Consider the following 58,649-nt stretch of genomic DNA (forward strand, 5'->3'; position numbering starts at 1 on the left):
CTCGAGTCTCCGTTACGGACGATGCTAATTTTTGATCTAGAACCAAGTACCTCTGAATCTCGTTTCTTCACATACCGTGCAAACAAAATGATTCAGAAAAAAGATTGTCAAAAATATATTCACGACGATATACATTCTAACGAGTCAAACGGATAAAAGGACGAGGACGAAAAATATGTCGTTTACACCCTTCTTGCAAAAATGAGACAACTCGAAGAACGTGTTCTTCGAGTTATCACTGTGAGAAAATTCTTCAGGGTTCTTTAGATTAATGAATTATAACTGACAGATACGACACTCGATCTCGTTCTATGATCTTACTTCTTTATTTAGAAATTTTACAAAAAGTCGACTCTTCAAAAAAGTTATATTGCAAGGGTGTAATATAAAAATAATGTATCATCGGATCTTTATGCAAATTCATATTTTTATAAATACGAATAAAAAAGCAGATATTCATTTCGTCTACTGAATATTACAACTGTACCGAGAACATCTACGTACCTTTGCATCTTCAAATTTTCCACAGATGCACAATAGTCGGCAGTCTAATTATTATCATATTCGAAATCAACTTTTTCCCCTTCTGTCGCAAAAAAATCGTGCGTCGAATTTGGAACACTTTCAATACAAGGGCGAGAAATGATTCATCTGGATGGAAAGGATCGTCTGATTCGAAATGAATTCCAGCTTCGCTATTCTAGGCTGTTCCTCGATCGACATCGATGTAATGATTTCAAGGGAGAAGCGATCACGGACTCGGCAACCTCGATAGATCCTAATGATCGATTTAGCGGCGCAAGCATGATCAGCTCGTTGTTCGGCGCCGTGTTATGCAACGTCCCAATTCCACAAACTGTGAAACGTGGAAGACTTCCTGTATCCCGGTCGCGAGACAGAAAAAACTTTTACCTTCGATCGACATTAGCATGGCTCGCGTACCAACTTAACGATCCATCGATCGCATAAAACCGTGGCGGATGAATCGGTAGCGGTCGGCCAGCTCCATAAATGTATCTGTCGCAAATTTTGCAAGCCAGCATTTCCACCGTTCAAAGTTTCTGTTCCCGTTCGTTCGTTGTGTTATGCATGCGCTCACACGATACCAATTTACTACATATTATTAGACTGATCCAAAAGTTCTGTCGACCGATTTTGCTTCTCAGGTATTTCGAATTTTATCTGAAGAATTTTGGACAAAGGTCAGATAGTCGAAGTATATTTTAATTAAGTCAAGGATCTTCTACGTATAATATAGCGAAGTTAATAACCTAGGAAAAGATGGTATAATACTGCCGAGGAAATAATTTGTCGTTAAGATCGAAAATTTGATCCGAATCACAAGTACTATTCCTAATCTTTTAAAGTGGTTTCGATTATTTTCGGCTCCATCACATTTCTCTAACGTTAAAAAATTTTATTCGCATCTCTCCGCTTGTTAAAATGAGCGCAATGGCAAAATATAAGAATTTGAGAATCGTAACAGATTTAAAGGTACCGTAAGAAGATCAACAATATTGTTACGCTAGAAATATCCATAGAACCTCGAGAAATTTCTGTCCACCTATTATACGAAGAATTACGTAGGTAAATGGTACACGATGTTACTCTGCTTAATCGAATATTTCTATTTTTAGCAAGAATCAAATGTGACCAGGATGGAATAAAGATCAGTTAAAATATACGGGTATTTATAATAAACAGTTGGACGACTGCTGTATGCACTTATGTATAGGCCTGCCTCTTGACCGTTAGTGCGTAATGCACGACCGCTACATGCAGATCAACGTCACCGGGACGAGCTCTTTCCTGATGCAGAAGAGAAGGGATAAGGAGCAGAGCAAGGAAGTGGGAGACAGGCCGTTACATTTTCAATAATTTCTTACATAACTGCGTAACCCCATAGCCGGAACCAACTTCTATCCAGGACAGTGGAATATTCCTGAGCTTTTTGGCGACTGGCTCTTTCTAGATTCTTCATTGGTCACACGATCGTCCGACGACTACGAATGGTTCTTCAGGGATATGATTTCGCAATATTTGAATTTTGATTTTGTTTTGTAACTATTTTTCTCTACCTACCGGTTACCACGAATTTTTCTACGATTACGTTATTTATTATTACGATACTGTTATTTATTATAATCACTTTATGTTACGCTTTATGAATTTTAAATGTTTTAAATGTCCTTGTTAAATCTAGAATTTGGGAGGCGAATTCTATGATTTTTATCCAAAATTATCTAATCTTTCATTTCTTAAAAGTCGGTTCTTTAGATTTTGGAATTTGTTCTTTTACTTACAAAAAGTTAGTTTCTATCGTAATAATTGTAATGAATAAAATACGGATTCCTACGTAAATTCATACTTTTACAAACACATGCGAAGGAAACTTCTAAATAGAAATTTGTTCAATACTCTGAATATTTTATCGAGTATTTTACGTTAAAATTCCATTGTGAGATTCTCATTGTCGAATGTCATCTCTTTATACTGCACATTTTTGCAGAAACGTCTGTAGTCTGTTCATAAAATATGTATATTATGTATCTTATTATAAATAATAACAAGTCGAAGAATCTAAATCGAATTCCATTGACTCGACAACTCGAGAATTGAAATCAAAGCATGATTTTTTTTAATTTGGTGTGTATTCTTCGACTCATATCAGACTTCACAATGTATTGAAATGTCGGAAGCTAATTTCTACCGTCTGCGGAACCTTGGTAGAGCGACAAAGGCAGCATCGCGATCTAATGCGAAACAGAGGAGCACCGTCTGTCGATTTTATTCATCGCTAATCCAAAGCAACCTTGATTTTCGGCACTGCTCGCCTTCGATGTCATACGAATACGAGAATACCAAACAGCCTTTTTATCTCGACGATTTATCTGTGGTAACGTCAACCGTGCCATCATTGTAATCTTCCAAAAATAGAACTTCCCCTTTGATCTAACAGTTTTTATTTCTCTACATGATGCGGAGATTTTTCTACTCCTTTGCCAAAAAAAGAAAAAATCCATTCATTGACATTCTATCAAGAACATATCCCAACATCATTGTAAAGACAATCTGGTTGTTGATCACGAGTATTTAACGTGTCGCTGCGATTCCTGGGTTCTCTTCGAGAAAAGTGTGTCACAGAACCGTGTGGCTGTCTCACTTTCTTCGGATTCACTGTTCTTGATAGAACAATCAACAAGTTTTCGTCCGCGAAAGTATTGAATTATTGCGAAAATGAATATAGATATTAAGAAAACTTTCCAACTTTAGTTTCCTCTAGCGAAACAGAACTTTGTCACTTATACAGTGGGATGTATTACGTTAAGAATCATATATCAGATGCTCTGCTGTGCATTTGAATTGGAAGTGCAATTTGTAAAATGCTATAGACATAGATTGGAAAAACAGATATAAGAATAGCATCTTTTAATTGTCTTGAGTAGTATATTAGAAAAATTGTTTAATTTGATCTTGCTCCTTCAAAAAACCACTCTGTCTTCCAAGGAGTGGAGTTAAAAACCAAAATATTAAAAAGAAAGATCTTCTAAATATTAAAGACGTTCTTGTAATTGCACTAAACGGCATATTAAAGCAGCTTCCTAATTTTATTTTTCCTCTTACAGAAAACGATCCTGTCTTCCAATTAATCAAAAGATTGAGGCCAGTACACGAACCACGAGCATCGTAAAAGTATATACGTAAGCCCGTATATTAAGAATTCCATAATTAACCTGCACATTTTCGCGTGTTTCATAAAAATAAAACCTGCTCGTTGGCGATGTAAATCGGATGGTCGGCGGCGGGGTGTAAGGATAAAGACAACACATCCGGTATCGTTATATTGTTAAACGAAGCGGAGCCTTGATTTTGGCCGACGCGGGACCTTCGTCGAGTCTGGCCGGTTCCCGATATCCGTCGAACGGATCGCTTCGATCCGTCTCACATCCCCGAGCTCGTCGCCGATTCGCTTTTCGCGGACGCGCCGCGATCTTGAAATTCCGCGAGCCCAAGGCGCTTCGCTTGCTTGCGTGGGATCAAGATCGACCTCACAAACTCGCGAGAAAACACGTCTAGATTCGCAGAAAACGGCCGGCAATTCCTTTTAATTCAACCACGTGGGCCGATTCTTCTTCCGTTGTACGAAATTTTGTTTTTTTTCCTCTCTTTCTTTTTCAATAGGAAAATGTTTGTCTTGTATATCTTCATTTGCTGCATAAATTGTTCGTTTCATAGATTTGTAAATTTTTATTGTGAAAACATGTAGGAAAAAGGTTTATCGGGAAAGTAGTCCATATCGAATACACGACGAGAAAAATTTATTGTGCCGGTGAGTTCTTTTAACTTCTTTCTTTTCATCTTACAACAAAATACAAGCTTTAACGCAGTGTTTCTTTCTCTTCGTTTGTTAGTGAGGAAAATCTTACGTTTCGTTTTTAATAAAATTTCATGTTTCGTTTCATTCTGTATATTTCGTAAATATTATGAATGGTTTTCATAAATTTGTTCTAAACAGTTATAATATATAATTTTTAATTATCATAGATAATAATAATTATTTATCATAGAATTGATATAGATTTTGCTATAGATATTTGTTATATTCAGATACTACTTTATAGAGAAGGTTACTTGTACAAAAGTATTTTATTCTACATAGCCGTGTGTTAAAAAATTATTTTCTTATTAAATTTGATTTTTATTCTTAAACATCTCAAGGTACAACTTTAATCAGTACAGTACAGTCTGCGTTGCTTGCCAGAAATTTCGAAGGATCAACGAATCCATGTTTACACTGGGACAGGTTTCTTGCGTGACTCGAGGTATTTTAATATTATAGATGATAGCTGTCGAGTAATCTTATTTTACGTGCAACCAACAAGGACCAGCCATTTCAGTCGCCCTGCTGAGCAGTGCATCCTTCTTATACAATCATGGACCACCATCAATAAAAGAAAATATTTCCAACTATACCAAACCACAAATTCTCCCTCCAAAAATTACTCGAACATCTAATAAACATTCTGAAACTTTCAAAAGGCTTTTTAATCAGTCTAGTACGTGCTAGTAACACGGTTCAAGAAAAATCGTGTATTTTCCGATGATGACCAAATAGAATCACGGAATACGCAAGAAGCTTTCACACACCGTCTGAAAAATTACTCAATCATTCAATAACTGTCCTGAAGACTACAGAAACCGTTTTATTCTATCCAATATGGGCTAATAATGCGCAATTGGTGAAAAATTGTATGATATTCGACAGTGTGGAAAGAGAATCGAGTCTGGGAATACAGTCAAAAAGAAGACTCGATCGATTCGAACGCCGATCGAAAGCGAAATGAAAAATTCCATGGGTTCAGGGGGTGGAAGAGTACGAGAATAAAAAAGAAGCTTCGGGTCGCGCAGGAGAGTCGAGAGCTTTCCCGTTATGCGCCTCCTCTCTAAGCCGATTTCGAGCTGCCGGCCACAGGCCGGTACCGCTAGCTTCCCAGAAATCGACGCTCGATAATGCCTCTCGATACGGATGAAGCAATCTCCTCTACTGTCGCACAGCCGCGAGAGGGGAAAAAAAGGCCTCCGACAGAAGGGTGGGGAAACAAGATGCAAGGTGGGGGAAGTCGCACATATAGCTGATACACCACTAGCTCATGTTTTATTCATCGATTCAAACAAATTCGAAGCGTACTCTTCGTCGCGTGCTTCCTCCTCGTCACCGATAACGTGGTTGTCCTTCTCTTATCCGAGCTTTCAGGGCTATACCTTCCCGTTCAGGGATGCCTGGACAATTTGGACGTCGCGAGATCCCTTCTTTCTTCGACAATTTTTTTATTTCACTCGTTTTAACGAAAGATTTGGAGGATTTTTTTTCTGTTTTTTCTCGTTTCATTATTAGGTTGTTTTAGGTGAAATTGTTGGTACAATTGTTCATCACTTTGCTTTAGGAAGTGTTGAACACTTTGATCGGGTTAGTTTGGGATTGTTTCGTTCTTTTTTTTTTAAGAATCTTTTAAGAATTTTGTATGTGTCTTGATTTTATACACTTTTTGTACGAAATAAAGGAACGACGTTAAGGGTTTCAGAGAATTATTCGTAAATTTGTTCTAATAGGGGTTGAATTATCAACTTTGTTTTTCTTAACATTTATCTTTGAAAACTGAAGTTTGTCTGATTATTAGGAATATTATTTTTTGCACGATTATTAATGGAACTCTTCATTGGTTTGCTTTAGTAAGGATTCAACTGATTTTTAAACTTATTTCTGGAAGAACAAAGATCGAGGTGGAATACGACGAGGTTCCACATCGATCAATTTTCTACTGTTGGTCATTTGTAACATTTTCAGGCCTACAGACTTTAAAACCGTTGCTGATCGTAAGTAGACAAATTCTGAGAACTTGCCGAAGACTGCTTTGCTTTTAAATAGGGTCGAAGTTTATCCTAGAACCTTCTTTTCCATTAAAAAAACCATTAAAAAAAATCGTGGTCATATGGTTCTATAAGTTCACGAAAGTTATTTGACAATTCAAAACGCTCCGAAGAAAGTTCTCGAACTGCAAAGTGGATCAGGTAGATCCAACGTCAGAAGTAATTGCGTCTGACTTAAATTCAATTCTACTGAACTGACCTACTATGATCGCCGCGTTCAATGTTGACGCACGACCGACCATTTTCGCGAATATCTTTTGACGATGATATCTAGAAAATCGGGATAATACGCAATTGTTCCATCGAATAAGCGTTTGTTCGTCATTGACAACCTAATTTTTGCTGAGCGGATTTCCAGAGACAGCTAGACTGTTCAAGGACTGATTAGCTCGAACTTGTGATCGAAACTTTACATTATTGCGATCACCTTCGTCTTATATTCTCTTGATCTCCTTATAGTACACCTTTATTTTTTATTTAATATTTTGCACATATTTTTCAATGATTGCGCATTTATTAATTTGACATCTATTTAAATTTTAGAGCATATTATAATAAATATAATTTTAAAGTAATATAAAACGTATACGCAAAATTATATTTGACAACATTATCTTTACTCCTAACACTTCGTTCGAAGACATTGTCACGATGAATGTACAAATGTACACAGTAATTCAATTGATCGATTCAGCTCACTAGCGATTGAATCAAATACCTTCGTTCGAAAATAATTTTTCCATCGAAGCATTTTAGTGGAAAATCACGAGTATATTATTTATTAGTGTCGAGTTTCATTTCCACCTATGCCAGATTGATGACAAATCGAATTTTTCCAAGAGTTTATCGACTCAACGAAGGTGACACGTCGTTCCTTCGATTCATTTTACTATTTATAGTAACGACCGCACAAATGTTATTTACAATATCGTTGTCAATTCTACTGTCGCAATAGTTGGAAATATCAGTGAAAGGATTCTTTTTCCTCTTTTTTCGTCGATCAGAACCGAACGCGTTCGCCTCCCAGTGCTTGTCGCAGAATTGCGTAACTTTCATTCAACATCCTGTAGGAAGAAATTTCAGATTCAAGAAACGATTGATTTTCTTGGAGATAGCGGGAAACGTCCCGCCGATGACGACGACGAAATTTATTTTATGATCGTAAACAACATGTCTGTCTTTGCAGTTTGCATTCGAGCATAAATCGGAAGCAACATTTTTCTACGTGCGATCACATTTCGATATTTGATCCTTGATATTTAGTTAGGATCCACCGAGCACAACGGTAACGAGACCACGTAGAAACTGCTACACGCTGGTACGAGAGACGATACGAAAGATCCGAGACTCGACAAAGATCGAATAAGATCGTTGTCGAGGAAGATGAAGAAGCAAAGGACACGGTCTACCTACAATTTTCCAGTTGCTGAAATTTCGTCGTAAAAGGCGAGCGGCAATGCTCGGAAGGTTTTTCTTCGCTGCAACTCGTTTTGCTCTATCACCCCTGTGGCCCTTAAATGGCCGAGCGAAAAGGCAGCGAGCAGCTCAGCGAGGCTAACGAGCCCAGTTTCTCGTCTCCCCCGGCGGAAAAACGAACGATTTTCGGGTACAGCCTGTACGACGATGGCACGAAAGGCCCACTCTGGATCAGCTTGCAGAACCATAGGCAGGGTCCCATATCGATAAACGTCAAGTACATCGAAATAAGAGCGGAATAAAGGGCGTATGTGAGCCTGGTGTGAGATGGGAGTGAGTAGCCGGTCTCACGAGGTGCTCGTTGGACTGGAGGCTCACCACCTTGCTGCCAGAAAACCCGATGGCACCTTAAGGAGAGAAGTCAAGGGCAAGAAGCGTCCCTTCGTTGCCCAGTCTGGCCCAGCTTGGGCCCTACTTGGACCCCACTCCCGGCCGTCGCGTCTCCACCCCCTCCCCCACCGCCTCACTTCGTGTATATATCTCTTGGTTGTAGAATCTCCCTGCCCCTCCAGCCCCCTTCACCTTTCTGGATCTCCCTCCCTTCCCCTCCATACCTTCTATCATCCTTCCGTTCCGCTCCCTCCACCTTTCCAGCCCTTCTTCTTCGGGCTTCTCCCGACGTTCCACACACCTGAACGACCGAGAGTGTCGGAGAGCCGTCGGCTCTCTCGGTGCTTTCTTGAAATTCGTCTCTCTACCAGCAGTAGCAGCACCAGCAGCACCAGCAGCAACACACCGGGTTGTGTGTTATACACTTACGACAGAGTGTACGACAGAGAGACCAACTTCTCCTCCCCCTTTCGTCTCAACACGAATCCATATGTATGGGGTTGAGAGGCGCACCAGGCGACGCAAATGTGCTGACTACATTACGCCGCTATATAAGATAGCCGGCCAACCATCCTATCCCCACAGACCGAGCCAGATCGGCAGACCGTTCACAGACGGACCAACGAACCGATCTACCGATACTTCAGACACGACACATCTTTTTCGTTAACACGGACCACTTCGCGAACTCAGCCGATCACAGGGTTAGATCAGCCAGTTTTCGTCGAGGAAACCAATTCACCGGTATTATTCGATACGTTCGATTTCATCGGGGGAGGTGATCGGATTTTTACACATTTTACGATTTATATTCAAGATACGTCTTAGCCTGACGATATTTCGGCATTTTCAATAATACACGATCTTTGAAAGAGTTTCGTTCGGTACCGCGATAACATCGCACGTGCCACAAAGTTTCCAAGCTTTGAAAAGTCGAAAAGGCTCAGAGAATTTCCTTTTGAAGAGACCCTTCTCGCGATCCAGATACCCTAGGTCGGGGTACCACGGTTCTTCACACGAGACATAACACGAAAACATCGGTGACGATCGTCAGTGAGTGCATCGACGAAGAGAAACAAGGTCGAAGATGATCCCTTTGACAGCCACCACGTGCTTCCTAATCGCTGTCACCTTCCTGGCACTCGTCCTGATCCTACTGGATCATCTAAGGTCCAAGAAAACGACGAAGAATGTCATCTTGGACGATAACGTCCTGCCGGAACCACCTGGACCCAAACCATGGCCGATTCTGGGCTCCCTTCACATCCTGGGACGCTACGACGTACCCTACAAAGCTTTCGCTGATCTTGTTAGGGACTACGACTGTCAGGTGATCAAGCTTAGGATGGGATCCGTGCCCTGCGTGGTCGTCAATGGTCTGGAGAACATCAGAGAAGTGCTGACCATCAAGGGACACCACTTCGATTCCAGGCCAAATTTCACCAGATACCATCTGCTCTTCGGTGGAAATAAGGAGAACTGTAAGAATATTTCTTTTATCTTATCTTTCCTTTATCTTCTTCATTTCGATTTTGACACCACGAAGATTCTTCTTGTCGTGAGAAAATTTTGCCAGGATCGAGCGTTGTCTTTTTTTTCAAGATTTTTCAGTTTGTTCTTCCTTTATTTCTTATGAATAAATTTTTTCATCAACAAGAAAATTTTCGTCGTGAGAAAAATTTTACTTTTTTTATAAATTTGTAACATTTTTCTGTTTTTATTTCGATATTTACATAACGAGGGCTTCTTTCGTCGCGTGAAAAGTTCCCGAAATTAAACACTGTTTCTTAAAAATCATTTAAAAAGCAGTGCATAACCGAAAATTAAATTTCCACGATCTTGACGAATCGAAATAAATAAGACGTGCCGTTCAGCCAGTTGACAACTCGTTCACCATGCAGACTACCTCGTTAGTTATTTTTGATTATTCGAAAAACTCGTGTCCAAGTGTTACGTAATCGTTTCTCTGCTTCGTATCGTCTCGTAAACCTTCGAGACCCGTTTTATGTATTTTGCCACCGTGTTTAGAAGGATGTCACGCGTCTTTTGAATGAAATTATGTAGCTATGCGGTTAAACGTTAGAAAAAAATGGATTCGGTACGGGTGGAATCGTGAGATAGTGTGAAAATTGAATTTGTCGACACCTCGTCACGGCTGCTGAAAACTCGTTCCCCATGCTAACGACCTTGCCGTCGTACGCGACACGTGAGCGGCCGGCCCACACAACCGCAGCCCGTTTATTTTTCGCGTGGCTCGTGCTTTCGTTGCGTCCACGGAATGCCCGAAACTCGTGCTAAGGTCAACGCCGAAGCGGTACCAAGTGCAAGCCGGAAAGGTCACGGTACCACTTTCACGCGTTCCTGGCTCACCTGGCAGCCGACAAACAGGATCAAGGCTGATCCACCGGAGGCGATTCCGATACTCAGCACCATTTTCTTTCTCTCTCTTTCGCTTCCTACGTCTCGTCCTCACCATTATTTTGCGCTTAGATCCAGAAACTAGACTTGTCTTTGATCGATTCGAATTCACAAGTTTGATTAGTTACATGTCAAGAAGCAATACTATGACAGGAGAAATTCTGTGCCCGACCATAGTGCATTTTTGTGCTTAGATCCAGAAACTACGCTTGTTTTTCATTTCGATTGAAGTACATCAGTTCGATTCATTCTTTAGTAAGAATAATTGTATGAAAGGGAAAATTTTGCGTCTAATTATCGCGATTCTGTGCTTAGATCCAGCAACTAGATTCCATTCTCATAATTTCGCACGTCTTGTTAACGTTTTCTCACAATCAAAGCACCTCTCTTCAACGTTGTACGTCCACTGCAAATGAAATCAGCCTACATAAATCGTAACGTATAAGATGTGCCATTTTGTTGCATCATTTGCGCAGTACTTTTATCCTTGTAGACATACCATTTTAAAGCTGAAATTTTTCTCTTTCACACATAATTTTCATTTCATTAAGTCTTTCTAGAACTTAGTAAAGTATGAATATGTAAAATTCGAATATTTCGTGTTACTACCTAATAGTATCGAAAAATTTTCCATGTTATGTCGTACTAAATTGTGTTCGTCATATTCATATCGTCGAAGGAATCAAAGCGAAACAAAATTATCAAGGACTTGTACGACATTATTTTGTAAAAGAACCAAAAATCCTGGGTTTCTCGGGTCTCAGGGAACCAAGTTACCGAGCGGTATGTCCTGGCGAGTTGCGAGAAACCAGGTCACTTCCTGTTCTGGTCTGCCCCGCGACCGCTTCGATTTGAAATCGAGTCGCCTTGCTCGCGCGGCGATGAATCGATTTTCTGCCGACTGCGCTCGATCCCGGCATCCGCCGATGCTTGCATTTCCGCGTACGCGTTCCCCCGTCTCGGAGAAAGAGAGATAGAGGAAGAACGACAACGGAAAGGGAGAGGAGAAAGAGTACGCGTCAACAAAATTTTTCCATTTTTTTCTTTTTTTTCTTTCTTTTTTTTTCGCCAGTCAACGATATTTCGAAACGCGTGTCTTATTTGCGTCATCAAGTGCCGTTGGAAGGTCAAGTTTAGTCGTGATCATCTTTATTTTGCCTTGACGGTGATCAATGAAAATCACCAAATCGCCGATCGACATGTCCGTTATTAATTTGTCCCTGTCAACCGGTTGTTCGAGCGGAAATTATTTCGAGACGAGCTTCTGTTCTTTTAAAAGAAGGTTTCAATAAATTACGGAAAAATGAAATGTTATTGTTTAAAAGATATTCAAATATCCGAAGTTCTTTTCTTTTGAAATTTCATGCAACAGAAATTCTTCGTTGCGAGATTCTCGTAGTTCAAATTTTTTACTCTGCAAATTTCTAACAGTAAAAATTCCATTCCCGAGATTTCTCGTAATAGGAATCTTTTCTTTCGAAATTTCTTGCGATGGAAATATTCCTTCCAAAAATTTCTTACAGTAAATGTTTTTCCTCGACGTTTCCTATAAAATGTTATCTCTCTGGAAATTTTTCACAGTGAAAATCTTTTTCCTTGGAAATTACTTGCAACAAAGTGTAATATAATTTTATAAAAACCTAAAAAACATTTTCTTCTTTTTATTTTCCAGCTCTGGCATTTTGCAACTGGTCCGAAGTGCAGAAGACTCGAAGAGAGATGCTCCGCGCGCACACGTTCCCGCGCGCGTTCTCCACACGCTATAACGAGCTAAATGGGATAATTGGTGATGAACTAAACCTTCTGATCAACCATCTGGACTCCCTCTCCAACGTAAACGTGCACGTGAAACCATTGATCCTTCATTCCTGCGCGAACATCTTCATCACTTACCTCTGTTCGAAGAACTTCCACCTAGAACACGATGGTTTCCGGTACATGGTCGAGAATTTCGACAAGGTGTTCTTCGAAGTGAATCAGGGTTACGCAGCCGATTTTCTACCCTTCCTTATGCCTCTTCATCACAGAAATATGACAAGAATGGCGCACTGGAGCCACGAAATCAGAAAATTCGTTATCAAGAACATCATTTCTGATAGAGTGAACGCCTGGAATGGCATCGTTCCTGAAAAAGATTATCTAGACTGTCTGATTAATCACGTCAAGAGTGGAGCAGAACCCGAGATGTCCTGGAATACAGCGTTGTTCGTCATGGAAGATATAATTGGTGGACACACTGCCATTGGAAATCTCCTCGTCAAGGTTTTAGGATTCCTCGCTACAAGGCCAGATGTTCAAAAGCTAGCTCAAAAAGAGATCGATTCTCTTGGTATCGCTGGAATCTTCGTTGGACTGGAGAACAGAAGATCCTTGCCTTATGTCGAAGCTATCATCTTGGAGACTATTAGGATAATTGCTAGCCCTATTGTTCCTCACGTGGCTAATCAGGACAGCTCCATTGCTGGTAAGTTTCAGTATTAAATCGCGGATTTTCATGCAATGTCATATTTTTGCGAATGTAAAATAATGATTCTCATAATAGCAAACAAAGAGGATTTGCATCGTTTTAAAAAGACATCGTTTTAAATATCCGCGACCCATTTACAACATCTCATTTAATAATTATCGAACTAGAATCTCTAATCAAAATTTTCCATTTCTTCCTCTTGTCTTTCTTTCCTTTTATCGACCCTAAACTAATCTGATCTCGTTATTCTTTTCAGGCTACAGAATCAAGAAGGACACCTTCATTTTCCTCAACAACTACGATCTAAACATGTCTACCGACCTGTGGACCGCGCCAGAAGAATTCATGCCCGACAGATTCGTCCAGAATGGAAGGTTACTGAAGCCAGAACACTTCCTGCCATTCGGTGGAGGTCGACGATCTTGCATGGGCTACAAACTGGTGCAGTATCTGAGCTTCGCCATTCTAGCTACGTTGCTGAAGAACTTCACGATAGTACCCGTGAAGAACGAGAATTATACGATTCCCATCGGTAACCTGGCCCTGCCTGAGATGACCTTCAAATTTCGATTTGAACGACGGTAGGGCCTCGAAGAAGGCACGGACGTTGGCCTGGGAGGAAAGGGCTGACACGAAGACTTCGGTTGCTTCGGCGAAGCTTCAATGAGAGAGACTTCAACGATAGGGCAACCATAATGGATCGTTGGTCCACGATCAAGAAGGAGCTTCAGGGAAATTTGGGAGGGACCAGCTGAAGAGAGGCTTCTGATTTGTTTTTTTTTTTCTTTTAGACAAAGCTTTATAAGAAGGTCGGATACTGTTTGACCTTCGTCAGCAACGAGAGCTTTACTGACATTACTAGATGGTTAAGGTAGCAAATTTTTGTTGATCGTCCATCAACGGGGAATAATCCCACTTCCCTCTGAAACGGTTCGAAGACGATCAGCCGCGATATCAGGAGAGAAAACTTGGACTGAAAAAGAAGAGGACTGACCCCACGGGATGCTACGGGAAGAACAGTTATCGTTTTAACGAACAGCTTAGGTAAACCGAGCCTTACCGGTCATCTTCTTGTTTCTTTCTTATAGAATCGTGCCTTCCTTGTAATTTTAGAACCATGCTTACTTTAGGCAACTTTTGGTCAATTAATTGGACGATTGAGTTCGTGTTGGTTAAGTAAAAGATTTACGCTACAGCTTGATCGTTGTTCGATACTTTATCGTTGAACGTAGCTGATGCTGATCAAATTACGATTATCTGTCTGTTGATCTTTTAATATTTACAAGATACTGAACGTATTAGTAGAATTTTACATGAGCTACAGTTCGCTGTTATATTAATAGACAAATTGGTATAACAGTAACAAGTTTGTTTTACAAGTAAATTATCTGATTTGCTTATTTGTTAAAAAATTATACGAGAAATATCTACGATCTACATCTTGTAACTGCTAATTCAATAATATTATTAATTAGTAAATTATCGTACAAGAGAATCCACTCGCCGAATATTCAAATTCCAATTGAACGATTGAAAAAGTTTTACTCGATTGATATTACATTTACAGAGGTGATTGACCAAAAGTTACGTGATGTAAACAAGGCTTAAGAACGTAGTATCTTCATCTTGAAAGGTTTCAAGAAGGGATTAAATTCTGCTATAAAAAGACGAAGATTTACGTTCAATTATTACGTTATCGGATGATGGTCCTAAATATATTTTCCTGGAAATCGATCTATTGATCAATCTACTCACTTTAACATTTCCTTCTTCTTCTTTTATTTCATTCTTTTCGATTGCTTCTTTGATGTTAATGTATAAAACGTTACATAAAATGATTAACATCAACATACATAAAATTACGTTGTATAAAATATTAACATCAAGGATAATATTAACTTGAATTTTTAATATCGATCGATTTCATGGGAATACGATGAATCGACGGGCGATCCACGAAGATCCACGGATCAGAAATGACCGAGACCGATTCTTTTGTTTAATCGAACGATCACGTACAAACCATCGTCTGATAACTGCTTGTTCGAAAGACGAGACGCGAGAACGTGAGCGGTAAGCACGGAGAAAACGAGACGATTTTATTTCAAGTTAATCGTTTCGATCGCGTGAAATCAGAACGAAAACACCTCGCGCCACTCCAAAAGAGTGTGAATTCATCGCACGAGCTTATCGATCATCCATCGTTTGCGGTATTCCGAATACTCGACCGATATATGCATCAACATTGATCCAATATTGACTATCAAGGACTAAGCGACGAAATTTCTCCAATGTTGGACCAACGTTCGTGCGGAATAGCGTAAAATCGGTTTTACATATTTCTTTCCTTTTTCCTTTATGACCGAAGAAAATATTAACGAGAACATCGCACCGAAGCGTACAACACGTTTAAAGTTTGTTAATTCTCGTTTCTCGACGCGATCCTCGACGCACATTCCTCTTTCCTCTTTCCTCTCACATTCTTCTCATCTTTGATATTTCTCCTTTTCTTTCGCTCCATATTTCCCTTAGCGCAAATCTGACCGATTATTTGCACCTTACCAATTGATCGTTGTTTCAAAAAAAGAAGAAAGATTCAATGAAGAAAAATATATACATATTTTTTTAACTAAAAATATATATATTTTTATGGTGCAAAAGTGGTGGGAAAATGGTACAGAACGGACGAGTCCCGCGTAAGACGAGAGAAATCGATTTCTCTTTTTTCTTTCTCTTTTTTATTGTAATTATCAATTATTACACGACTGAATGATTTTTCTCAAAGAGAAAAGTCGGTTTGCCCGCGAGAACTACGCTCACGTATAATAATTTATTTTTACGCTATTAAGCATTGATTCTTCTTATTATTATTATGTTATTATATTATATTACATTATATTATTATTATAATATTTCTGCTTGCTACTATTATCATCACTATTATCAGCAGTTAGAGTTTTCATCCCCCTTTTTATCATCACATTTCTCCACCACCCCGTATCTCGTACTTCCACGTCCGTACGTTATTTTGTGTTTGTTATTTAATTATTGCGATTGTTACGACATTTGTTAATTTATTATTTAAGATTTTAATAATAAAAGCGACAAATAAGACTTCTTTTTTATATTTTTCTCTCCCGTTAAACGAGCCTTCCTTTCAGTAATCTCTTCCTACTTTTCTTGCGAACGAAGAACACATCGTGTTAAAAATTTTACTAGATTTTACGAAATTTTTACCAAAACACTTACGTTAACTGAGGAACGAGCAGTCAAGTGGAAATTAACAACCATGTTACTTGACTTTGACGTCTCTTATCATTCGCATAATCGCTATCAAGTAAGACTTATTGTCACAATTCCGCCCTATATCCATTTGGATACGAAAGTGTAGATAATAGAATGATAACTCTGATTCGATACGAAATAAATCATAATCACGCTTGCAGTAGACACTGTTATATACCGTTAAAAATATTAGCACTTCACTTAAGTGTAATTCAATTACAAATCGATGGTTCAACATTCGAAGGCAGTTATATAATATTTAACATTTATTATTTAATATAATGCACATAATATTTCACATTTATTATTTAATATAATACATATAATATTTAACATTTATTAAAGGTATAAAAATAAGTATATTCTTAAGTTACTTTAACAGAAAATAAACATAGATGGCAGGATGACAGGCAGTTGCAACGTGGTTTGATAGATTAATTAACAGTTATAAACTCAATAAGGAAGCTAGATTTGCAAGGGCTGATATTTTTAACGAATGAAAATCTCGATCAACCTTTTCTAACATCCCCAATCTTTATATTCAAACTTTTCGCAAACATGAAAAAGATTGTTACGATTTAGACAAAGTTGAGAGTATTTTCACCGTTGCATTGATATTCAGATATATAAATAGAATCCCTCGATATCATTTTTTTCCGCCTTCAAAAAGTCCATCATTTCTTTTTTTTACTAAATAATTCGTATAACCTTCAAGTAACTATAGTTTCCTCCAGAAACATATATCATATTTACCATCCACCATCTCCTCTTCCTCCGGCGTGTCAACCACTTCCTTCTTCCTCGAGAACATATCTTCGATCTCGCTCAAAGTCTTTCCCTTAGTCTCAGGTAAGAAAAACGTCACAAATAACGTTCCCAAAAACGACAGCACCGTGAAAAATATGAAAACTCCATGTCTGCCCATGGCGACCTCCATGTCCGGGTAGGTTTTCACCGTGATGGAGCTGAAGATGTAATTGATACACGTAGTCAATCCTGATAACGCTTCTTTAACCTTCGTTGGATACACTTCGCCCACCATGGCGAATGGGATCACCAAGAAGCCAAGAGTGCTTCCAAAAATGTACATAAGTATACATATCACAGGTATCAGGCCACCATCGTTTATAGAATATCCCTTATCCTTCAATAATAAGTACACAGACAATACTCCCATGAAAATTGTCATTGCAGATCCAGAAACGATAGAAGGTTTTCTCCTTCCTAACTTTTCTGACATGCACGACACTAGTAAAGTACCTACTAATCTTGTTAATCCTATCAAAACTGCCCCCAAATTGGGATCTATAGTGACTCCAGCGCTTTGTATAATGTCCACTGCGTAGTAGACGATGATGAAAAGTCCGGAGAATTGCTGGAAAAAGAAATAACCGAGCAGGATTGCAAAAGGTACCATGGCGTTCCTCTTGAGCATATGTTTCATGAAATTTTGTTTCTTTCGCTGAGGACGTGGTTTCAATTCTTCGTAGAGCTGTGGCGGGGGAGGCACGTCTTTTGGGATGCCGCGGAATATTTTCAACACCTGTAACGCCTCGTCTAGACGACCTCTGTCTCGTAACCAGATCGGGGTTTCTAGGACGACGGCCAAGGTCAGTACGGTCGAGACCAGAGGAAACAGGGCACACATCAGAGCCACCATTCGCCAGTCGTCCTTTGGGAGAGAAAGATCGTGAGTCGAACTGTGATCCCTGATTACTAGACTGCGGATTGTTCTTTACAAAAATTTCTATTTTTCATAAGAATTTAGTATTCTGTATAGAGTATGAATTTTAAATTCCTGATTAATTTCTTAACCATATTAATTCTACGCAGTTCTTAATATCTTTTTACTTGATTCTTTCCAATTTTGAAGCTATAAATATAACTGTTCTAAGATTTTTGAGCAGATGCATATATCACAAAACTTTTTGAAGAAAGAGAATTACATACATAACTTTCTTTACCTTGAAAATATAGCCGAAAATATAAACGACAAGAACACCGATGGCGATGGATACGCTGGTCCATGTGATCATAATTGATCGCCATTTTGGAGAAGAAACCTCCGCGCTATAAACTGTGGCTGGTACCGAGGCCATGCCTGTCGCGATTCCAGAAATGATTCTGCCTACAAGAATTTGTTCGTATGTTCCAGCTAAATAAATGACGAACCAGCCAACGATGGACACGATAGACGTTATCAACAAGCTCAACTTTCTTCCGCGTCTCATAGTGTAACCAGAAACGATGCAACCAAATGGAATACCTAGTGCCGTTGCTGTCGCTATGGATTATGCAATTGGATTATTAATTTCGGTGAAGAAGATCGCACAGGTTAGCTTAGTTCTTACTTTGGAAATAATTCAATCCATTTAGGACCAACGCTGCGATATTTCAAGCAATTTACAATACATCATCGAATTCTGTATTTTAACACTATGGCTACGAATTTCAAATATTCGTTCAATATATGTATATGTATAGATATATATATATTTTTTTGTGTATGTCTTCCACCTAAATTCTACAATTTTATGAAATTTGAAAGAATTAAAGCATTCATAATATTGTGAAAAACCGCTCGTTGGTCCCCAATGAATTGATACTTTGCAGTTTGACTAACGTTCGTTATTTTATTCCACCTAATCCTTATTCGATAAACAATATTTTCGAAGCTTGTTCATAATTTGTATAAATTTATCCATATATTACCACAAGAGAATATCCAAAAGTATATTTAATTAATTCGAGAAAAATCAAATGAAATACTAGTAAATAATTCCTTAATTGCTTTAAAAATTTTCTTTCATTCGCTTTGTTGAATATTACCGTGTTAAATAAATTAATGGAATTAAATTCATCGAAATTATCGAGGTAGTACTGACCTATCCAATTGGCTTGAACTTTGTCGATTTTCACGTCACTGGTAGGTGACATCAAAGGTGTCAATGCAACTCCGCTATAGCCAAAAGCCATGGAAGGACCCAAAACCGAGGAGTTCGCGCACAGCGACATAATTATCTGCAAACGAATATTTTAGAGATACTTTATATCGCAAAATCTTAATTTATCGATTAACTCGATAGAGTATAAATTAAAAAACAATTTGTTTGCTAAATAATTACAAAATTCAATTTGCATCAGAGTATACTATGTAGAGTGTTGTAAATTACTTCGAGTAGATTCTTTATTATTTATTGCCATCATAATTTTTAAAGAGATTACAATCCTATTAATTCTTCTGAAAGATACACGATATATTAATTATAAAATTTCTACATATATAAAGATCTGTGTCTTTTTCATGATAAACTTCTATTTTCGTGTTTGAATCCGTAATTATAACTATTATAATTGCTAATGGCTGCATGCAAGTGAATAGACACTAAAATGTATAATCGATTATAGACGTACACGTGATCAGTTAATTATTAGCATATTAGGTATTTAAAAGATTACTGTGATCATAAAGTTGACTCGTCCTTATTGGGAAGTACCTAACAATTTAATGTTAATTATTACGTTGAGTTATCAGACAAGTAGAAATTGATGATTAGCTAAGCAGTATATTCTGATGGACGAAATTTAATGAAATTAATGATAGATAAAATATGTGATACCATCTTTGATCAATTTTTCAATTAATAAGAAACTTTCAATAATATGAATTGAGATTATACCTAAATATCAGCGTAAACACATTAAATCTGATTACAAGATAACGCTAACTTCTCTAACAACAAAACAAAATGTTCTCTCAGCAAACAATAAATATTCAACAATTTTACACTTATGAATATGCAATTTACTATTATCTTAAACGGAAAATTCCCAACTTGTTCCGCATAAGCGAGTCTATAACACATAATCAAAATAAAAGAATCGAAAATATACATCGTTACAACGTATCTTTTCTAAAGTCAGTCCTCAATTAAAGAACGAAGATAACGAATGAACAAAAGAATAAAATTTATTGTAAATGCTAGTAAATCAGGAGGCATTTTTTCTGAAACAATCCTACTATCGCTGAGAAGCCGCTCGTATGTGACCAATATCGAAACCGGTTTGGGATGAAGGTTTACAAAGAAGAAGAGCAAGGAGGAATAATTAAATTAAGCCTTGAAATGTCATCAAAAGGTTTACGTAAAGCTGCGTTAAGCGTGATAATATCACGGTATTTCGAGTTACGCAAACCTTTCTAATACGCCACCGCGCCTCCGTCTATAGCTATTACTTTAGCGTACTTGTCTCACTGCATTTACTTATTTTCCAGTTGTGCAACAGTCGAGAATTTTATAGAATTTGCGTGGTTGACAAATCATGGTATCTCGCGTGACTTATCTTTTCCATTATCTTTCCCTAATTTTCTAATTACCGACATTAATGATTCTTCCATGGAAGATACCAATAACTTCTCATCGTACATTTCCAAGAAAATGAACGTTATCTATGCCATGAGAAAGCTATGAGATAATTGTAAAACGCGTTAATCAAAAAAACTTCGATAATTTAAGGAGTTGCAGAGTGAAACAAGATGATTAATAGTACAAAAAATGGGAATACCTATTAATTTTGAGTTTGGGTTTTGCAATGTATTAGGTTGTGAATTATATAATTCATGCAAAATGTTGGGTTTTTACACATATATTTTTGAAATTTTTTCGAAAGAAATGAAGAAAAGTCAGTTTACAGAAGAATTCTCCCAGAGGAACTATGATTAATTTAAAATATGCATTATTAAGAATACTTCGCTTACATTAATGCAACATTTTGGAACACTTCTACTTAATTACTTAATAACTTTTTCTTAATAACTTCTACTCTTTTCTCTAATTTAGTTCTAATCTCCAAAAGCTCGTGGAAGATTAAACGAGAGGTTATAAGCATTTATAATAGCAGAAATTAAGCCTCTCATATGAGTTGTTACGTAAATAACAGACTAACGTATATAGCTCAGTAATTTTTACGTAAGACCTTCTGTTTATCTCCGTGTTTCTCATCTAGTTTAACAACTCAATCCTAGAAAATCCTAGAAAATCCTAAAAAACCGATCTTAGCAAGTAAAATACGAAGAATCAATAATATTTCATAATCGATCAAATTTTGTATTCACAATATAATTTTTAAAATTTCTTAAACCACGTTTCTGTTCCAATTAGATAACGTGCAAATGTTTAAAAAAGTTTGATAGCCTTTAGAATGCAAATTATAATAATACGAATTTAAGTACCACTTGAGAAAATAAGTATTGTTGTTCAGAAGTTGCAAGACCAATTGAATAGAACGATTATTATTGAGCCAATGATACGCTTAACTGTTCATCAACAATGATGTATAGAACGCGGCGTGACAAGAATTAAAATGGATGAATATTAATCCAACATTGATCGATTCAACTCAATAACTTAATTTTATTCATAATTTATTTTTCATAATTAAATTTAATTATTATTTATTTTCCAAGATAACTGTAAGGAACAACTCCGTTAGCCATTGTTGCAATTCACGAATGATGTCTTAAAATGAAATGATTATTCAGTGTTAACATATTGCAGACTGATTATGGAAATTTCTACATTTCGTTTAATAACGCGTTACACGTTTTCAATATATTTCCAATGTTTATAATAATAATGCAATCCATGTCCAGTCCAAAGCATAATATAATGGCGATAGCCATTTTATGAAAGTTCTGGAATAGATAAAACTTGGCAACTTTTCTTGTAAATAATTACAAATTGCACTTTGTAATCTTTTCAAAAAGCAATGATACAAAATGGCAAATTCTTAAAATATGTTTTATTTTTAGCAAAACATCAGCATTTAACGTAGATTACGGATTTGAAATTACATTCACGAATTCAATTAATTACAAAGTAACCATCGCTTCATTATTTAATGTTAATTTTATTTACTAGTTGCCTCGATGCTTGCGGTCGAGAATGTGCTAATCTACAAGTCACACTTATCTCATTCAAAAATAATTTTGCAACTTTACTCACGAATCGACGTCAATATTCAGTTGTGTCAGAAAATTCTAACAGTATATATGTATAATATATATAAAATATAACAAATCAATTCGATTACATAAAGTTTTAACTGCGTCCGATTAGTTCACCTGATAAGTTCGATTTTTCTGAATCTAGCTCTAAGCTTCTAAGCTTCATGAAGTACTTTGAGAACTCGATTCGATCACAGAAATGCTTAACTGCATTGAAGCATTAAACCGTTCGTGTGATAAATTCGATTTTTGTAAATTCGTTAAACATTGCGAAGTACTTTAAGAAAGATTAAGAATCAAGATTGTAAAAGAAGAATGATCAAGAATCAAAATTAAAAATTAATCATTGGTAAATATAAAAATGAATGTAATATCCTATCGTTCTCTATAGTAGTAGCGTGATAGTAAAATACTCAAGAGATAAGAACCTTTCCCTTGAAATGACCTCGTTCGATATCATTTGCGTCAACTTCATAGGACGAACAACGAAAGGATATATCAGTCTCGTTATCATTATTATTACCATTATTTTTCTGCACATGCCCGCGATCTGTGTCAAAGACCTCTTAACTCTGGTAGAAATAAAATACCGAGCAAAACGATTTCTCGATAAAAGGTTTTGTTTTGGACGTTGAACATTCGTAATTTATCTCAACGGTTAATGGAAATTTATAATTCGTCGTATCGATTTTTTGTTCGATGATAAATTCTAATTGACCAACTTTTCTTACTTTGACTTCTTATTTTACTCTTCATCGATTCTCAATCTATATTATAATTCTTTTATTCCGTAATATTAGATGATATCAAGCAAACTGATTTGTATATTCTATCTCTAAACGTAATTGCTTTCATGGTTATTTATTACAAGCAAATGCAATAGCAGCGATTATAATAGTAATTCAGAAAACGTGGCTCGTTTTTATAAAGTCAAAGAACGTTCTATCAGCATAGATACCATAAATTTTATTCCATCGCATTATTTATTTGAAATGATATAAATTAATTGAAATAAACTAAATGTAAAAAAAGACATTCTACCTGATACATGACACCTTTCTTCTCCCATCTTTTTTCCTCTTCGGGATCTGGTACGAACTATAAAGAAAAAATCATTCAGTTTACATCCTTCGATAATCATGGTACACGGCATAAAGTAAACTGAGAATTTTCATGCGTTATCTACTTTTCTACGATGGCAGATATGGATTTATGTATTAACTTAATGTACTGACTTAAAATTACGATGACTTAATACTCCTGACTTTGTTTGTGACCTTCAGCGTTTTTCTTTGAACGTTTGCAGGTACTAAGCAACTACTAAAAGGCTGTGATAACGTAATGACGTGCACTTACTGGCAGAAGTTAAAAAACATAATGATCACTTTGAAATTACTCTATGTTATCTGTCTTCTGAGATTCACTGATTGGATTTGAAAATACCAGAAAGAGATAACAATCCGTGTATGAACATACAATAATTTTTAATGTTAAACATCTAAAAGCGAAAGTGAGATATGATGGCGTCAATAATATGTATGGGGTTGTTGGTCCTGATCCGTTGATAATTACCCTTGATAATTATTGATCAGTTATTGATTAAACAATAATTCCTTGGTATTGTCTTGGACTTATTTTTCATGTTATGTACAGTTTAATTTATGTTAGAAATATGTATAGTTTCCATTGACAATTATTTTGACAATAATTCTAATTACATAAAGTACTGCTGCAGTGCAAATTAATTAAAAATATCATACAAGAAGTTATCGTAATGGAGAAAGAGATTCGATAAGGTGGTAAAAAATTATGATGAAAATATTTTTTAGATAACAAGATTACCTTGGTCTCCAAATGTGTCTCCACGTGCCCGTTCGAATCATTCATTCCGTTTACTATACTCATTTTCAAATATGTCGTAGTAAGTATTCTTTTAAACGTCACTTCGCTCGTGCTCTCTTAACTTAGTTTGTATTCTTTCATCTAATTAATTATTTTACGTCTACATACAAGTTCTCTTTAACTTTATCCTTCGTTAAGGAGAATGTCCTCGCATCCACGGTTAAAGCATTAGCATATGATTAACATATTATATGTCATATCATAATATATCATGATTCGATCATACCTGTGAGATAAACATAAAAAATTGATATGAAATATGAACTCAGTCGCTGGTTGACTAATTAGCAATCATCGATCATCGCGATTTCAGATTGATCGGAACTGATAAAATGATAAGGTATTCTGTAAAATAATCACAAAACTCTCGATGATTGAATTCGAATGACGGCATTATTGCAAAATATTTTAATATTCGATGTTTTCAATAGCAAATAATTTATCATTTAACTAATTTAAAACCGAATTTTTGTCTATGTTAAACAATGTAATAAATTGTAAATTATGTAGAAGCAGATTTCTTCGATGCTAAATGCTTCAACACCAGCGCGAATAATTTAACTATCAAGAAATATTGCACAAAAATTTTGAAAATTAAGTCAGCAATCAATCTCAAATTTAATTTACCTTAAACCAAAATTCTTCCAAAATATTCGGTTTTTCTTTCTTTAAATTTACAAAGAATTCAATGGACTGTCTTCATCCGAATCACTGAGCTCTTCCCACAAATACGGGTCCCACATTCCCGAGAATAATGTCATAAGCCAGAAATCCCCTAAGTAAACCAGCAAGACCTTTTTCCACAGGAAATAGTTAACTCTCCAGCGATTAAAAAAATTCTTGTTCTCGACCTCCTCCAGCAGTTGCCATAGATTCATCTCCCCTTCATGTCAAAGGAATACTTCATTAAACTATATAACCAAGTTACACACAAAAATTCCCGATCTTCCCTCCCCCACGATTGATATAAACAAAAAATTACTATGTCGCAATATTTCCTTACTTTTTTAATCAATGTTCCGACTATTACACTGCTCTCTACTTATCTAGATATAAATGCACATATATTAAATCATACTCTGACTCGTGTAATATTATGAGTAAATTATTACTTCACATGTATTTAACTTCTTGCAATCTTCGAACTTTTATGTTTCGACTTTGGATTTATGTAATATTTGATTTGATTTATGAAGTATTTGGAATATTTGTAAAAAATATTTGACATAGAGTTGAAATGAAGTATCGTGCATATTAAAACAACGTTTCCATATCTTGCTCGAGCTTGAAATATTCCTTACTAGAGAATAAGAAACTTAGAAAACAAATGTTAAATAAAATTTCTTGTTAGAAGAAATCGATTGGATCGATAATGATCGAAAGAACACAGCAGGGTTTAAACAAATGTATAATAACGTAGTCGTATTGCAAATCGTGTAATCTTTAATATTTTGATACGCGAGTATTTTAACCACTTAACAGAAGATTTTCGTGTGACAGCAGTAAAATCGAATGATTCTTTTATATTTCCTTAGAAAATTATTAACAAACAAAAGATTATTATTTGACGAGTAAAAAGAGATATTCGTGAACTAAAAAATAAAAGTTGCTTTGTTGATCTTTCTTCACTGTTATATCGGATCGTATGCAATCATTGTCATGTTTTACAACGATGTAATCATCGTTTGCATGCAGTGTTGCACTTGATACACTCATCAGAATCTAAAAATTACGAAGTTTCTCAAGGTTGCATAACTTGCGCTGAGATTATACGTACCATATTTCAAACAAAAAGTATGAAAAATTACACAAGCTGTACAATTTCGAAGGAAAATGAGCTTTTCTCGATAGATAAATTGAGTTTACATCGATTAAAGGAATATTTGAATAAGAAATAAAATAAAGATCGAAGGTATTATAAACAAACTTCGTTTTAAATTGTTCAGCCAATTATTTCCTGTTATTGTGCAAAGACGCGTTTAAAGATTTAGTAAAGTTCGAAAACACATACTTACAAATAAATGTAATTACAGGTAAATAAACCGACTTATATAAACTATTGCAGTCAGATAAACAACGATCCTATATGTGCAGATTATCAGATTAGATTATTGATTATCACGCTGTCTTGTCATCTCAATATTACATTTCATATACATCGCGCGCATATTATTGACTTTTACACACGCTTATCATCAGGCTCTGGCGCGCCTTGCTAAACGAGTTTCAACTTGGTTATTTTTTTCGAATTCGGCTCCACAAATTTATGTGGATGGTTTTGAAGCATTGTGCTTTTGATTTATACAAAAAACATTTTGTTTTGATGTTTGATTTTCTGGACCAGTCATGCAAGTATCTCTTCTTATCGCACTTGCCCATTACATGGATCGTTCTTGCAATTAGTCTGGCTGATATTTTTAGCCATTAAACTTTATGGCTTTAAGCTACATGTTATAAATTGAAGCACCTATACATCAAAATGCATGCATGAAAGTGATAGAATCATCCTCATTAGTGAATTCAGGCAAATCTGTGCATTGAGGAATTAAATGTATTTACTGAAGTAATTTGCAGAACGAGAATATCACAAATTTTCAAATTGTAGATTACGATAAATTTTCCATTCATTAATTTCTGTTAACAAAATGAATATTATATAAAATTGTTCAGAATTGACCTTACTTAGTCACATGAACGATAGCAGCTACTGTTGTCAGAAGATATTTCAAACATAAAATAATGTTGCTTTAATAAGAAGCGTTGTCAACAATAACAAAGCTAAGTCAATGGTCGATGCCAGTAATTGAATATAAATATAAATACAAATATATATATTTACATACGCAAATTACACAGAATTAAATACTGAAGTATCCTCGCACAAAAAACTGTGCGAATTACGATACTAATTACATGTCTTTATCTTAGAACGACGATGAGTATATTTTTCGGTTAATCATCGAAAAATAATTTTATTGTATTTTATTATTTTTCCGGCAACAATTTAAATCGACTTAAGTCGATATCTCGAGAAAGATTACGAAAGAAACTTTAGCATATCTGGGTTAAATGTACGCGGAATAATTTACTAAAAATACCAAATTATAAATCAGTCTACATATACGTCTCTACTGTAACCACACAGACTCACTTTCTTCAACAAAACTCATCGCCGAAGCGTCTCCACAAAGAAACAACCTGAAACTAACTCGTGAATCAATTCCTTTCACTATGCTTCCATATCCACCAATCATTCGCGTCACAGTTTCCCAGATTTCCCAACCACAGATTTCACAACCACAATTTCCCTTCTTCTTCAATCAATTCTCACATATATATATATATGCATCTTTCTTTCGTTTTATCTCACAAAACATCCAACAAAACGTTTTCCTTCCAAACGAATCTTTTTTTCTTTTATATATTTCTCGAATATTTTAAGAGTGTACCAATGTACCAAGATTGAAGATTCTTTGTTCGAATGGTTCCAGACAGACGTTAAAACGCAGACGATGACCTGGTACAGTTGCAGCCGGGAGGACAGCCACGCGGAGACTCGTTATTCACTGAATGCAAGTCCGGTTTCATCCGCTGGCAGTGGACAGACACGAGTTTCTTCGTTCCCGATCGTCGTGGACCATTCACATCCGCGGCTCAGTGGCGATATTCCGCGTCTGTCGGCACGCGATCACGCTGAAACATATATACTGCCGGCGAATTCCGACAGATAAAGGAACCCATTGCGTAAAATGGTCCGAGCGAACGTAGCTCGTCGCGTGAATCAGCTATCGGTACATACATCGTTCCATCGACGTATCGGAGCTTGGTCGAGCTGTAAATGCCGACAGGGACCCGGGTGCTACATTTTTTCCTTTTCTTTTTCTTTCCTTTGTTATGAATTCTTTGTGTGAATATTATGAGCCACTCAGAAGTAGTATGGTAACGTACAGTGGTTACGAAATCACGACATAAAGTTCGAAACAAATCTGAAAGTCATATCGTGGCTACAAAAAATATTTATACATGGTTGTATTTATCGGGGAATTTATAAATGCTAATTAATTGGATTCAAATACATCAACACTGAAACTACTGCTGTAATACATGTACCTAAATTTTCTGTATAGAAATCAGTATAATTCAAATGGTATTAAGTAACGTAAACAGACTTATTATGGAATCTAGAATCTCTCATAGGTTTAATATGGAAATATAAAAAAATATATAATATAAATATATAGAAACGCATAGAAATATGGAAATATGGAACACTACAATATCTCGGCAAGTAACCAACAAAATCAATCGGCAATAGCGTAAAGTATTTTTAAAAGCAAAAGACAAGCATAGTCACGTTTGAGTTTTGTTTGAAAATCTGTCGTTGAATGCGACTGACTCTTGTACTTAAAAGCGTATCAAAGTACTGGAGAGACAAGTCAAATAGCGAATATGTATTAATTTCGTTGTGTTTTAACGTTAGTTTCATTGAAAGGAAGTATGTTCGTCTTTCTGGGAAGCTTTTCGAATCAGGTGCGTTCCGTATTAGGTGCAGTTACCCTAATTATATCTCTGTTTAAATGAAAATCAATATTAATTTTGCCAAAAATATTTGTATGTGTTCGATAATTGTAAAAAAAAAAGAGAAAATCCGAAATTTGCCATTTTGTCGCGTTTAGTTGGTTTTAGCGTTTAACTTCGTCCCTTTTAGTAACAGTTTCACAGGACTACAGATAGTTGACGCGGTGAAGTAAAATACAGGACCTGCCGGAAACGTTTCATTGGAAAATACGAATATGTAGAAATACTTTTCGTCGATCGAGGTTCTAGATCTTTTGTAAGCACCTAGGTCAGAAAAGTATTTATGCAGTCAATTGTCTGTTATATCAATAAGTAGAGCGCCGATGTTAATGCATTTGTGGGATACAGAAATGCACAGTGCACATGTAATATGCAGAACTGAATAAAATATATAAAGTACAATACTCGTTGCAATATTAAATATTACAACGATTGTAATAATTAAATATCGTAATATCGAAACGTAGAAATCTATGTAGATTCGTAGGTAATTTTAGCTATGTAAAAATATGAAATTACATATTTAATACCTATTGTATGCTTAAGACGATCGTTCATGCTACGCGAATAAACTAAATAAATTTTTGCTGTAACTGCTCCTCAACTTCTATATTCATTTTCAGATTTGTTTCAAACCTCACCAGAACAATCGTGATAATCCTGACTTGTCACAGTACCAATAAAACTGCAAAATGTTTTATGTAACACACGCACACATGACATATGCGTAAAATTCTTCTATCGCAATTGGTCAAATATTTACATACATATACTACCAAATCCTCCAAAATAACGCTGTGTGATGACGTGAAAAGTAATTCAACCTATAGCAGCTACAAAATGTAACGTTGCATTCCTGATTAATGAAACGCAACGTTGGCCTTTGAGTCGATTAATCAATGAAATTAAGCAACCACTGTATTCGATACTTGAATTTCCTGTTGTCTATGCTGATGGCTAAACAATTTTGTAAGTCTAAGTCGGACATGCATGGTATGCGGAAGAACGTTTACGAAAGTCATCGAAGCGGAAGCGATGGCCACATGTCGGTAGATTATTGTGTATTTAATCAAAAAGGCCTTGAATCGGTGTCATAGGTCATAGGTCAGGTTGATCGTTGTCGACAGGTTTTTCATGGATTAGAGACAGACAAACTTGAGATCCAGTTTAATTAAAGCGGATCAAAATGATCATTACTTGTATCATGTCTATTCTTACTTGCATCTGTCATAAAAGATTTATATTCAAAAACAATATCTTACGACACCTCCTACTTATATTATGATTCATATAGGAAGTAATTCATATATCCTAAGACGTTTCCTACTTATATTGTGATTCATATAGGAAATAATTCATACGATTTGTTTTATCGCAGATGATTTGCATTCTTCAAAATTAGAGGTTTATCTAGAAGATATTTGTTGCAAAATTTATTCGCTAAATTTATTATCTGCCTAGATTCAACATTAGTATCTTTAGCCTTTGATTCCCAGATGCATGGTTTTTTTTTAAGTGGAACAAAACAATTTGAAATTGACAATTTATGGGCCATCATAAAATTATACAAAATTCGTATTCGTACTATTTACAGTAGATAACGTTGCTTACTAAATGTAGATTATATTGCTAAATGATAACATTTTGTATTTGAGAGTTAATATAATACTACAATGAGATGAATTCGAATAGGTGTAATCATATTTCTATCTTAACGACAGGCATTATTAATTTCGACAAGAGCTTATGCGTGTTCTTAGAGTTGAAAAAAAATAACATGCAATTACAGAAGGAAAAGATCTAGTCTTAAAAATGCACGAATGTCAACGTATCAGCCTTCAGCGAACAGAACGAAGTACATTAGCGCGAACGCACGAGCTCAATTGAAGTTAATTGCGTCAGCAAATAAATAAACCGAGACACTTCAACGTATAAATTGGGTAATTTTCTTCGTGTAAATTAAAGCTTTCCTAGCGAATCGCTTGCTCGATATTTGGGAATTAATTTTCTTCCGTTTCTTAAGAGATTGCATAACGCTATATTTAAAAAATTCCCTTCTTCTTAGACATAAATCTTCTTATAAATTTATTTATAAATTCGTTACGGTCAACGCAAAGATACCCAAAATTTTCTCATTCAAATATATAATAGAAAATTAGAATAATAGAAAAATTTTTAAACTACTCCCTTGAATCTTCCAATTTTTATCACAATTATTCGTTTTTTAATTGGGCATTTTCAGTGGAAATATTTGGAATATTGCCAAATCTTGCGACCGAAATTTCCTCACTGACTCGCCAATTTTCTTTTCAGCATCCATTGGACAGCCTGCTGGGAGAGAAGAAGACGTCTCGCGTTACTTAACACGATGACTCTACTCTTCGTGTGGAAGTTCTCTGATTCCGTAACGGAGCGAAAGTAAAGGTAAGCCTTACGTTCGCTATGACGGCCGAGCAATTATCGTTCCACCTGTGCGGTTGGATTTCATCTCCCGAAACACGTTCTCGTTTCAAGGCCAAGGACACAGCTCAAGTAGTAGAGGGAGGTCAGTGTTCGCCGGTGTCGATCTTCCACCGCGTCAGCATGCTCCGCTTTTGACAGGAAATGGAAAAATAAGACGATCCGTTTCTATGTTGCTCGCCAACTTAGCGAATATCGTCCTGCGTTTCGCACGTGAACCATTCAGAAAGAAGATCTTCCACGTTTCTACTCGTCTTTCTCCGAATCTTAGTACGTTGAGTGTCTTGGTAGTCATCGGTGACTCAAGTTACTAAATTGTTTGTAGTGATTAATATTTAATATTTGATGATATTTGTAGAGAAAGGTGAGCAAATATAACAGAAGATTCTGCGAAGATTAAACCGTACGGTGTAGTATATTTCAATTTGTCGCGACTCACGGGGTAAAATGTATAAAATTCGTATGGCAGTCGACCTGTTGAAACAAACCAATCTGAACCTCTTAATTAATAATAAAATAATATAACGTTAGTATAATGCAGCATCGAATTTGAAGATAAAATTCGATTATTTTTACTCGATGCTCCGTTGCGAATTTTCCCATTAAAAATTTCGAGAAGAACGAGTTACCAGAATCTGAAACAAAAATTTGAGAAACATGTAATAAAAAAGAAGTTGTGGAATTTTTAAATGGGGAATATAACTTGTGGGCTACCCTGTACGTAATATCCAGTAAAAAAATTGCTAATTTCCTCATGAGTCTACGAAAATACCAATTTAAAAAGACTATCAAAAAATTGGAAACGCAGGAACTGTTAACAGAGGCGGCCGATGGATTTCCATTTCGTTTGTTTTTTTTCTTTCTTTTTTACTTTTTTTCCATAAACGTAGAACAAAGCGTAACAGTACACCTGTGCTCTTGGCATTTTTGCAGGCATCGTGTTTTATCGATCTAAGTAGATATAGGTGTTCGTAATGAAGTTGTATTTTGAAACTTCGAGCAGATGATTCGTCACGTGTTCTCGGGCTCGTAATCAGACCAGCAGCGTTAGAATTCGAATACGAGAGTCGCGACTAATGTTATGTCTCAAGTAACTTTAGCATGAAAGATAGTTCATCATTTTCAACATTCTTTCCTAACACGACTTAGATAAATAATTTTTTATGTAAAAATGAATTTCTTCTTAGTTATCTCTAAAATTATCTTTGATATTCCTAATAACGAACCTGTTTCTTAGAAAAACTCTACTTCTTGAGAGTTTTCTATCCTCCACATTACATTTTGATTAATACATTCTATTTCTTCCTTTTCAAATAACTTCTTGCATGGATTTTTATAATTTAAGGATCTTTAAAATGAGCCGACATCTTCCAAGATTCGATTCCCTAGAAATAAAAGTTAACGCTCTCTTTCTTATCCATAAATCTACAAATTTATTTTATCTTCATTTAACAATCGAATTTCAAAATATTCTGCTATCCGATAGCTCAAGACTATCTTCACTGTGACAATTTAAAAAATCTGCTAGGCATATTTCACTTATATATTTTACCGTCTACTCTATTTTCTTGTCCGTAAGTTTACAGATTCATTTGCTCCTTTATTTTATTATGCTGTTACATTTCAAGATATTTCACAGAAACTGTTATACCTGTAGCATTTTTAAAAATATACACGTTCCCGCTAATAATTCAAATAAGAATAGGAAACAGAGATGAGTGCCACCTGGCGAGGGAATGATTTTCAACTAAAAATCGAGATTTAGTAACAGTAACGTAGAATGAGCTAACAGGTCGACGAATAGATATCGTGACGTCATAAACCAGAGGGAAAAGATAAGAAAAGATAGGAAAAGAGAGACGGTGAGGAAAAAGCATGTTAAGTTAGGTTATGTGCTCCTGATACTTCATAGTAAATTAAATCGTGCGACGAAAATTAATAAATTACACGTTTTCTGATATTGGTTCGTGCACTGTCAGAGTAGCATTACAAAGATAAGGCGGTCTTAGAAACACTCGTGTCTAGTTTTCATGGGAAATTTTATTTTAAATAATTAGTTATTAATTATTTAGTAAGGACGTGTTTCGAAATGATCACGAATTAAGCCTATATTTTTTTGTATTAATTTCATATTCGCTTCCTTGTTATTAATATCGTATTTTTGCGTTTGCACGCGTAAAACGAATCTTTTAGCTACCATCTGGTGTCATTTTTATGAATATTCGATGAGTGGTTTATTTTTTGTCCAACTACATTTGTTAACAACCTGTTCTGATATATTTTTAACCTTTTAACGTATTTACAAGCTTACTCCGTACGCTTACAGAGTCATATTTCGATGTATAAACCGTGCAAAACAATATTCTACAGTTATTATAATTATACAGTGCGCGAAGTATTCTTTATTAATTTATACAGGGTGGTTGGTAACTGGTGGTACAAGCGGAAAGGGGGTGATTCTACGCGAAAAAAGAAGTCGAAAATATAGAATAAAAATTTTTCGTTCGAGGCTTTGTTTTCGAGAAAATCGACTTTGAATTTTCGCTCGGTACGCGTTCGGTACGTTATAACGGATCTCACTGTAGATCGTTGTCTCGATGGAAAAATTAAAAAAAAAAATTTTTATTCTATATTTTCGACTTCTTTTTTCGCGTAGAATCACCCCCTTTCCGTTTGTACCACCAGTTACCAACCACCCTGTATAATTGAAAATCATTTATTACATACGAAATCCAAACAGATTCAGTACTGGAAAATAGTTTATGGCCTAATCGAAAACACGCAATCGTAAAAATTCGCGAATTATATTTGTAGCTTTGCTGGTTTTTACTTTTTGAAGCAATAATAACCACGTAGCGGTGAAACGGTGCAACTAATCGCTATTGCCGTCCTTGTCGCACAATATAGCGCTCCTTGTTTACAAATAAAGGAGCTTCTGCGATCCCTCGATACGGACTGAAAAGGCGTCATGTTTCTAGTTCTGGACAATTTCGATAAATGGCGAAATATCTTTAGTCTGTAGATAAGGAAAGCAATAGTGGGCGACGAGGACAGACGTATGTCGCGTGCGCAGCGTTAGATAGAGCGATTAATAATAGCGAAATTATGAATTTTACAAAATTCATGTGGTTTCTATATAACTAAAACGTTCCAGTAAACGTTTAATTAAAATTAATCAGCTGTTTAATCATTTAATGGCCGGCCAAGCGATCCCAGACTGACCAACCCTAATCCCTCAATGAGAAGTAACGTGAAGATATGACGCACACTATCGCTCTCTCCTTCAATCGTAGTTCGTATTCTCTGTTTTTGTCGCATACTATCTCTCTCTTTCTATCGTCGCTCCTAACGTCTGTCTTTGTCACGCATTATTTATCTCTCTTTCTATGGGCGCTTCTAAGCAAATAGTTAGACTTTTGTCTTCGGACCAGCCATATGCTGCCATCAATTAAGGAACAAAGGAACTGAAACTTCGAGCATTTACTGATTGATGGTAGCACATGGCTTGTCCGAAGACAAAAATCGAACTCCTAACTCTGAAACGTGTTTCGGACAAACCGTGTGCTGCCATCTATTAAAGAAGGACAGAACTGAAACTTGGAGCGTTCATGGATAGATGGCAGCACACGTCTTGTCCGAAGGCAAAATTTGAACATATTGCTCTGAAACGTATCTTGGACAGTTCATGCACTGCCATCTATTAAGGAAAGATAGAACTGAAACTTGGAGCGTTCATGAGTAGATGGCAGCACATGTCTTGTCCGTAAGGTCGATGGAAAGATACAGTGATAGTGTGCAACTAAGACAGACGATATGAACGACAATAGAAAAAGAGGGCGATAATGTGCGAGAAACTATATGTGCAGACTATATGAGGGGTGATAAAAGGAGACAATGTCCGAGTTTTTCACATTTGCCGTATCCTAACTTGCGAATGTTTGGAAGGGAAGGGGATTGGAGGTGGACCAAGTTAAAGATAAATTATAAGACATTCAAATTCACTTACTTATTATGTTTTAAAAATTATATAATAATTAAATATACGTAATTAGAGTTAGACGTAATTAGAATTAATGTCACTGATGTAGTTTGGATGTGTTGAAGATCTTGGGATTCCCGTTACAGTTTCGTGATATTGTAGCAGAAACAATCCTGTAAAACACAGATAAAATATTAATTTCCTTTGTCTCGAAATATTATAAATAAAATTTAAGGGTACTACAATCATTTTTGAATAATGTTATTTTTAAATAAATTTATTTGATGCTATAGAAATTACTGTAATTATCCAGCTAGTATCGCCATGTTTTTTTATTATTATTTATATTATTTATATTAATTTGCAATTTTCTACATAATATTTCTATTGTCTATTTATTTTCTGTAACTTATCTGTTTATTTTCCATTTCCACAAATCAATTATCTTTGATACTCATCCTAGGAATTTTTGCACGAGAGTAGTGGTATTTTCAATTCGTGTTTACGTGTTTAGTATTTGCTTCGCTTTTGTACTCATCGTTAATTACTGTTTCCAACGAAAGATATTTTAACAAACTGCAGAAAAAGTAATTGAGTCATCAATTTGTATTAACAGTAACATTTATTTGATTTAAAAAAATGGCAGATGATGATTTTGATGGAGATGAGTACGTAATATTTACTGAACTGGTATCTTATACATATCCACTTGTGTGTATTGTAGTTTTATGACAAAAATTTATTGATATTTTGAAGAATAATTATAGTCGTAAAGCTTTTAGCAGTACAACTACTTTCAGATGAATGATTTCTTGTTAAAAAGATTCCTTTATCACCTTATTACACATAAAGTTAAACATAACCTAAAAGATATTTAATAAATTGTTTTAACGATCTAGTATAACATTTCTTTTATACAATTATATTTATTTCAATTTAAGTATATCAAGGTCGTTGAATTTTTCCTCATTTACAGGGTAGCAGATGATTTTGATGATGTAGATGATGATGACAACATTGAACTAGAACCTCAAGAAGAAGATGGAGAAAATATAGAATTATTAGCAGCTGGTGAAGCTACTGGTGGAGTGCAAAGGTCCAAAAGAATTACAACAAGATATATGACAAAGTAGGTGATGTTAAACAAAAGCTTTTGATGTTAAGAATAATAAAAATACTTTAAATACGTGCTTTTAGATATGAAAGGGCAAGAGTATTAGGGACAAGAGCATTGCAAATAGCTATGTGTGCTCCTGTGATGGTTGAGTTGGAAGGAGAAACTGATCCACTGCAAATTGCAATGAAAGAACTAAAACAAAGAAAAATTCCAATTATAATTAGACGTTACTTACCTGACAACAGTTATGAGGATTGGGGTATAGACGAATTAATCATAATAGATCACTAAATTCTGCTTAATCTTGTACATACTAAATAAAGATGTAAGGCAATTTAAGAAATATCAAAGCTCATTGTATCTATATTATTTTCAACTTTGTATAACTCATTTTAATAAAAAATATTTAGCAACTATATTATTTGCGTATATATATTTTTGCAGTTATAAAATCCTTTAAAAAGGAAAGAAAAAAAACATGTTTATATTGCAATTATGTCAGATTTAAACGTCAAGTTGACGTTAGAAATATGACAGTTGAGGTTAGAAAGTATTATGTTAAATTTGAATAGAAAAAGAGTCAACTTTTTTCTATTACATAATTTCTTTCAATATTTATTGATAAGTTTTAAAAAATGAACATAATGAAGTATGAAAATATATAGATCATTTTATCTTGTACTTTATCTATTGAATACTAGATTAGTAACGATAAGACTTTGAATTGCTGTGGACGTCACTGTGTTCGATGTTTTCTTAACTAATAATCGTAATAATCTATTCATGTAAAACAACTTTGATTGATGAAATATAATATTATGAAGATTTGTTAAATTACGGCAATAATATGACGTGGTAAGTAATATCATTTATAATTATTTATTAATCTAATGGGTCTAATAGGTTAATCTAAATTATTCTATTATGAATTATAATATAATATACATATAAAATATCTATTATAATTAGTCTAATTAAAGGTCTAATAGGTTACAACACCTCTAAATAATATTACAATGTATACAGGAATCCTTTGAAGAAAAATCATTTGACACAGAGGCCTACACCAGCACCACCTCTATTAACTCATTCAGAAGACAGAGAATTAGATATTGCAGTTCAAAGACTCATTTAGTATGTATATTTATTGTTAGAATACTTGTTGCCATGATGTATTGAAATATATTAAAAAAATTTCGTATACTTAAAAATTTCTTATTTGTTTTTCAAGCGTTGAAGATACAATTAGGAAATTGACAAAGGAAATGAAAAAATATATAGAAGCTGTGCTAAATTTAGATCGAGCAGACCAAAGGTTGACATTAAACCTAACAACTTGTGGTTTAGCACATCTCAGTGATGAATTCAGAAAAGTAGTGGAAAATTACCATTCAGTAACAACACAGGTAAGTTTACAGATTGTTTTTACATGATAAGAAATATCATGAAAATTTTGCTCATTTATTAGATTGGGAAAACAGTGCAAGAAATGGCAGCTCTCTGTCAAAAAACTTTCATAGAACCATTAAAAAAATTACGAGATGAATTCATTTTAATAGCTGCAGCAATTGCCAAACGTGAGGAACTGGTGACAACTTGGAAATACTCTTATAATCGTGTCAAAAAATTGCAAGAGAAAAAAGACAGAACTGCTAGTCATATCGCAAAGTTAGAAAGAGAACGCAGAACAGAAGAAGCAGCTGCTAAGGACTTGAAGACTGTACATGCTCAATTACTTGTAGAACTACCAATGTTTTTAGACAAGAGATTGGAATATATTAAACCTAGCATACATGCTGTAATCATGATACAATTAGATTACTATGGGAGTGCAACTCATTTATTTACACACTTAATGCCAGTACCAAACACTTCAGGATCGCCATCCAGTGCTATGGTACCTGAAGACGAATACCAACAAGCAGTCACTAATCAAATGAATAGAATAAGAGCTCTTACAATAGTTAAAGATCATTAAGAATCATAAAAATTTCCTAAACAAATATCTTAACAAAGTTGTGATAATTTAAATACTGAATCTATAAAATTAACATAGGTACGAATGTATTTATCACATGGCAGTATTTACATTCATATTGTAAAAGTATCGATAGATTTATGATGGAACCATTCCTTGATTTCGTTTCCACTGGGCACCAGAACGACGATTGTGATTAGCGCGTTCCGCCTTCTTGGTGTTCTTTTGCTGCCTATTATATAATACAGCTTTCTCTTGTCCTTGACCTTTAGGATTACCTGCACATATGAAAACAACATCATTTTAATACTGGAATTGATAAAAAGACACTAATAATGCATGCTGTATTTAAGTGTAACTATTAAATTATATTCAGCACTTTATAAAAATTGACAAATATACCTATTACATTCGGTGCACCTCTTCCACTTCGCATTTGCCTTTGTTGTTCTGCTCTAGCGCGTACCTCTTCTGGATTTTGTACAAAGCAGTCTCTCCCATTTTGGTCATTCCTTACATCTTCATCTTCTGACTCCGTTTCAACTTCTTCAGTTTCAACCTTTTGTTTCTCGCGAAGAACCTAAAATTATCGTTCGTTAATTTTTATATAATTATGTTAATAGTGTTAGTGAAGACTATAATTTAACCGAATTATATAAATACAAACTCTAGGTATAGTAAAGGGTCTTAAATCTGCTTCGGTCGAATCATCCTGTGTACCACGTATATCGCTATTATCATAAGTATCATCATACTCGTCATCGTATACATCTTCGACGAGACTGTAACTGTAACAAATTTTGTTTATATTCTTGTTATCTACAAATATATATTTTTATATGTGTTATATGTATTATTCAGAGTAACCTTGAATCCTTACTTTTTAGTTATGTAATCTTTAGGTATATCTATGATTTCTTTAGATTTTTTAACATATATATTATCACCCTTTAAATTATCAAGCATATTAATATCCAGTCTTTCAATACCACTAGCTACATCCTTAACTGAAGTTTCCTAGAAAAATAGTAAGAATATTTACATTGTTTATAGTAGATTATGTATCATGATTCAAATAATAAAATGTTCTTACTGTATAGGTTGGTAGTGCACTAGGCCCTAATTCCATCAATTCTTTTAATTCTGGTGGTAATGAATCTTCTAGTACGGCATGTATCACAGCTGCACTATCATAATTGTAATACTCCAAACTTGTCTGTAAAATAAATGTTGTTAAATGCACGCAATTCTTTCATATTAAAATAATTACCTCAATAAAACCTTCATCTAGATGATTTAAAATATCTTTAACATCAGAAATAAGAACAGCCAATTCAATAGAATTCTTTGCCACAGTTCGTTTCTCATTTGAAGATTTTATGTTTTTAGATATAGTTGTCTGACTTAAAATACCACTAGGTCCAGCTGCAGCTACAGGTTCCTATGAAAAGGTAATATTATGTAAAAGCTTCATCAAAATACAATTTGCAAGCCATTTCTCAAACTTACATTTACTTTATTAGAAAAGCTAGTATCTGGAATATTGGGTCTTCCAATAATTGTATTGACTGATTTCACAATATAATTACATTTTATTGTATCACTGAATAATATTTGTTAAGTATAAAAAGTATAAAAAGATACCATCATATATTTATCTGTCTATCATTGCAATCATAATAGTACTACATTAACAAAAGGATACGCATCAGGACAAATATTCGATAATATAGTCAAATCTAATTTAACAGGATAAAATTGATCATAATCTGTAATAAATTCTTTTTCAGAAATTGCTAAGGTTAATAAATTAAGATATTCGTCCACCCGTTCCTTTACCTCTGCCTCCTTTATCGTACTTCTAAGCATAATGTTATAATCATAGTATGTTATACATTGGATGTATTATACTTTGTAATTTAAATATACATATACACTTACAAATTTTCTTGAATAGTCAATATTGGTTCATATATAATAATACGAAAAAGCTTCAAAATTTCAATCCTTATTACATCCAGACGATGCTTTAATTCTATATATTTCGGCATATTTTCATCATTATATGCTAAGTTCTTTAATATTTTATACATCTCAGGTATTGTGTTTTCATATACTGAAACAAGTCTAATGATAAATGATAAAATAAACTATTCAGAACACTTAGAACAAATAAGGACATAGTTTAATTAGTTTAACTTACTTATTCATAAAATCCACTGTGTGAAATATACTCACTGCTGGAGAATAATTTGTTAAAAACACACCAACAGTTGATGATATATCTAGAACATATAATATCATATCTTCCAACTGGAATAATGTAAGCTTCGAGGAATTAGTATCCTGCTTTGACAGTGAAATTGCTTCATTGGTATATATAGAATCACTACCAAATTTTCTTTCAACATTTTCAAAGGCCTAAACTAACAACACTTATATTTAATTCTGTTTTGATAAAACATTAGTTGTTCTATATATTGTATCTAACACCTCACCTCTATAAGACAAGGAACAGCTCTCTGAAGATCATTATTATACTGCGGTTCTAGTGCAAATAAAGAGTTTAAGATCCTTTCCATTATTTTTGCATTTTCTCGACCATAAAGTTGGCAAAGATCAAAGATGATGGGTACCGTAAATATGTATTTTTCATATAATAAATTTCCAAGAAATGGACGGTTCATATATTCTTCAGGACTTTCTTTATTTGTGACAAGTCGTGCAAAAATTATAAGTACATAGTGACTTAGTGTTTCTAGAAGTTCTAACATTTCTGGGCAATTTGGAAAATTTTCTAAAGCATAGAATGGCGGTGCATCTTGTAGAAAAGATACCAATGTATCTAATACTGAAGTATTAAACACAATATTTGACCAAAATCTAAATAAGAGATACATAAATATATAATATATGTAAATGTATGTGTTAAAAGAAAGCTTTTAATAATTTGATTGCAAATTTGATTATAATCTCATAGAAGAATTATTGAACATTTTCAATGGTACTGTTGTTACTAATTATGCTTACCTATAAAATGGAAGGCTGAGTAACCATTTAAAATCATTGATCATATAATTGACAATTTCTATCCATCGTAGTTTTGCTCCCACAATTTCAGATCCATCATCATTATATATATTAGGAGGTTCATAATGTAAAAAATAGTGGTCACTTGCCCATATTTTACTCTAAAATGATTGCCACATAGAAAGAAACAATTTAACATTTATGATAACATTTTTCTAATTTCATAGATATTAATACATATGAGAATTTGTTAACAAGTTATTATTAAATATGAAAAGTGATTTGAAGATGTATGAAAAACTCATATAATACCAAAGTAGTAAGATTTATTAATCAGAAGCTTGACAAATATCAATTGATATATCCACAAACATATTGCTATTTATGTACGTACCAAAGCATCAACCTTTTGGACAATACCATTGGTTTTAATCGTTAGTTTTAAATTTTCTAGTGGTAGAAAATCGGGATTCTGTTAAATAAATGAAAACATTATGCAAGTTTGTAATAAATCGCATTGTTCTAACCTACTATAACGAATGTTTTCATAACGAGACATTATGTATAATAGGAAATAAATTACCTCATAAGGTTCCATATTCTCTCAAAGTATTCTTAATTGTCGCTAAACAACTGCACAAGAAATTAATTGTTGAACAAATTGCGATCTTAACAATGCACGAGCGCTAAGCGCTAGAGTCTTTTCGATAACTAACCTATCTTTGTAAGTTGAAAATTGCAAACAAAGATTGAAGCCGGGGAATCCCAAAGGACAAACTTTGTAGTTTTGTTAAGAAATTGGTAGTGCTGTAAAAGATTCTGACAGTGACAGTTACTCTTGACATCGTTCAAAAGCTCTGTGTCGTAAAGGTTATGTTTTGAACATTCATATAAGTACTTTGTTATCAGACCGCTGTACTATACTTCGTTATTAACGTTCTTATAAATAAAATAGCTCAGAGTTTTATATTTCTGTATAATGTCTAAGGATACGAAATTTTTTACGAGACCAAAAGTAAGATTTTGTCAACCGGATACTGATAAATCGATAACAAAAGAATTAAAAAGCTTGACTGATCAAAATGGTATTAAGGATAAGCCGAAAATCCTAAGTGTCGTAAGACTAGATAAACCTGTTAAATTAGTAAAATCGAATGAAATATCTGGCAATCAGGAAAATAAAAGTTCAAAGCTTGTTGATAATGCATCAAACTTCACATTACATGCTAATGCATCTCCTTGTTCAATTGGAACTTCGTCCTCTTTGGATAAAAACACTATCAAGACAGAAAATCAGAATCCTTTAAATGATGCTAACAACAGTCAGAATATTAAAGCAAATGTTAAAGAAGTTAATATTCCCAAAATTTCTATTAAACTTCCAAACAATGACATAACAGTTTCTACAGATTCTCCTATTGCACAAAGTGAAAGTTTAGACAAGACACTTAAATCAAAAAATTCTGATAAAATTAATGGTTCAAAGAAAGAGTACACTAAAGGTAGAAGAGAAAAAGAAAATAAATCAACAGTTGTTAAAAAAAATATTAAAACTGTAACTACAAAATCCACAGATTTAGACATTTTAAAACATAAGAATCGACTTTCTTCTGCTGGCACTGGTACAAAAAAGTTAAATGTCACACAGAAGACATCTAGTTCAATTACAATAAAAAAGAATCTAAATTCAAAACTTCGTGATATTATGCCATGTTATAAATACAGTAAAGTTGTAAGAGATATAATTGGTCCTAAAATACAACCATACATAGGTCCAGGAGTATCACACAGTCAGCCAGATGATTTAGCAATTTTAGAAACAGATGAAAACATTCATACAAAGCCAATTATTTCTGGAGAAAAATTGGCAAAACCAGAATATAATTCTATTATGTGTACAATTAATAAATTAAATAAAATGAAGAAACAAAAAGTTATAACTAATATTGAACATTTACCAGCTTCATATAAATATCTTATAAATGGAAAGGTAGTAAAAATGTGATGGCTTACAATTATAAGATCATAAAATATTCTCTTATGTTTTGTGTTTTAGGTTTCTACTGCTTTAGATTTCCCTCTTGATGAAGCAGTTTACAAAGATTTGGTAGACTTATCCATAGATGAAAATCAATTGCCAAGCAGATTAACTCGTAGTAAAGATCCAGAGCCAAGACAAAAAGATGTTGTGCCAATACTCTCTGACTTTTTTACACCTGTATCTACTGAGGAATATTGTACTCCTGTTTCTATAAAACCACGAATTCCAGAAACTGTAGACAGTTGGAATGCCTTCAGAATAAGTGATCAAATAAGTGAATGGAAACACATTTTAAATCATGTATAACTGGACTAGTATTTTTATATTATGCATAACTTATTTGTTAATTGCTATTTGGAAACTACTTTGGTAAATGTATCTTTTTGTAAAATGTAAAGTATTTTTTATAAAACTCATCGAATGAGATTCTTTAACAGACATTTTGTAAAATATATATGTTGAAATTAAAAAAAAATAATAAATGAATATATGTACAATTAATCGTTTAATATACAATTATATATCTTATTTTTCTACGTGAATATATAGTTTCATTTTACAAATTGCATAAAGCACCAAAGATATTATTATGTGATTCATGTATAAAAAGAAAAAACAATATAAAGTTCATGATACACCTAGGCTGAATAATTGTGGGGGATTATACTGGTAAAAGCCAAGCTAGATTCATGTAATGAATTTACAATTTTATATATGACAATAACATTTACGATATTTTTCTTCGCAAGCTGTAATATTCCTATTTGTCAATAATAACGCATAATTGTCTTTTTTAGTGATTCATGAGTTTAGTGGTTGAAACAGTTGAATATAATAAATATAATTTATCTACCAAAAGGATTCAGGTTCTTATTATAGTCATCATCGTCATTATTCTTAAAGGGATTTGTGTCGTCGTTATCTTTAAAAGGATTAGTAGTGTCATCGTCTTTGTCTTCGGCAAATGGATTTTTCGATTCATCGTAGTCATCTGCTCCGAATGGATTCGATGGTACAATCGGTGTTTTTGGTGGCACGTACGATTTTTGAACTGGTGATGATTTTGGTGTCGTGCTGTTTAGAATACGAGCTTCCTTTATAGGTACTGGCACAGCTTTCTTCGAATTTCCTCGTGGACTAGATATGTCATTGATTGTACCAGAGATATTCGCTTCTATTGATGAAGAGTACAGATCTGATTTTGGATAAGATCGCAGTCGATCATCCGCTACTGTATTATAATTATCATACGAACGATGAGTTTCAGTTTTTCCTATAATAAAATTTTTGATTTGTATAAAAAATTGTGCTATGTCTTGAAGAGTAAATAAATTAATTTTTTTAATCAAATAAAATTTTGTTTACCTAACGTTGTGTTCTTTCCCTCCGATAATCTGATCCTGGCTTCCGCTCCTGGTCCATAATTCAATTTTGATTCATCAAACTTTGCCACCGACGCAGACAACATCTTATCGCTATCTGTGATCACCATTAATTTTTTAAAAACTCCGCGACCAAAGTAATCAGCAACTAATGAGAATGGATCCTCTGCTCGATCCAATAAACTGTGAAATGTTTCATGAAGATCTTTTGATTGTTCCTGTGCTTTTATGATATCCAACAATTTTTTATTGTCTGGTAAACAAGCTGGACATTCATTTTCGTTCTCTGAGAATCTTTGAAAGCAGCTATTACGAGAATAACGTCGTACATGTTAAAATACATCATAAAATATTATTATACATAATATGATATAAAACCTGAACTCACTGTTGATGATATGAATGCTGACACATAAAATGTACTGATGGAAGTTCTAACTGATGGTGACACGCACTGCAACGTGATCCTTGGAAGATAATAGTACTATTTTTAATTGAATCTATTTGTTCTCGTATCTTTTTAGTATCTGCTCGATACTTTTCAGATAATTCTATATCTGCTTGTGTTTGTTTATGCTCCGTTCGTAACACACTGTTAAAATAGGTTCTCACATCGCCCAAGGTACAAGAAAGTGAAGTAGAAAGTGCATCAAGAACCATCAATGGTGATAAAAGCCTTTCTTGACCTGTCCAATATAAATTTTATTTAAAAATGTTATGTGTAACTGGAATGATTAAATTAAATTTTAGACATACCTATGTGGGTTAGTATGTCTGCAAGAAGTTTAGTTGGTGCTTCTTTATTTCTTGCAACACTCCATAAAGCTTGGACCCATAAATTCGGATCTTGATGTCCAAATCGTTTGCACGTAGCTAAAATTTGTTCACTGTCCCCTTCGCGTAAATGGAATCGTAATATTTCTTGGTATCTATATATAATATAATATACATTATAAATTTTTGAAGTATAATATCGATTGTGTAAGTTACCTCAACCTACAATTTACTTTCTTCATAAAGAAAGAGTAAACCACGCCTGAAATTATGCTGATGGCATAAGATTAATATTTGATCCTTATCGTAACACGCTTCCGAATTTTGTAAAAGTCGTACAATTTTCTGTTCATATTGTACTTTTGCCACATCATTATCCAAAGCTGACCAAATATGAAGATAATGTTCTACTAAAGTGTTGTATACCAAAGTACTCCACCTATGTATTAAAACATTTAACTTGTAGAATATAAATTGAACTTTCCTTGTTATTTATTTCGGTATACTAACTTGGTATTCATTTTTACTAGGTGCTCTAAGAATTCTACGAGACGTTCTGAATTATTTAAAAACAAGTGAATAAAATCTTCTGGATTAGCTTTATCGATGTGTTGGTCCACAGTACCGTCTAACATTTCCTGAATCAAATACGTCATTACAAGTATATGTTTTATTGTACCAATATAAATCTGTTATTTTTTAATTCCTCAATTTTACCTGATCTACAAGTGGTTGATTGGAAGGCCTATAATTGGTACATAAGGCTTTTAAAAATTGCGTTGATTCATCTGGCACATTTTCTATTAGGATAGTACCATATTTCTTCATGTTGGATTCTGCCTAAAAGATTGTCCAAAATTAATCGAATAAATTGAATCTGGATGCACGTCTAAATGCATGTATCAACGTACTTCTTCAAAGTCCAAAGTAGCCATATATTCTAATGCCTTTTTGTACTCGTGTTTATCTTCTATTTGAATACGAAGATACCATTCGTAACGATCATGTTTTTTTGCAAGCAGCAAAGCATCCTCCGGCGATGCTTGACGACAAACTTTTATTGCAATTTCGACATCGAAATCAATCTCTCTATCTTTTGTCTAAAATCATTATATAACATAATCATAAAAATTACCGATAAATTTTGTACCCAAATTAGTCATAGTTTGTTTACCATGATAAATTCTTTTAATTTATCTGTATGATTGAGTTTCGTATAACAATTCAGTAGCAAAGTTGTATGATCTTCTGTTGCCTGCCCATTTTTATGCAAAGCTTGCAAATAGGTCGTTAGATTGTCTATGTGTTGAGAATCTAAAAATTTTCTAATTACATACGACGGTTCTAACTTTCCAATAGTTTTAATATATTGTTCTATCGCTCCGGTATGATCTCCCTTTGAATATAAATGATCGCCGTATTGTCGGAATATATCGACTAAACCTTCAGCATCATATTGTTGATTCTTAGCTATTCTAAAAATAATGTAATATTAAATTACAATTATATACAATTATAATTATAATTGAAATATTTTCTACAACTTCAGGTAGAAATTATCTACCTTATAGATATATCATATAAATTCTTCTTGAAAAGTAATGCTAATTTCGATTGCAAGTCTTTTTCATCTAAGTGATAAAGTTTACTATCTCCACTGAGTATAAAAAATCCACCCCATTCCGATAGAACAGCTTGCACAGACAACATTGGGGCAGAAAAAACAATGCATTTGTTTTGTATATCAAGTACTGTAATTACATGCTTATCCACTCCTGGAGGTATTGGTTCTATAGTACTATAAACATATGATATTTTAAAAATTAGTTTATATTTAATGAATTTGTAAAAACTATGAATTTGTAAAATTTCCTTACCTCGGTTTTGCAGAAATGGTAGTTGTTGTTCTTGGATCATTCGCAGCTTCTTTTGCTATAATAACTAGGTAACTTCTAAACCACTCTAACATGATTTTTTGACCGCCAGCTGCATAACAAGGACCTCTACCATCTGGTGTGTAACAATAAATTGCCTAAAGTAATACAAATTAATTAGTAGAAAAATATTTATTACATACATTCCATAATAAAATTATATTAATGTTATTACATCATCACGACCAATCATGAAATGACTATCTTGCATAGATTCTGCAAGAACACTACACTTTCTGGCACAGCCCATAGTGTCCAAGGGAGATTTAAATTCTTGATCCTTAACAGTAATATTATATACGAAAACGCTATTTGGTGTAGCAACAAATAAATGAGTTTGTTTGCCACTAGATTTTATTGCTAAACCAGTAACTGAAAAATTGGTATGTTCGAATACTTTTATCTTGTTTTTCCTTTCCCTAGTTAAATCACCCCTAAGGATTGAAAGTTGTGTATTAAAACATGTTTGAAAATTAGAAGATTACCATTATTAAAATTAATTATTTTTACCTATACAACATAATAGAGCCATCTCCAAAGCCAATAGCCATTAATGTAAGACTAGTATGCACACATAGAGCAGTTGCAGGAACTGCTCTATAACTTGGTATGGCTCTACTTATACGAAGACATGTTGGATTGCCTTGTTTATCTGGTTTAGCTAAATTCCAGACCTTTATGGTAGGATTACAACCTGATTCATCTTCCTAAGAAACATACTTTTCATTAATGACAAATATCTCTGCATCAATGTGTAACAATTATGCAATGATACTAACACCAATGGTGAACAAGAAAGTGGAATGTTGGACTTGTTGAGCTAGCGTTAATGTGACATCATAAGCGCGAAATGTGGTAACATCGTAAGTTCTATTCACTAAATGCACATTGCCTGTGTAATCTCCGAATACTAGAGTCCCGTTACCGCTCGTAGCTGCTGTCACTTGGGCGTCCTAATCAACAGAGCATACAATATACATCGAACACGATAGCCTTAACCTATAACCAAATATCATGTCAGAAAAAATCCGATTTCAGTCGATGAATACTCACACCAAGAGCCGTGGCTATTTTCCCGCCGTCAACTTCTTTTTTAAGATCAAAAAAATTGAAGCGTCTCCACTAAAAGATAAATGCGTTTTCGTGTGAGGGAAAGGGGGTTATGTATACGACATATAAAATACGATCAAATGTTCGAATAAAATGTGAGACTAACCTCGAGAAATGCCATCATGTACAGCAATTATCTATTTACACATTTGCAACAAAATATTGTCGACACAGCCAGTGAACAGCGTGTTAAAGTTGTTTCTTTTGACACCTAACAACATCAAGTTGCACGCCCGCCATCTTTTCACCTATATTTGACCAGCTGATTATGCATGACATTTCCCCTCAGTTATGATATATATTTGGTCACTCGCATGCGCGGTGCAAGCACATGTATTTTCTACTGTACCGACGTGCTGCATCGATGCATTTAGTTTGCTGCATTTTTGCAAAGGTGTCGACGTAGGATTATTCGGAATCATGCGCCACCTGTGTACGCTATTTGGTACTAAATTCAATATTTCGCGGGATTTAAAATTGGATATCATTTTATTCACTCGTTTTTTAAAAAAGTATAACACACCTCTTTTATTTTAACATTTTTTATCTCTAAAATCTAATTTATGAATACTATAATTATCAAGAAAATAAATATCATTTTAATTGAAAAGAAAAAAAGAAAATAATAATTAACCCTTTCTCTCCATTGAAACACCAAATTAATAAATTAAAATTTCCTTTATTATCTCTACATTAAATAAAATTATCCCTTTTGTTAAAATTGGGATAAAAATATGCCTAAAGATATTTTGAAGTGAAAATCATTTGGAAAGGAATTATGAAACACTTTGCAAACACAGAATACCGTAGCAGTTCTATCAATAATCAAAATTGCTGAACTCTCTAATTTCATTGAACTATAAATTAAAAATCAACTGCTATGGCTTTCCGGATTGCCGATCTCGATTAGTAAGACGTAAGTTTTGTTATATTTGTTAAAAAGGACGAACAGTTAGTGTCGATGATTGGGGGCTTGTTTTACAAGGTCTGTCTGCTCGAGACAGAGGGGATCAAGAAGAAATGGTCGCGAAAAACTCTGAAAATCGATTATGAATACAACACCGGTTCCATTTTTTGCAATACTTTGCTTCACCAGACGATCAAGGACCAAGAAAGACGCATCCGCTATTCGATGTTCCTCTATAGTCCCTTGTAAATTCCATTAACTCCTTCGCAGATCGTCGTTCTTCGTCCTCGAACAGGATTCGCTGCAACCAATGAGGCTTCTCTCGCGAAATTCGTACAGAAAAACGTTCTCCAGGAGCTTTTGTTCAACGATTTTTATAAAGACTATCACGAAACCTTTGGATCATTGAAAAGAACCCGGTTCCTTGTACGAATTTCGCTTCACGAGAACGCACGAGCATCTTCATCTTCGTTTTCTCATTTTCTTCCCTTTATTTAGTTTTTAATTCTTTTGTACCGTTGTCGTGCTCGCGTTAGAAAGAAAACGAAAAACGCACGGTTCCTCTCTTTTTATTCAGTCTGCGATCGTTTCTTGTTTCAGGACGAGCAACGTTCCATGATCTCTCTTTTTTTTCTTTTTCTATTTTTATAATATTCAAAACGTTTAGTGGAACGATGATCGTCTCGGTTCGTTGTATCACGTTCATGCGTACACGCCGACGATTTATTAATTAATAGCACGAGTTTCGTCACTGTTCCTCTCGTTTTATGATCTATCTATCGTGGAGAATGGTTCCTGATTTTTCGCATCGTTCCAGGGATCAGAAAATTACTGGATTTTGCGTTCGAACGACAAGTTCTTGCGGGCGATGTCGTTAGGGGATGAAATTGGTTGTGTGGATGTAGACTGCGACACGGTGAACACGAAAGACTTTGATTATTTAAATTTTCAGGTCTTTCAGTCTCGTGGAACACTTCGAGAGCATGTTTCGTAAATTTTTTTGTTACCTTTCCCGAAGTTATTTTTATTTATTCTCTGATTAAGAACAACGTGCACTGGAGGTACTTACTTTGGATTATGAAAGGATTCAGATTTAAGGATCGTGAATTGTATAGAATTTTTCTGTGACGGTTTCTCTGTTTATTAATGGTTTTTCATTTTCTTAAGATTATGGAGTACTTCTGGCTTTTAACCAATGTGTTTTATTAAGGAAAAATTATTACATACACCGTGGAGATTCGCGTTAGACGGATTGGAGCGAAATTCAGGTGGATTTCCCCTTCATTTATTAAAATATTCCGCCACTCAGCGGCCAGCGAATGTTTCTCATGTCAAGGAAAAATTGTAAAATTTCTTCTCTCCAAGCATCGTCGAAGTATTCCTCGCTGTTTAAGCATGTCCAAACGGGCATCGAATTCCCGTGATCTTTGTCTGAGAATTCACCGGTCGCAGTTTACGCTGTCACCTCCTCTTCTCTTCTACGTAATTTGTGGCAACACCTGATTTCGTTTCATTCTTCGTTCTTAAATAATATCGCTGTAAAACATCGTAAACTTTACTTTTCAAATTTCAAAATTTGCATTATCCTACCCGCTTTTCCATAAAATCTTTCTTGCATTCTGTTCGTTGTACGTTTCTATCTTTAATTTGCATCTATATTAGAAATACAGAAACAAAAAAGAAAATTGTTATAGAACATGATATTCATTAAAAACTGTCTATATAATTTCTTAAAATTACTGGAAATATTTCACACCGATGCTATTCGTGATTCAAACGAAAGTAAAAAATACCGCCCCTTGCAAATTTACGAGATTTTACAGCAACATTAAAACCGAATCAGTCAATTTCTCTATGCCTTCGAATCATTCCACTCACTTTCCCCCTCTCTCTGTCTGTCAGGTTTTCTCGATCGGCAGGGGATTAGGAAACACGGTATTCTTCGACATTCTTTCTCCATTTTTATTCTTGGGGCTCGGGCGAGGGACGATTAGAGTAAACGCGAAAAAATGTGATCTTCCGTTCGAGACTTTACAGATGTAATTCAGCGTATTTTACTTACTCTATATAAACTATTAAACAGAGTGTGTGTGTGTGTGTGCGTGTGTGTGTGTGTGTGTGTGTGTGTGCGTGTGTGTGTGTATGTAGATGTCTGTATGCACGAGACCACGTGTATGCATTTGAGTATGTCTGTTTTAAAATCGTTCACGAATAACGTTGCAATCGGATCTTGATCGGTTCATCGTATCGCACTTTCGCTTCTTTCACTTCCTTCTCACGCTCTCTTTCTCTCTTATCAAACATTTAATTCATATATAATATATCTATATTATATATCTATATATATACTTTACAAACAGGAAACGATTAGACGCTAGGGCTTCACGATTGGCCCGAAAATCGCCGGGTATTCCTTTTAAAGCTGATAATGGACCGGACAGAGGGCGTCGTTTTAATTCTTCGATTCAACTCTTTCAGAAGCTTTTCTTCGTTAATTATTACAGAAGCTCCTTTGGTTATTTGCCCCCGCGAGAGCTTCCGCGAGGCGGTTCGTACGTAAAGCGGAAGCTGACGTGAAACTCAATCTTCGAAAAGGGATACCCGGCCTAGACGCGCGCACGCTATTGCGTATGATCGCGTCCGTTTTCTTCTCCCTTTTCTCTTTTTTTCCCCCTTTTCTCTTTTTCCCTCCTTTTTTTTTGTTCTTTTCTTTTCTTTTAAATGGCTTAAGGATGCACTTCTTTGTAAAATACAGTAATATCCCGCGCGCGTTTCTACTACCGTATAAGTATATCCGTTTAGAGATTTGTTCTTCATATTTTTTTTTCTTCATCTTCTTCATCTTTTTTTTTTTCTTTGTCCTCCGTAAATTTATACAATAAAATATCACAGTTCTGTTCGTACCACGCAATATAATCAATATATTGTTTTCCTTACGTTGCCTATGTGAGTCTCTCCATCTTTTCGACATTCTTTCGCTCTTTTGCACTTTCGTTTCTATCATACATCTTCATTTATACGGTCGTTTATTTTATTACCCAGTCGTACACGCAGACACGCACGTGTTCGTTACGCTTGTAACCCTTTCTCTCTTCGCGAAATTGACGATTATACAACGAGTATGGTTTCGTAGAAACGCTTTTAAGAAGATACTCAGTCGCTTTAACCCTGAAGAATTCGATAAATATCGAGCAGATCCGTGGGCAATGGATTACGGATAAAGTTATTACATTTATTGTTCGTTCGGTAATCGCTACATAACGTGGTAATCAAAAGGAATCGATCGGATAATCCGCAGATAATAAAGAGAAGTAGAGTCTCCCATTGTCGCCTCGCAACTATTGCCTACTCCATTTTCCACCCCCCGCCAATCGATCAAGAAACGTTTCGCAATTTTCTCGATCCACTACGTCGCTAACGATTCAATTAAAGGTAAAACAAAGTGTAACCAGTCTTTCCAATTCTCATCTCTCAGTCAAGAAAATCATTATCACAATCGAGAAGATCAATACAGTGGCCCGAGAAAGTGTTCGAACACTTGTAGAAATGTTTTACGAATATTGTGTTATATGTGTCTCATGTGTTTATGTCTAGGGAACATTTTAGAATTTCATTAGTACCGTAATAAGATACGACTGTTATAACTATACTGGTGATAAAGTGTGAAACAAATTTGAAAATATACATGGAAACCGTACGTGTATAATATGTGCAAATATATGTTTCACAGAGAGCGTAAAATAAAATTTAAATAATCAAAATAGTGGTTGTATTTATTGTTGTAAAGAAATCTCTTTTGCTTCCAAATAGTGAAAACGTATCGTAACAGAGAATAAAATTAATCAATTATGAAACTTAAATAGTCTTATTATATACATAACATACGTAACATGCGTAATTCTATGCATAGAAGTTTTCTACGGTAAATATTCAAACACTTTCTTCAACCATTGTGTACTTTCACCTAACCTTCTTACACCCAAGATTCTCAACAATAGCTTTTTACAAAAGAATGTTCTGAAATATTCGATGAAACTATCACGTTTTATTCTATTAAGAAAATTTGAAATTTTAAATGCGTATGTACATAGTATTAAAACAGCGAAAACAGCGAAGACTGAATGAATTTACGTTTCAGGGTTAAAGGGACCCGGTGTGGAACCATAAAGAGATTTCGATTAAGAACATGCCTGTGGCCTTCTGAAAAAGTCTATCCGTTAATTTAATCTTCATAATGCTACAGGAAAAAAGAAAATCAGCAAAGTTTGTAATTTTTTATTGTCAAATAAAATTTTTTTATTGAATGAGCGGTAATTTGTTTATTCTTCGAAAGACCGCAAGCATTCCAATCATTTTTGTTCTCCATCTATTCTTTTGGCAGACCAATTCACGTATTGTACATGACTCGACAATTTATCATTTTGTTTGCGTCAGTTATTCATTGCCAGAAAATGAACAAATTTTATTGAAAGGAACTGATTGTACGTGAGGATCGAAAGGATCGATGGTTCCGCAAGCGATTGATACATTCAATGTAAATTCTTAATCATTCCTTAGAAGAAAAATATTCTACGATTCTAAAGACTCTTTATCTACATTCTATTAAAATTTAACCTTTCAACAGTATCGTATTTTTCAAATGGTACAACGACAAAGAATTTAACAATTTTCGCTTCTACAACTACGAACGAAAACAAACGAGCGAACGCTTACAGCTTATTCGTCTTACTCGTGAAGCATCTATTAACAGTCCTAGTACTTCAAGAAATATTAATTTCAACGTTAATCGCGATACCCTAAGTTTATGAAAAATGAATTCTCTGATGTATTGTGAAATTGCCTTTTTTCGTGGCCGATTTTTATCGTTATCCGCAAAGATCGACGCGTGATTCGCGTAAAAACCCACAAGACGCGAGAAAGGAATTCCATTTTTCGTCGACTCGAAATCAACGAGCTTGAGGAACTTGCGCTCGCGAACGATCGATCCTCCGCGTCCCTTGGTAATCTTCGTTAGTTTCCGAAAGCATAATGGACGGCATCTCACTGCAGATTTTATCGTCAAAAAAAAAAAAGAAAAAAGAAAAAAAAAAAAAAGAAAAAAGGAAAAGGAAAGAAAAAGATAACGGAAGAACAGAACAGAGGGCAAACTAGTAGTAAGTACAACGATGAGAAGACAACTAAAAAGAGAAGAACAAGTGGAAAAATCTATCGTGGAAGACAAAGGAGGGAAAAGATTTTTTGAGATTAGGTTCTTCTATGACGAGAAACTATCTGGAATCAACTCTGTGACTTCAATCTGTAAATCAAATTCGCGTTGTTAAAAATATAATAGAATAAAACGGAAGAACCTCTGTTTCCTAAGAGAAATATGAGAAAAGAAACGTACTTAGGGATAAGGAGTTCCTTCACGCGATTTATGTTCATGAAGAAGAGAAAGGAGAGGGTTCTTCGAATTGATGGGGGCTGGTGGTAGTCTCAGGGGAGGAAGATGATGACGTGACAGAAGAACACTAGCAGTCTGTCACTTCCTCCGCCAAGTCAGACGTTTGTCTTTTAATGTGACAGTTTATTAAACGAAATCATAATTATAATAATAATAATATTAATAATAATAATATTAATAAAATAATAATAAAATAATCATCAAATGGAAACTAAAGGGTAGACACAAAAAAAAGATCACAATTAAAGCGCGGGGGGACCTGACGAAGACGACGACGCTCGTTATAACCACCCACAACCCCCGAATTAAAAAAAAAACAAATTCCTCCACTCTCGCCCCGTCCCCACCCTCACCCTCGTGTTCAATTTCGTTATCAACGAACAAAAAAGAAAAAAAAAGACGATCGCTCTCGTGTTTTTTTTTCCTTTCAGTATTTCTTGCCCGAATACAACCGCCCCTTTTGTTCTACGATTTTTCTCGCGCGCTTTCTTCGACGTTCTCCTGTTCTCTTTGCTTCACATTCATTTAACGATCTACTATGTTTGAATCGTTTATTCCTTGTCGACGATCATAAGTCGATCTTGAAATAAACAAGAAAGAACAAACGTCGAACGAAACGAGAGACCGCGATCGGGCTCCGCTTTCCACGCGGAATTATTAATTAACACTTTCTCGTTTACTCTTTCTCATTCATTCCAGTCTTTCGTTCATCCTCTCTCTCCCCCTCTCTCTCTCTTTCAAACTCACTCTCTCTCTCTCGTTCAAACTCACTCTCTCTCTCTCTCCCTCTCTTTCTTCCAACCTCTCTCGCTTCTTAGTTAACAAACTAATAGTTTTAAACAACTTGAGCACAGGTGAAGCGCCGACGTGTCGCGTCTCGTGTGTCTCACTTCTTTTTTATTTATTCTTTTTTCTGTCCATAAGGAAGATGGACCTTAGAATAGAATATCGTTCATTCGTAGAAAAGGAAGTAATGGACGTGAAAACGACAAAAAAGTAAAAAGAGTTAGAGTTCAGTTAGAAAATGATAAAAATAAAAGAGAAATCTTTTTATAGCCCTGCACCTCGCGGATCGATCAAAACCGATTAAGAAGAGAGCCACGAAACGAGACATCGGCGGCGCCGTAACAAGAAATTATCTACAGTACACGTGTGTTCTTCTCTCTTTTCATTCGGCATACGTCGAATTTTCGTACGTCTCGAATTTTTCTAAATAACCGGGCTCGATAAGCCATGACGATCGATGATCTTCATTTTATAGACTATCGAAATGAAAGGAAAAGAAATAACGGCGTGATAAGTAGAGAAAGAACCGATCGCCAAGGTTGATCGTACCGCGGTTTCGTAGAACGGAAACGCGCTCTTAAGAGAAAGAAAAATTATCGTAAATAACTTTGGGCAACGATTGCTTGCTTTTTCTTTTAACTTCGAACATTCTCCCATTCATTCTCTTTATTTCACTCACACGGTTTTCACTTCTTTAATTATATTCGTGTTAGACAAGGTACTTAGAATATCTTCAGTAGAGTCTATATCCTCTTGCTCTCTTTTTTTCCCTTACGCACCTACCGAATATCGATCAATTAATTAATTAATAATAATAATATATAATATTTATTTATTCATTTATTTATATTTATATATTTATATATTTATATATATAATAACTATGTACATGGAGGTTCTCCGTACCGTTCTCTTTTTCTCTGTGCGCCTGTATAGTTGCTCGCGTTCCAACCCTATCTTACCCCTTCTTACATGCTCGCCTACTCTTTCTCTCTCCCTCTCTCTCTCCCCTTTCTCTCTGCTCCTCGTCCCCTTTTTAATTCCCTATTATCTCCGTTACTTTCGCATTTATAATTTCGTGGCACTGTCGTCGACCTACCCTAAATCTCTCTTGCACCCTCACTCACTCCCGTGCTCTCCGTTTTCTCGCTGAAAAAAAGCTATTCACACGATTTGTGCCCTCATGTAATGTATGTGTACGCGTGTAACTCCTATTTAAATGGTGCGTGTGATGCTTCGACTCCCACTTTTTTTTGTCTTTTTCTTCTCCTCTACCACCCACTCGTCCAACTATTTTTCTTTTCCTCCACTATCCATTCACCTATCTCTTTTCCTTCTCCTTTAAAATCCACTCGCCCAACTCTTTTCCTTTTTCTTCACCATCCACTTGCCCAACTCTTTTCCTCTTCCTTCATCACCCACTTGCCTATCTCTTTTCCTTCTCTTCTGCCACCTACTCGTCCAACTCTTTTCCTTTTCCTTCACCATCCATTCACCTATCTCTTTTTCTTCTCCTCTATCACCCACTCGCCTAACTACATACACAGACACATGCACACACATACACAGAAGAGTCTCTGGCATGCTCAGACACACACAAACACACACATTCGCTTCGTTAATTATCCCGTTGCGAACGAAACGTCCACTCGACCTAGAAAGGTGTGCCCATCCCCCCGCACCGGTTCCAGGGGGCGAGCCACCCCTTGGAAAATAGCTCTACTCCACGACACGATTTCTCCTGGCTTTGCTATACGTACGATGCTCCTGGGAGGCAGGAACACGAAAAGAACGGAACTAACCGCGGTCCCATCGATTCTCGCCGGTTATACTCATTTTCATCTCTTCCTCTAATGGTGGACGAGACTTTCAAGCGATTTTTGGGTATCAACCCCAATTGGTATTATGAGATCGTAGGTAAGTTTCGATTAAATATTTAATTAAATATTTAATTTCAAAGTATTTTTTTTAATTTCAATTCGTAGTTTTTGTATTGTTTTATATCATAGATAGTTAACTATCATAGCTATCTATGAACCAAAACTGTCTGTTAAAAATTAATCTTCGAATACTATCGTTGCATCATAAATGACTATGATTCACGTTGGATTACTAAAATTTAGGATTTTTAATTTCATTTTGCATTCTACGTTCTACGTTACGTTCTGAATATTAGATAATCCAATTCGAAATTGCCATGAACCTCAATGATACCAATTAAGAGACCTTTGCAATAGAAAATATAATGAAAATTGAATGAAACGGATTGCACGTGTTGATCTACGAAATAATTGCTTTTAAACTACGTTTCTGCTACTTCACAAGATTTTTTCGTTGAATGTACAGGACGAGTTTCAAAAAGCGATTGGTTTCGTGATTGCTGCAATTTTTAGAATTATTTTCTAAATTCCTGGGAAATTATCGTTTTGAATTCGTCCTCTGGAACGATAAGATAATCTTCGAGGTGATTCTTTGTACATCTGTACGATATTCTCGTCGTACAGTGCTACGCGATCATACACTAATGCATTCTATAGCGAATTTATACGCGAAATAAAAAAAAGGAAGCAGTCACATCGAAGAATATTTAATATTCATGCTACGTATATAAAATACGTGTAACAAAACCACAACATTGTTTGCAAATTAAATACCAAAAAATCTACCACAAATCACTGATCCAACGAAATTACGAAAATCCGAGTTAAACAAGCCCAAGATTTCTAAATTTCGCTAAACAACTCCACTGTACAACATTCATAATAACAAAACCTTATTCAAACTACAAAATTCGGCCAGATTAAAACCTCTCTCCAACA

General features: G+C 34.8%; 7 protein-coding genes across 12 annotated transcripts; 4 read left to right on the top strand and 3 right to left on the bottom strand.

The window, feature by feature from the left end:
- The first annotated feature begins 7,641 nt into the window (after nucleotides 1–7,641).
- On the top strand, nucleotides 7,642–16,234 carry LOC117204324 (cytochrome P450 307a1-like). The gene is made up of 3 exons (XM_033441605.1): nucleotides 7,642–9,716; nucleotides 12,326–13,117; nucleotides 13,377–16,234. Exons 1-3 carry the CDS (start codon nucleotides 9,323–9,325, stop codon nucleotides 13,703–13,705), a joined length of 1,515 nt encoding a protein of 504 aa, XP_033297496.1. The 5' UTR covers nucleotides 7,642–9,322; the 3' UTR covers nucleotides 13,706–16,234.
- Nucleotides 16,235–16,692: 458 nt separating this feature from the next.
- On the bottom strand, nucleotides 16,693–28,022 carry LOC117204295 (facilitated trehalose transporter Tret1-2 homolog). Of its 6 annotated transcripts, none has more exons than XM_033441557.1 (7): nucleotides 27,769–28,022; nucleotides 24,939–25,194; nucleotides 24,252–24,537; nucleotides 23,451–23,507; nucleotides 19,291–19,426; nucleotides 18,370–18,689; nucleotides 16,693–18,077 (listed from the first exon to the last, which is right to left on the bottom strand). In XM_033441557.1, exons 3-7 carry the CDS (start codon nucleotides 24,312–24,314, stop codon nucleotides 17,124–17,126), a joined length of 1,530 nt encoding a protein of 509 aa, XP_033297448.1. In that variant the 5' UTR covers nucleotides 24,315–24,537; nucleotides 24,939–25,194; nucleotides 27,769–28,022; the 3' UTR covers nucleotides 16,693–17,123. The 6 variants fall into 6 exon arrangements, with proteins under 6 accessions (XP_033297448.1, XP_033297455.1, XP_033297454.1 ...); XM_033441564.1 differs by having other exon boundaries at nucleotides 24,939–25,222; XM_033441563.1 differs by lacking the exon at nucleotides 27,769–28,022 and adding an exon at nucleotides 27,463–27,623.
- A 7,793-nt stretch (nucleotides 28,023–35,815) lies between these two features.
- LOC117205960 (DNA-directed RNA polymerases I, II, and III subunit RPABC2) lies at nucleotides 35,816–36,861 on the top strand. The gene is made up of 3 exons (XM_033444838.1): nucleotides 35,816–35,996; nucleotides 36,305–36,457; nucleotides 36,526–36,861. The coding sequence occupies exons 1-3, from the start codon at nucleotides 35,968–35,970 to the stop codon at nucleotides 36,734–36,736; spliced, it is 393 nt and encodes a 130-aa protein (XP_033300729.1). The 5' UTR covers nucleotides 35,816–35,967; the 3' UTR covers nucleotides 36,737–36,861.
- Nucleotides 36,862–37,061: 200 nt separating this feature from the next.
- On the top strand, nucleotides 37,062–38,710 carry LOC117213779 (bridging integrator 3-like). Its single transcript, XM_033459469.1, has 4 exons — nucleotides 37,062–37,300; nucleotides 37,472–37,579; nucleotides 37,677–37,851; nucleotides 37,914–38,710. Exons 1-4 carry the CDS (start codon nucleotides 37,293–37,295, stop codon nucleotides 38,421–38,423), a joined length of 801 nt encoding a protein of 266 aa, XP_033315360.1. The 5' UTR covers nucleotides 37,062–37,292; the 3' UTR covers nucleotides 38,424–38,710.
- Nucleotides 38,486–42,288, bottom strand: LOC117213650 (activating signal cointegrator 1 complex subunit 2). The gene is made up of 15 exons (XM_033459219.1): nucleotides 42,170–42,288; nucleotides 42,037–42,086; nucleotides 41,848–41,925; nucleotides 41,454–41,614; nucleotides 40,922–41,306; nucleotides 40,627–40,844; nucleotides 40,365–40,550; nucleotides 40,129–40,284; nucleotides 39,933–40,026; nucleotides 39,694–39,864; nucleotides 39,517–39,639; nucleotides 39,304–39,440; nucleotides 39,091–39,211; nucleotides 38,826–39,003; nucleotides 38,486–38,701 (listed from the first exon to the last, which is right to left on the bottom strand). Exons 2-15 carry the CDS (start codon nucleotides 42,049–42,051, stop codon nucleotides 38,562–38,564), a joined length of 2,163 nt encoding a protein of 720 aa, XP_033315110.1. The 5' UTR covers nucleotides 42,052–42,086; nucleotides 42,170–42,288; the 3' UTR covers nucleotides 38,486–38,561.
- Nucleotides 42,289–42,331: 43 nt separating this feature from the next.
- On the top strand, nucleotides 42,332–44,290 carry LOC117213717. The gene is made up of 2 exons (XM_033459343.1): nucleotides 42,332–43,443; nucleotides 43,510–44,290. The coding sequence occupies exons 1-2, from the start codon at nucleotides 42,433–42,435 to the stop codon at nucleotides 43,798–43,800; spliced, it is 1,302 nt and encodes a 433-aa protein (XP_033315234.1). The 5' UTR covers nucleotides 42,332–42,432; the 3' UTR covers nucleotides 43,801–44,290.
- LOC117213584 (vacuolar protein sorting-associated protein 11 homolog) lies at nucleotides 43,998–48,960 on the bottom strand. The gene is made up of 16 exons (XM_033459096.1): nucleotides 48,801–48,960; nucleotides 48,638–48,706; nucleotides 48,364–48,537; nucleotides 48,095–48,291; nucleotides 47,760–48,018; nucleotides 47,528–47,682; nucleotides 47,215–47,448; nucleotides 46,825–47,125; nucleotides 46,562–46,750; nucleotides 46,368–46,490; nucleotides 46,161–46,288; nucleotides 45,877–46,089; nucleotides 45,633–45,805; nucleotides 45,265–45,562; nucleotides 44,860–45,182; nucleotides 43,998–44,767 (listed from the first exon to the last, which is right to left on the bottom strand). The coding sequence occupies exons 1-16, from the start codon at nucleotides 48,816–48,818 to the stop codon at nucleotides 44,340–44,342; spliced, it is 3,282 nt and encodes a 1,093-aa protein (XP_033314987.1). The 5' UTR covers nucleotides 48,819–48,960; the 3' UTR covers nucleotides 43,998–44,339.
- Nucleotides 48,961–58,649: the final 9,689 nt, after the last annotated feature.

The sequence above is a fragment of the Bombus bifarius genome, unplaced genomic scaffold, assembly GCF_011952205.1.
Source record: "Bombus bifarius isolate JDL3187 unplaced genomic scaffold, Bbif_JDL3187 scf7180000007966, whole genome shotgun sequence".
NCBI classification, from domain to species: Eukaryota; Metazoa; Arthropoda; class Insecta; order Hymenoptera; family Apidae; genus Bombus; species Bombus bifarius.

Excerpts from the sequence above, each read along its gene's own strand:
- LOC117204324 (XM_033441605.1), top strand. The coding sequence starts at position 9,323 with ATGATCCCTTTGACAGCCACCACGTGCTTCCTAATCGCTGTCACCTTC. Across the intron at positions 9,717-12,325 it reads CGGTGGAAATAAGGAGAACT|CTCTGGCATTTTGCAACTGG; the intron begins GTAAGAATATTT and ends TTTATTTTCCAG. Across the intron at positions 13,118-13,376 it reads TCAGGACAGCTCCATTGCTG|GCTACAGAATCAAGAAGGAC; the intron begins GTAAGTTTCAGT and ends TATTCTTTTCAG.
- LOC117204295 (XM_033441557.1), bottom strand. The coding sequence starts at position 24,314 with ATGAGTATAGTAAACGGAATGAATGATTCGAACGGGCACGTGGAGACA. Across the intron at positions 18,690-19,290 it reads AGTTCAAGCCAATTGGATAG|CGACAGCAACGGCACTAGGT; the intron begins GTCAGTACTACC and ends CATAATCCATAG. Across the intron at positions 18,078-18,369 it reads TTTTCGGCTATATTTTCAAG|GACGACTGGCGAATGGTGGC; the intron begins GTAAAGAAAGTT and ends TCTCTCCCAAAG.
- LOC117205960 (XM_033444838.1), top strand. The coding sequence starts at position 35,968 with ATGGCAGATGATGATTTTGATGGAGATGA. Across the intron at positions 35,997-36,304 it reads GATGATTTTGATGGAGATGA|GGTAGCAGATGATTTTGATG; the intron begins GTACGTAATATT and ends CCTCATTTACAG. Across the intron at positions 36,458-36,525 it reads ACAACAAGATATATGACAAA|ATATGAAAGGGCAAGAGTAT; the intron begins GTAGGTGATGTT and ends ACGTGCTTTTAG.
- LOC117213779 (XM_033459469.1), top strand. Across the intron at positions 37,580-37,676 it reads GCAGTTCAAAGACTCATTTA|CGTTGAAGATACAATTAGGA; the intron begins GTATGTATATTT and ends TTGTTTTTCAAG. Across the intron at positions 37,852-37,913 it reads ACCATTCAGTAACAACACAG|ATTGGGAAAACAGTGCAAGA; the intron begins GTAAGTTTACAG and ends CTCATTTATTAG.
- LOC117213650 (XM_033459219.1), bottom strand. Across the intron at positions 40,027-40,128 it reads TCGAATATTTGTCCTGATGC|TGATACAATAAAATGTAATT; the intron begins GTATCCTTTTGT and ends AATATTATTCAG. Across the intron at positions 39,212-39,303 it reads AAAGATTACATAACTAAAAA|TTACAGTCTCGTCGAAGATG; the intron begins GTAAGGATTCAA and ends AATTTGTTACAG.
- LOC117213717 (XM_033459343.1), top strand. The coding sequence starts at position 42,433 with ATGTCTAAGGATACGAAATTTTTTACGAGACCAAAAGTAAGATTTTGT. Across the intron at positions 43,444-43,509 it reads AATATCTTATAAATGGAAAG|GTTTCTACTGCTTTAGATTT; the intron begins GTAGTAAAAATG and ends TTTGTGTTTTAG.
- LOC117213584 (XM_033459096.1), bottom strand. Across the intron at positions 46,289-46,367 it reads ATCAACCACTTGTAGATCAG|GAAATGTTAGACGGTACTGT; the intron begins GTAAAATTGAGG and ends TATTTGATTCAG. Across the intron at positions 45,563-45,632 it reads AGACATACTAACCCACATAG|GTCAAGAAAGGCTTTTATCA; the intron begins GTATGTCTAAAA and ends TATATTGGACAG.